The sequence below is a fragment of the Hevea brasiliensis genome, chromosome 11, assembly GCF_030052815.1.
Source record: "Hevea brasiliensis isolate MT/VB/25A 57/8 chromosome 11, ASM3005281v1, whole genome shotgun sequence".
In the NCBI taxonomy this organism is placed as follows: Eukaryota; Viridiplantae; Streptophyta; class Magnoliopsida; order Malpighiales; family Euphorbiaceae; genus Hevea; species Hevea brasiliensis.
This window is the reverse complement of record NC_079503.1, coordinates 20,546,328-20,618,416: the sequence shown is the minus strand read 5'-3', so window position 1 is coordinate 20,618,416 and position 72,089 is coordinate 20,546,328. Positions and strand designations below refer to the sequence as shown.

Sequence of the window (72,089 nt, the reverse complement as noted above, 5' to 3'; positions counted from 1 at the left end):
CTATTTAATTAATCAATTTAAACTCTTTAATTAATTAATTAAATCATATTTAATTAGGTGATAACTTGTGTATGTGTGTGACTTACTAGGCTCATCACTAATTGGCAATGAGACATGATATCAACTCTTAATATCATCAGAACTCTTTCTTACCATAAATGATTTCTCTAAATCATTTTATGAACCTCATAGACCATGGTTAACACCTAGCATAGCATGCCTAGCCACCCAATTAGTAATAAGGTTTACCTTAAATGAACCTATAATCATATGTTACCATGCACTAGAATCTCTCTGTTACAAAATCCCAACTCAAGCTGGAGTCATGGTTTATGTCAAACTCCATTTGCTATGAATATTATGTTCTCTTTTAATTCCAGTTCTTGATTAAAAAGATTTTCTCATCAGAAACTCTTTTCTGAATAAATCTATATGTCCTGGCCAGAAACTTGAAACATCAAGAACAATTAAATGAACATTGGATTTTATCTCTATTTACTTAGAGAAACAGATTCCATCTTGATCAACACCTACCTCCACATATAACTAGTAGGAGCCAACACATGCCCATATACCCATACACAGTACAAGTATGAAAGCAGTATCAAACTCAAACTACCTATATACAAGATAACTGTGCTATCTCAGGTCTAAAGATTATATGCACTGATATGATTTATGACAAAACATTGACAAGAGTAAACTCCATGTGCTTGTCATAAGTGTCACTGGTTCGGCCTACTTATCATTTATAAGTGCCTATCATGTTTGTTATATGGCATGAGACTCATCATTTCATCTTATTTATATCTCATATAAATAACTTGGGAACAAACATGAATACAATCTTTCTGGATAAGTCATGTCCTTATTATGAAGTATCCTCGATTGTGAACCTATTTATGATACTTCGTGCTAGAAATATTGTCACTCATATTCTTAACAACATAAGAATAATATTTCTAACAAAATATCAATGGACATTTTCTATTACACATAAATATATTATGTAAACGGAAAAGTGGAAATGCCTTTTATTAATAAAAATATGTACAAGATACATACTAAATGATATGCTCTAGGGCATACTACTAACACCAAGAATGTTAGTTTAAGCATATTTGGGCTAAAATTAAGTATTTATGAGTTAATTATTAGATTTACTGTGAAATAAGATACTGAAACACTATAAATGTTGTGTTTCAGCTGAAAAAGACCCGGAATGTATAAGAGACTGACTCAAGGCCTAGAGGCGACTCACGTCAGGTTTGTGCACAAAAATTTTAAATTATATTTTTCAAAATGGAATTTGATTTATTATACATTGTGAATGTGTTTGTTCATTATGAATTTCGAGAATGTTGTGTTGCCTATTCTACAATGGAAATTTGGAAGAAAAATTAATTATTGATTTGTATGAAATATTTGAACAATATGATTTTAAATTTAGTTATGGCTTTGAAAATCTTATTTGAAAAATAGTGTGTTTCCTACTTTGTAAATGAAAAGTTTAGAGTGAAATATGATTTGTGAATTATATAAAATATTTGAATAACTTGATTTAAATTATTTTTAATTCACACTTGGCATGACAATACTAATATGTTCCTCCTCCACTTGTAGGGTGAGTTTGATATTTGATCACTTTCCTCCCTCTCTGGCTTTCCAGTCTGAGGGGCGAGTTTGGATGAGTACTCATTAGATAGCTAGCCACCTCCCTCATTGATTTCAATTAATGGGGTGAGTATGCCTTGTCATGATGTACACACACATATTTGAAAATTTTGTGTCATGGCCTAAGTTGTGTTATTGTTTGGCAACACTATGTTTGTTAAATTGTTTGATCAAGTTGTGCTCTATTAAGCTTGAAAATTATGATTTGTTATAAATGTGATTTGAAAAAAAAAATTGTGAAATGCGATTATGAGATTTTTGAATAACGATTTGTTCATAAATATTTTATATTATGCATTTTATGCTTTATTGTGCACCAGTGAGTATTTATATACTTAGCGATAGCTTTAACTTGCTGTCGCAGATAGAGAAAAGAACATAGCAGCAGAGCGAGCTGCTACAGTTAGAGAAGAGCACAATTGAAGAACTTTTGTACGGGTATTTATCTATACCCTGGTAGTTTAGTTTGATGTAAATATGATAGTATGCATATGTATCTCTGTAATTTGAGCAGTTATACAGATAAAATTGTAATAATATTGTTTTTAAGATTTTGCATCTGTAAATTAACTTATGATTGTACATTAATGATTTAAAATGTAATGTGCATGAGTTATGAAATATTTTGAGATATTAATTCTTGATTTGATATTTGGATTTTGAATTGAAGTGATGCTATTGCTGTTGATTTGAAGTTTGGTGGTTGCAAATGGAGTTGTAATTAAGAAATATATTGGGAGTGTTTCTATTTTCAGGTTTTGAAGAACTGTTTTCTCAAAATACATACGGCACTCTGCCGAAATGTTTGTAAAAATTGCGAAGATTTTAAATATCCAAAAATTTGATTTATGTTTGGACTCTAAATGAAGGTTTTTAATATCTGAGAAAATTTTACCCACCAATTCGAAAATGAATGAAAATTGTTTTAAAATCCCTTGTAGTATATTTAATGGGTTACTGATAGGTGAAGTACGGTAATTCATTAGGTGTACTACAAGAACATGTTATATCTTACAAGGAGTAGGGTGTGACATGTTGATAACCTTGTGCATGAGTTTACAATTATTAAAAATGTTTATGGATTTATAAAGATGCTTATGAGTTAAAATTGTTTGAAATATGTTTTGAAACCATAGTCGGCATAGCGATGTGATTGAATTCCTCATTGGCTTGTCTAATGGGATGAATTGAATTCTCTCTCTGGCTGAAGTGTTGAGGTGTGTGCCAGTTGAGGAAGAATTGAATAAGTACTCATATTTGCTAACTAGCCCGTGTATACCCCTTTAGCCTTTGGTTATTGAGAGAATTTGCTTTTTCATGGTGTACAACCCGATATTATTTTAGTGTCATGCTCTAAGCTGTGTGAATGTTTCCATCATCCTTAAATTATGCATACTTTGATAAAATGTAGTTGAAACAAATATTTGTTAGCGTTTGAAAAATGCTATATTGTTTTATGGTTCAAGAAAAAAATAAATATTTCAATTACCTTATTATGAATTGGATATATTGTTATTACTCGATCAAACACTATTTATCAAATAATTTATGTGATTGAATTTAACGATTTTTTATTTTATGAATTTTGGAGAATTTAAATATTTTGAGCCTTCGTACTATGATTTGTCAAAGTATATTTTGTATTAAATTTTAATTTATTTGTTGTGCACCACTGAGTTCACCGCTCAGCGATAGTGTTACACTCTACCCCGCCGTAAGGCATAACATGATTCCGTAGTATACCTAATGAATTATCAAACTTCATCTACTAATAACTCATTAAATACACTACAAGGGATTTTAAATCTTTTCTTATTTCTTTTTACAGTGGTGAGCACTTTTGACAGGTATAAAAAATTTTTTTAACTGAAGTGAAATAAAATAACAAATTTGAGTATCAATAATTTCTATAAAAATTTTGGCAGAGTGCCATTTGTATTTTGAATAAAACAGTTCTTTAAAAATCTGTAAAAAGCATTTCCAATATATTTCTCAATCCCAAACTCCAATAAATTTGTTCTTCAAAATAGATTTCTCAACATTATCAATTCAGTCCAACAATCAATTTTCTAGTGTTTCTAAAAGCTGAGATAAGGTAAATATACCACAATATTTTTACAAGCCAAAATAATTTATAATTTTAGTTTACAACTGCTCAAGACCAAGTACAATATATACATACAGTGCACATACATTACAATAAAAACTACACAATATGGTATACCTGATATACCCGGTGAAATCTCAAAATGTGATACAAGCAGCCTACTCTATTGCTCTGTCTGTCTGTCTACCTGCGACAGCAATAAAAAAGCTATCACTGAGTAAAATTTACTCAGTGGTGCACAATAACAATTTAAAATGCGGTATGTAAAACTTTTGTTAACAATTTATAATCCAAACAATTCACAATTTTTCAAAGCTCATATAACACAAATTTGATCAAACAATTGAATAACACAGTGTTGCCAATCAATAACATAATTTAGGTTATGACACAAAATTTTTCCACACATGTCGTGTTGTACACCACGACAAGGCCCACTCACCCCAATAATCGAAATCAATGAGGGAGAAAGCTACCTAGATAATGAGAACTCATCCATACTCACCTCAGATTGACAAGTCAAAGAGGGAGGAATATAATCACACTCACCCCATAAATGGAGGAGGAAAATAGTAATATTGTCATGCCAAGTGTGAATCAAAAAAATTCCAAATCACAATATTTAAATACTTCATACAAACCAAAAATCATATTTTATCTCAAAATTTCCATTTGCAAAGTAGGCAACACAATAATTTCCAAATAATATTCCCAGAGCCAAAACAATAAAAAATTATTCATAACTCATTTCTCCAAATAAATTTTCTGGTAAAAGCAGTGAATATAAAAAGTATTGTACACATATACAATTTAAAACTATAATGTTCAATTAAATTTTTAAGTAGAAAATGAGAAATCAAAATTATTGTGCACCAGCCTCTAATATATGCCTCTTGGCCCTGACTCAGTGTTCCTTATGCTTCTCAATATCCTTTTCAACTAAAACACACAATTTAAAGTGTTTCAGTACTCAATGAATTTGTTTCTAATAATAAAATCTAATATTTAAATTTTCTTAGTACTATTCCCTTCAATTCATTTCATTAGTCAACCTATAATGTTGACCCTTGATGCACTCTAAGTGAGTCAATTCCAATGTTACCAATATGTCACATTTTATAGCTCTTTAGTGCTGGTATATGTTACCAAATTCATTTTCAAGTGTTTTGCATTTTATTACAGTTTACCGAATTTCGGTATACTATTTTGACCTAGCGGATGACCTAGTTCCCTCAGTTTTCGGGTTTCGATCCAAACTACAAACTTATAGGTCTATGTCTTATTGCACGCGGGGCAAAATTTCAGGTCATTCTGAGTTGTATAGACCAAGATATGGTCAATTTACCAATGCTAGACAGAATGCACTAAAATGATAGGCTTAGGTCATTTTTTGGTCACTTTTGGTTCGGCCAATTTTGGTACTTGAACTTGTGCAAGCTATTTGGCTTGGTTCTGGCCATTACTGGGCTTTGGTGTCTTCATTAGAATTGTAGATCTATATCTAAAATATTTATGGTAAAAATTTCAGGTCAATTGGACCTGTTTTGAGTGAGTTACAGCCAAAATACTAACTGCTGCTCAAATGGTCAATTTTCAAGCTTTCAAGTCACTAATCCGAATTTGGTCATTTTTCAAGTCACCTTCTAAGCAGAATTTAGGTAAGCTTCCTTCATGAAAGGTGGCACATTTTGTGCCTAGTTTCACCTCCAATTGGTCTCATACCAATTGGAGTCACACACTTAAGGTTCTAAGCTAAAATACACAGTGCCCTGCTACACATTCTTCAACACTTACCAATTATATATTAAATACTTACCAATTACACATTCAATACTTACCAAGTTTACCTTTCATGCTAATTCTGATTTGGTACCATAACATTAACACACTTTACATCACATTTTGGTTATTTTGGACAGTTTGTAATCACTCTCAACCTACACATTATAACTCAAAATTTTCAAAGTCTAATTACAACAATTTAACCACATGACATACCTCATTCACATGTCCAAATTCAAACAATTATTCATATGCACATGCTGCCACCATAAGCAACATAATTCAACAATATTTCATGAACTCAAACACTTCCAACTTCACCATAAGGCTGCCCAAATTGTTCATATACATCAAGCTTCCCAATTTCAACACATAATCTCACTTTACATTCATAATTCACACATATAACTCAACTCAACTCAACTAAGCCTTTATCCCAAAAATTTGGGGTCGGTTATATGGATTCGCTTTTTCCACTCTGAACGATTTTGGGTTAAATCCTCAGAAATGTGTAATGCTTCTAAGTCATGTTGTACTACTCTCCTCCAAGTCAATTTAGGTCTACCCTTTTTTTTCTTTCTATCCTCTAACCTAATGTGCTCTACTTGTCTAACTGGAGCCTCCGTATGTCTACGCTTCACATAACCAAACCACCTCAATCTCCCTTCTCTCAACTTATCTTCAATTGGCACCACTCCTACCTTTTCTCTAATACTCTCATTACGGACTTTATCTAGTCTAGTATGGCCACTCATCCACCTTAACATTCTCATCTCTGCAACTCTTATCTTAGATGCATACGACTCTTTCAGTGCCCAACACTCACTACCATATAACATAGCCGGTCGTATGGCTGTACGGTAAAATTTTCCTTTTAATTTATTGGGAATCTTACGATCACATAAAACTCCCGTGGCACGTCTCCACTTCAACCATCCGGCTTTAATCCTATGACTAACATCCTCCTCACATCCCCCATCTACCTGAAGGACTGAGCCTAGATATTTAAAGAGATTACTTTGGAACAGTACCACTCCATTCAAACTAACTCCTTCCCTATCACCAGTTTGGCCTTCACTGAACTTGCAATGCATGTATTCTGTCTTCGTTCTACTTAACTTAAAACCCTTTGACTCTAGAGTACTTCTCCAAAGTTCTAGCTTCCTATTGACTCCTTCTCGTGTCTCATCTATCAGAAAAATATCATCCGCAAACATCATGCACCAAGGAATACTATCTTGTATATGTTTCGTCAGTTCATCTAAAACTAATGTAAAAAGGTAAGGGCTTATGGCTGATCCTTGGTGTAATCCAATTGAGATTGGAAAATCTCTTGTGTCCCCTCCCACTGTGCTCACAATAGTAGTTGCTCCTTCATACATATCTTTCAATACTTGTATGTACCTAATAGATATCCTCTTTTGTTCTAACACATTCCATAAGACCTCTCTTGGAACATTATCATAAGCCTTCTCCAAATCAATAAAAACCATGTGTAGATCTTTCTTCACATCTCTCTATTTCTCTATCAAGCTTCTAATGAGAAAGATCGCTTCCATAGTTGAACGACCGGGCATGAAACCAAATTGATTGAGAGAGATAGAAGTATCATGACGTAGTCGATGCTCCACAACTCTCTCCCACAACTTCATAGTATGGCTCATGAGTTTAATTCCCCTATAATTTGAGCAACTCTGTATGTCTCCCTTATTTTTAAAAATAGGTACTAAAATACTCTTCCTCCATTCATCAGGCATTTTCTTTGAGTTTAGAATTTTATTAAATAATTTAGTTAACCATGCCACTCCCATATCTCCCAAATACTTCCACACTTCAATTGGTATTTCATCGGGTCCACAGGCTTTACCCACTTTCATTCTCTTAAGTGCTTCCTTTACTTCTAAAGATCGAATCCTTCTAGTATAATTTACATTCTTTTCTATTGTTCTATAATCTATATTCACGCTATTACCATTTTGACTATTATTAAAGAGATCATTAAAATAATTTCTCCATCTTTCTTTAATGTCCTCATCTTTCACCAACACTTTTCCTTCTTTATCCTTAATGCACCTAACTTGATTGAGGTCTTGACATTTCCTTTCTCTACTCCTTGCTAATCTATAAATATCTTTCTCCCCTTCTTTAGTTCCAAGTTCCTCATATAACTTTTCAAAGGCCTGTGCTCTTGCTTGACTAACTGAATTCACACATATAAGAGGATTAAATTGCTAGCACTTCAAATGGACTCAACCAACACTAATTCCCATCAATTCCCACCAACTTAATGTAAGAAAAACTCAAGCAACTCACCTCCCATGGCTGCCAAAAATGGACAGTCCATAATTCAACCATTTCTTCAAATTTCTTCACCCAAAATACTACCCATAATCTCAACACAAGTTTTAATTAAGGAAGGGAAGAAAATAAGCACTTACCTCTTATTGGAGCTTGCTAAAACCTCACCCAAACTTCTTCTTTTTGCTGCCAATGTCTTCCCCAAGCTGAGTATGCAAGGTTTAATGAAGAAACTTAGTGTAAAAGAGGGATAAATGTGGAGTGCATGGAGGTTTTTCAAGGTTTGGCCATGGTGGTTCTTGAATGGAGTTTTCGGCTGATTTTTTTTCTCAAGGTTGAAAATGAGTATTCTGCTGTCCCAAAGGCTTATAAAGGTGTCCCAAATTATGAGTTAGTGGAGCATTAACTTGGATTAAAGAATTAATTATCCAAAGTTTCCTAAATTGCAATTTTACCATAATTCTTTCACTATTAATATAATGTACCACAATTTAATTTTTTATGACATATTCAAAGTTTAATATTATTTATTTTTAATGGACATTTAGGTCAAAAGGCAACTCAGGGTGTCAATTGAACAAAATACCCCTATTCGGGTTGTATTCTCGATTTTCCAGTAACACTGATTTTTGTCGTTTTCTCGATTTCTCATTTTTCTTTGTACTAATTAATTAATTTTTCTTTGATATTTCTAATGACATTTATACTTCAATAAATCTTTAATTATTTCTCAAAACTAAATTTCGAGGGTTCCCTACAGTACTGGGGTCGGCTATTGCCCACGCCGTAACTTCCCCGTACGGTCACCCATCGCTACGGTGCTGGCTCGTTTAACTTAGTTCCATTTTCTCTCTTTTATTTTTTTTGTATTTTTCCTCTATTGTATTTCAATACCTTGTATCTCCACACTAATATTTAAATATAATTCCTGGCATTCTAGCTATCCGGACAGACACTGATCACCGGAACAGTAGAATGCACTGCCGAACATAGGGGTGTTACAGATAGCTTTGTATGCTGTCGTAGGTGAAAGAAATGATATAAAAGCTGAGTGAAGCCACTGGAAGTAGTGAATTGAAGTTATTTATGGGTATAGCTCAGATATACCATTGTATATTAAGTTTTGGTGTAATCATGTAATTATATGTATGTAACCACAATCGAGCAGTTGTGCAAAAACTCTTGTAATATTATTTTGGGTATGTAATCAAATACAGATTATTATAATATTATCTGAAAATTTTATTTACCTATATATGTTTGTGAAATAAATTTTATTACCCCAGTGAATGCAGTACTTAAATTTCTTTCTAAATTTTATAATTAATGAATTATTTCTTTTATGATGAGTTTTGTTAAAAATGAATTGAGTTAATTGTTGGAAATCATTTATCAATTGTTGAGATTGGATTGGGAGATTTTTATATATTGCTTTTACAGGTAAATTGAAGAACTGTTTTTACTCATTTTTAGCCGTAATCACGTGAACTTTCCATAAAATTTTTAAAATGCCTAATTATTACTAAATAAGTTTTATGATACATCCTTGAGTTGAAAACACTTTAGATAAATTTTTATCACCAAGCTAAATTTTAAAAATGCATTTGTTTTGTCAAAATCCCTTGTAGTGTATTTAATAGATTATCGGTAGGCGAAGTTTGATAATTTATTAGGTATACTACGGGATCATATCATACCTTACAAAGGAGTAGGGTGTGACAAACTCAACTTCATAGATGGAGGAGGAACACAATAAAATTTGTCATGCCAAGTGTGGTTTCAAAACCAATTCAAACCATTTCATTCAAATAATTTCATTTCAAATCACTAGTCATATGTCATTCAAAATTTTTATTGATAGAGTAGGCAACACACTATTTCTCAAATAACTTTCTCAAGGCCATAATAATCAAAATTCATTCACACATTTATTCAAACAAATTTCCAACAGAAAAAAAAAGAGTTAAAATTTATTGTGCACAAACCTTCTTTATTTATCTTAATTTAATCCAATTTTTCTCCTTCCTTAGAAGGCTCTTTTCTAACTGAAACACATAATTAAAGTGTCTTAATACTCATCCAAAATGTTTCCAATAACTAATCCAACAATTGCATTATGCCTACTTAAATGACATATGATTAGTTTTACTTCCTAAAATTTTGACCTAGTTTTAGTCATAATCTAGTGAGGTGTTCTCCATAAAATTTGTCCCTCTATGTCTTAATTTCATTCTCCAATTTGAATCACTCCATTTGGAGTTTTGGTTTTCAAGTTATGGTCAATTTATCATGTGTTCGTCCAATGACTCTTTATAGTTCTAGAACCAGGCAGATTCTGAAACCTCATTTGCCCAGCTAATTGAACTAGCTACGATCTTATTTTGGCCTAATGTTCTTCATATAAGTTGTTCCCCTATGTATCTTGGTCACACAGGTTTAAGTTCATAATTTTTAAAGTTATGCATGGTGAGTTATGACAATTTAACTGACCTGGACTCATAAACTCTGTGCATTAGGATTCCAAGTTTATATTAGTGTATTGCATTTCACATTTGAGGTTCTTGTCCTCAAAATTTGGGTAAGGTTGCTAAAGGAAAGTTGTAGCCCTATTTCTTAGGTTTCCAGAACAGCTTGGTTCATCCCAATTGGAGTTTCTTAGTGGAAGATATGATTTAAATACTATTCTGAGGTCAATGGCTATTTAACTCATTTTCAGAATTTGAATTGCTAACTTGTCCTAGCAAATTGCCCAAGTTCCATTAAGTTCTGGATTTTGGTCAAAACACCAAAATTGCAGTTCTAGGTCTTATAAAAATTTTGGCTTTAGTTTCACAGCATTTTCAGTTTTGTGGACCAAGTGATGACATTTTTGCAAAACTGGTTGGATGGCCATTATCTAGTTTTTCTAGGTCAAGTCTGGTTCTGGTCAGATTTGTTGACCTAATTTTTTCTAGAAAATTGGTTGGGATAGAGTCAGAATTTGGGCTCATGATCTTCATGAAAAATGTGCTCCTATGTCTAACCTTTCCAATGGTTCAAGAATCGGGTCATTTGGAGTTTTCTACAATGAGTTATGCCTAATTGACCAAATATTATTCATTTATTCATTTCTGCCCAATTCTAGAACACTAATTCCGGATTCAAGCAATTTTTAAACCAACTTATGGTCAGTTTTTGAGTAAGGTTTCTTCATAAAAAATGTGACTTTAGGTCTTAAATTTCATCTCCAATTGGTCTCACATCAATTGGAGTTATGTAGCTCTAATTGTGGCCATTCAAACCCACTGGACTCAAAGGTCCAGAATTCAACAATTCAACAACCATAAGTTTTCACAATTCCAATCATCAATCCTCAATTTATAACACACTAAATGACCATAATTAAGCATCATAAACATTAATTAGTCAACAACTCACAAAACCCTAATTTCCATAAACCCTAATTCTTGCACCCAACTAATTTTCATGCAACTCATGCAAGCTTAACTCAATAATCATATACACATTCTTAATCAAGCTAGAATCCATGTTTAATTATATTAAAGCACATCAAAACCTTACTACATGGCTGGTTGAATTTCCCTCTTTCACTAAACACAATGTTTCTTTCATTTTTCATTTAATTTCTACTTATTTAGCATTATTCCTATGAGTATATGCTAATTTAGATGAAGAGAGAGACTTACCTCTATTAAGCTCCTTTCAACTCTTCAAGTCTTTCACTTTTCCTTGAAATTCTTCCTCATAATCTTCTTATCAAGACTAAATTAAAAGTTTTTGGTGGAGTAACTATAAAAAATTAGGGGTTAATTTTAGGGTTTTAAGAGCTTAAGGTCATCAATGGTGGAAGGAAGAAAATGGAAAGAGAGATTGAGTGAGGAATTTGGCCACTCTTAGGAAGAAGAAGACAATTTGTCTTCTTTTAATTTTTTTTAGTCTTTATTTATTGATAATTATCCCCCAAATTTATATAAATTAAAATTATAAATTAATTAGGTCATGCTTACTTCATGATGATGTCATAAAGCACTTTAAATCGAATTTTTCTTTTCTTTTTCTCTTCTTCCACTATACCTCTTCACTTTTAATCTATTTTTCAATATTTTAATGTTATACATTTTAATGGACATTCAGGTCAAAAATTACCTCTAGGGGTGAATTGACCAAAATGCCCCTCATTGGTTCAATTCATCTTTCTAATAGTGTTTGGTAGCTCTTTGAATGCTGATTCAATTATCTGAATTTGTTCTCTTTTTATTTCCATGGCTCTCTAGTTCTCAATGGTTTCATAATTATTCCTAGGCATGGGGTATTATAGGGTCCCACACGAATTTAGGATAGCAACTGAGCTCGTAGTCGCTTCTCGGGTCGATCACCCATCGCTGGGACCTCGGCTCATTTAACCGATTAGGCTTTGTTTTTCTTATTTCCATTTCACCTTTATGTGATTTCTATTAATTTTTATTTATGGCTTTTCAAGATGACTTAAATATGGTTCTAAACATCTTGATTGTCTGGATAGACACTAGTAACCGAAATAGTAGAATGTATAGGCTACTTAGCATGGGGGTGTTACATGGTGTGAAGAATTAACCGCCAGTTTATTTGTAAAAAATGGAAGTAATTTAAAAAAATTAATAAAAAAAGAATTTTGATTTCAGGTGCCAATTTTCAATAGAGAATCAAGATATTATTTTTTTAATTTTTTAAAATTTAATTAAGATTAAAAAATAATTTTTAATTATTTTCCATTTTTTTCTTGATAACAAAAGTTATTACGAAAAATAATGACTTTTCTATAACCAAAGTTATATTACAATAACTTTTTCATAAATAAAATTAATTAATAATTATTATTATTATAAAAAATGAATGAATAACACGTATAAAAAATTTAAAAATAAAATAAATTTTTAAATATATTTTATTATGATTTATTTTTTAAATTATGAAAAATATGAATATTTTTTTAAAATTTTAAATTAAAAAATATATTTTCTATTGTTGACATTATTTTTCATGTTTTCTCTTATATTCCATTAAAAAACAAAACCCAAATTTTCTTAAAAATAAAGAATGAAAATAAAAATAATTTTTCAAAAATAAATATTATTTTTATGTGAATTATGAAAAGAAATGACTTTCTTTTATTTTATAATTTTTATTAAGTGTCATAACATTTTAGATTTTTTTTTTTTTTTAAGTAGAGTATGAGAACAAAGAAATGGTGGGTGCCTAGTAATTAACTTAAAAAAAAAAAAAATCTTCACAAGATAATGATGTTGCTCCAAAAATGTAAAATTATGTCTACTTTGCAGTGCTATTAGCAGAGAATTACTATTCCTCTATCATAATGTTACATTACGTAATAGATAAGATTTTGTTGGGAAGAAATGATGGTGTTTTTGAATTGGGACTTAATTTTAATCATTAACATAATTTAGAAAAAAAAATAATAAAAATAAAAAGTAATAGCCTTTTGAATTTATCTTTTTGACCAAAAATAAAGCAATATAGTGACAAAATTTCTTGGTTTGCAATTTCTTAGTCAAGGCTATATTGTTTCCAAGTCTACATCAAGCCTTTGTGGTCTCATGCTAAGCCCACACATATAAATAATTAATTTTGATATTTCTTGGTTCTGACATTGACATATCCCTATCATTAAAAAACCATCTTTATCTAGCTGTTTTGCTCGATGAATATGGAAGTTGCTATTTCATTGCCTTTGAAAATTCAAGATTTTGATGGCATAATCCACGGGTTAAAAGTAGCTGTTAATTCATTGAATGTAGCCCAACTTTTTTTTTTTTTTCTTTAGAATAAATGGTTTTGACTAAGATTCAAACTTCCGATGTCACAACTCTGAAAGGCATTCTAATATCAATAAATTAGAATTTTTTGTTGAATTTAGATTACCTTTAAAGAATATTTAGTTTAGCTACTAACTTTTAATTTTTAATTTAAAATATATTTTTTAACATAAAAATTAATTGTTTAATAAAAAACATTTAAAAGTAAAGTGTTTATTTAAAATTAATTTAATTTATTAAAATAATAAAAAAATATATGTAATTGAATATTATAATTGTTAAAATGAGGATAATGTTGATATTTTAAAAATTTATTGGGATAATATAATGTTTTATTTTATCAAAGAATAGTTTTTAAAATAAGTACATAAGTTATAAGTTATAAGTAAGAATATTTTAAATATTTTTTAAACTTTAAGTTAAATTAAATACTAATGTACTTATATTTTTATTTATAAGCAGATTTAACTAATTTTTAAGTCAAATCAAATACCCTCTAATTATTAGAATATATTAGAAAAGTGATCAAGTAATATTGAATATTAAATTTCAGAATTTAATAAGTAAAAATATTATATTTTAAAAAATTTCTATCCCATTTTTATTTATTTTCAAGGCAATTCTCTAAGTTTTTTTTCTTTCAATTTTTTATTTTGTGGATTAGTTAATATATGATCATGGTTTCTTTTAATTTCATGCTTCTTATTGAGCCTGTGTTTTATTTATGTAGTTCTTTGTAGTCTGATGCTTGAAGAATGAATAATGTGTTGATTGCATTTTGGATTGAATTTTATTAAATTAATTGTGCTTTGAATAGAAAAAGTTATTTTTTTTTTTATACAAAGAGATTAACTTGTTGGAAAATTTAATTTATAAAGATTGATTAATTCAAATCTGAAAATACAAAACTAACTCATATTGCTAAAAAAAAATTAAGATGAAATTATGATTTTCAAAAAAAAAATGTTAAAAACAATCATCATGAAAATATAATAAATTTTAAAAATATTATAGATCCTATAAAGTTGTATAAAAAAAATAAAATCTTGTTTTTCATTCTATTTTTCATCAATAGATGTACATATATGTGGGACAATAGGAATCTAGTCAATCAATAAAAAAGAAAAAAAAGAAATTTAGAGTATAAGACTACGTTTGTTTTGAAAAAATAATTTATATATAAAAATTTTTTTATAAAAAATATTTTTAAAAAAATATTTTTTATGAAAATACTTTTTTAGTATTTTAAAAAATTATTTTTCATAAAAATATTTTACATTACTTGATTGTAATATTAATCTAATGGTATGTGTCTATGTCATATATGTATGATTATTTCACATTTTAATAAGATTATCAAAATTTAGAAAATAAAAAATGACTTCTCTTTTAAAAATAAGAAATCATTTTTCCTTAAAAATGACTTAATTTTTCTTTTATTTAGAAAAATATATTTCATTTATCTATTTTTCTTAGTATTCCAAATATTAAAAAATGTGAAAAATATTTTCCATTAAAACAAATAGAGTCTAAACCTATGTTTAGGAACTTTGTTAGACATGAAAGAAAATAAGGGAGGGAAAATAAAGAAGGAGAATAAAAGCGATGCAAAAGTTTTTTTTTTTTTTTCTCTTTGTTTGGATATTAGTAAAAAAAATAACTTTTTAAATAGTAAAACATTTATTTTGATTTTTTTATTTAAAATTAAAATAAATAATTATAGAGATAAAAAACTAATTGTGATTGTTTTTCATTCACTTTCTCTTTCTCTTTAAAATAAAGGAAAAAAATAATAGTGACATCTATTTGTTGTTTTTCACCTTTGTGTTCTTTATCAATTTTTCTTATTTTCAAACAATAAAAAAGAGAAAATATTTTTATTGAATGAAAGGATTTATAATTATCCACGTTTTTAATGCAATTAGAAGCCAAAATCTAAATATTTTTGTATAGTGGCTGCACTTGGTTGCCGTTTGGGACTCTTTCTGGCACATTGGAACGAATTGTATTTTATTTTTAATAATTTATAAATTTTTCAAGAAAATATAAATTGTTAAGATTTAAATTTTAATTCTTCTAAAAAATTTAAAATTTTTCTTCTCATTCATCACGAGATATTGTAATTATCTTGGAACTGTATCCAAAAATTAATGTAATTGTTTTCTTGCTGTAATTAAACATTTTGTTGCGAATTTTATAATCGCAAAATTAAATATTTATATTAAAATGTATATAAAAATATATAAATTTATTTTTATCATTTATCATCAATTTATTTGATTAAGATGATATTTAGACCATATTCGACAACAGATTTTAAAATAATTTTTAATATTTTAATCAGGATCAAAATACTATATCTCTCATTTATATTGTTCGATAGCATAGTATTTACATTAATATTCAGAAGTTGAGGGAGAGGCTCATTAAAAGTTATCCCTCCTAATTTAGTTTGGGAAGTATTTTAACTAGGTTTAATAAAATTATATTACCATTTTTACATTTAACAATTAATCTAATAGCTATTTTTATTGAATATTTTTGCTTTAACAATTCTATAAATAGTTAATTATTAATAGTTAATATCTAATAACTAATAATTAATAAAATAATTGAAGTTATTAAAACAACTAATATTATCGAAAATGATATTATATTTCAAAAGTAATTGATTTTGAAATAAATAATAATAATAATAATAAATAATTATGCCTAAAGTCAGTGAGCCGATCGTTTGGAATTCTACATCAATTATGAAATGTGTGTAAATATGAATTATATAGAAATAAAAGCTTAATAATAGTCTATTTGAATTATTAACTTATATGTGTGTATTTCATATTTGGAAAAAAAAAAAAAAAAGAATAGAGAAGATACCGTTGCTGTTGGTAGTCATGCCAATCAGAAACTAAAAATGCCTAGGGAGTAGGGAGAATCATGAATGAAAAATTACATTTTAAAGTTTGTAACCTATAGTAGAACCTCCACCAAACATCGATCATTGACATAAGTGATTTTCTGTGCCAAGAATTCCATTGTTTTAAACAAATAAATCACTTAAGAGAATAATTGAATACTCTTCAATTCTTTTATAATAATAAGAATTCCCCTCTTACTAATATTAGAGAATGTTTTTGTAAATTATAGGCAATATCAGATATATAAACATTTATCTATATTTGAGATTAATTTTATATTAATATTAAAAATATAATTTTTTTAAAATTATTTTATTTTATTTTCAATTTTACTTTTTTTTTTCTCTATTTATTATATATATATATATATATATATATAAAATCTCCAAAGAGAAATAGATGAAAAGAGACAGTGGCATGAAGGCACAACCTCGGCGTAAATGAAGCGCGAATTGATAGACCGACCATTCACGAGGGCCCTACATCAAGATTTTCTGCCTCTAAAGTTCATATATGTGGAGCATCAATTCAAAGAAAATATAAAAACGTAGGGCCAATTGTTCAAACGCAATCATCAACTTAGGGTTCTTCTTTGACCTACAATATGAGTCCCCATAGAATGCATGTCTACCACGTGATTCTCTTGTACTTATCAGATTGACTAATCTAACAAAAATTCTCACATACTCCTCATTAAATTTCGTATTTGTGTATAATTATTTTTTTAAATATAATTAATTTCAATTAAAATTTAAACTCAAAAGCTAATAATTATAAAGATATTGTAATATTATTGAATTAAAATTTATAAATTTTAAATGATTAATTATTTATATTATATTATATTTATGTTTAATTATGTTACACTTTTAGTGAGATATATTTTTAAGTCATCTTATAAATATTATGAATAGTTAATTTTTTTTAAAGATCCTAAGTATATATTTTTATTTGGATTTAATGCATTTTAAAATATTATTTTATAATGTTTATTTTTAGATTGTTATATTTATTTTGATTTGCATTTGATTTTAATATAAATTATTGATAAATTATAAATTTTAAATAATATCATTTTAGTTTATTAAAATTTTTTAAAGTAGATTTCAAATAATACTATTTCATAAATTATTTAAAATTCACATTCAAACAAGATGCTCTCTATATTTATTAGTCTAATATTAAAACAATCTTATAATTTTATCGAATTTAAATATCATTTTAAATTTTATATCTAAACATAAGGATATTGTATTTGAATTTTTTTATTCACAAGATAACATACCCCTTAATGCGTGGTATATATTTTGGGCCAAAAATGGAAACCTAGCTAGTGAATTAATTAATTACTTAATTAATTATTATTATTATTATTATTTTATAGAATTGATATTGGTGATGAGGGGAAGAACAAGAAGTAGTAGACATAGGACAGCACATGCATTTTAAGGGACAAAGACTAAACAAAAGAAGAAACAATGTACAATGTCAAAATAGTGCTGGGCGGGTTAATAGGATTTAATGCCTTGATGGCTTTAGTTGGGAAAAAGAATCTCAAATTCCTCCAAAGCACACCCGACAAAACATGGCTTCAAAAGAGAAAGCAATCCTATTTATAATTAGAGAGTAAAAGGGAAAAGGCCTTCTTCCCATACCATAGCTATACTAGTCAAAGCATCCTATCTATGATGTAACTTTTTTTTTTTAATAAAGAAGAAGTTTAGGAATAGAAGGTGTATTCTCATTCAAGAGTCTAGAAGAGCTTACAGAATCGTGAGTCTCGGACATAACTTAAGAATGAAGAAATTTTTACATATATGTAACGAGAAAAAGAAAGAATGAGACTTAATCTATGGAATTAAATAGTACTGAAATTCTTTTTAAATTTGTGAAATGAAATTAAAAAAAGAATGGCACCCGAGTTAGGATTCCTTTGGAGGATATGACTTCAGGCTATCCCTATCTGGAAGCTCCTGCTTATGATAGCATGTAGTGGAGAGGACACTAGCTAGAACTTGGGCATGGTGTAAAAGAACTTGAAATGATGCTTGCTTTACCTAAAACCTTAGGTGGAATTTTGTTTGTGAAGCAAAAAGATGTGGGGGACTGGCTTTGGCTGATCACTATATTATATAAAAAGGTGCAAAATGGTGGTTGGTGTGGCGGTAGTTGCTTTAATGGGTTCACTTTTGAGATTCTTTTTCTTTAAAAATCGTTTCTTTTGTGAAAGAGAGAGAGAGAGAGAGAGAGAAAGAGAGTATTATGGGTAGTACTACACCTTCTATACAGTAAGAAAAATAGAAATTTCCCTCTTCTCTTCCTATAGCTTTCTCCTCTTCCTATAGCTTTCTCTATATAAATATAGAACCTTTCTTTAGTCTCCTTACTAAGTCATCTCTCTCTCTCTCTCTCTCTCTCTCTCCATGCCTATTGGTCTGTCTGGAAGAAAGGGGAGCTATGGGCTTATGCATCTTCTTGAAGGAAAAAGGTGAAATGGATTATGCCTGGCTCCCTGTATGCCACAAGCTAGAGTTCAATCCCCTCGGTGGATTGGCTGTCGCCGGTGGCGTGCGAGGAGCCAAGCATATTCTTTCTTTCCCTCTTCTTTTCAATTTTCATCTTTCTTACTAATTAAACTGCTTTATGAAATATTAATGTAGTTTAATCATTCCTTTTGTTCATTAACATCATATCTTATAGTACTGATCTTATGGCTAACCAATTTGTTACTCAGAACTTTGAAGAATCCTGAAGTCCCTGCATTCTTCAGGTGCTGCTCCGAGATATATATCAGTTAATTTCTCAAAAATCAGGGTCATAAATATTTGTACAATGCTAAAGTTTTTCTTTTTCTTTAATAATGTTTAACTGCTAATTAATAAGAAAAAAATGAGACTAATTTTGCGAATCATCAGAGGTAGGCCATGCATGTGTAGTAGGGCAGTACAGCCAGCTTTCAGGTCACATTTCTCTGATCTGAATCCGATCTGGTTCGAAAGTTCAACAGAAAATGTCGAAGCTATTCTTCGTTCTACGATAATTTATTTTATCTACATATAGACCTGATTAGTTTATCTCTAAATCTATCTTATTAGGGTTAATATTGTTATTTCAGCTGTCAATTATCAAATATGTTAATATTATTAAATTTTAATAGTAATTTAAATTTACATGTATTACTCTTAAAAATTGTAAAATAGTACCTATAGGGTTGGATTCAATTAGTAAATATGAGAGCTTTTCTTTTATTAACTGGTTTCGACTCTGTCGGAGAGTATTTTCGAATTGTTTTGAGGTTGAAAATTATGGTTCATTCGATAAAAAATTAATAAATTATGTTAAAAAAAAATTGAAATTATTTCTCTTGAAGATGTTCTTGAATCGAAAAGACTATATTATAATGTGATTTGTGAGTGAAAGGAATAGTTGTGCTTTAAGAATTAATTGGATGTAAATTAACTTTCATAGAATTGATTATAACTTTCATATAATTATTAAAAATTTTTAAAAATAAAGTACAATATAAATATTATAAAAATTCGTAAATATTTATTTATGTTAATTATTTAACTTTGCATGAAATTCATCAATCATTAAATTTTAAGTTAAATAAAATTACTAAAAGTTATAATTTAGAAGACTAAGATACATGATTTTTTTTTTTTTTTTTTATGTTTCATTTGAATTTTTATAGACTTTGTATAATACAAGAGACGTGTAGTATGAAAAATTTTGGTTATTTTTTATATTAATTGTGGGGCTAATTTTTTTTTTTCTCTATATGTATTTATATTATTAACATTTGTTTTTTTTAAAAAAGAGCTTTGGGGACAGGGCGCGGCACCTTAAAATTCGTCCCTTTTCATTTATTTTGCGAAGAACACTAAACAAGGGTTTTGCGTTTGTTAATTGTCATTGTTTATGAGAAAAAAAATGTTTTTAAAACATATCCTTATGATGCAAAAATGTTCCTTTTTTTAATGTAAACAGATAATTTTTATTAATAAATAGTGATATAACATATTTATAAAAAAAATTTCTTTTAAATTTAAAATATTAAAATTTGTCACTATTTTTATTATGAAAATTCGTCGATTACATTATTTTTTTTTTATTAATCGGTCATATGTTGTAATATTTAAATAAATATAATAATTGATTTATCTCTCAAAGATAAAAACTCCCAAAAAAGGAAAAGAAAAAAAAAACTCTTGTATAAATTAAAAAAAAAAAATGTAAAGATAACAAAACTCTCATTAAGAGAGATAGTAAAAATAAATTCATTAAAAAAAATAAAAGAAATTAAAAAAATAATTTTAAAAAAAAGGAAAAGAAAGAGACTTAACATGCTCATTAAAAAAAAACTTTAACATGATGCAAATAATCATTAATAGTTAAGTTTCTGTTTTTAATTTAAAAAAAAAAAAAAAAAAAGAGAGATGGGAAGTGCCCACTGGGGTTTCTGAAGTTTTATCCATAAACTTACAATTAATATGATCTCCACTTAAAGGGTGTTTGGTTACTTTAAAAACATTTATTTTAAATTATAATCATTTAAAATTTTAAATAGTTACGTATTTGATTAAAGTGTTTATGAGTGATTGATAAATAATTAATATATTTAGTAAAAAAATATCTTAGAGGCACATTTAATATTTAAATAATTCAATAATATATTAAATTAAATTTATGATGAAATTTTAAAAATTAAATGAAAATAATATAGTAAAATATTTCATAAAATAGTTTATAAGCAAAATTTTTATAAGTACTAAAATGAAAAATTAAATCTTAAATTATTATTATTGTTATTTTTTAATTTATAAATTTAATTTATAAATTTAAAAATTATTATAAATAAATAATAACATATTTTTAAATCTTATAAACTGATCTAATCAATTTATAAATTAAAACAAACATTTGACTTTTCATTTTAGGGGAGAGTCATTATATGCTTCTTGGCTGTCCCAAGGAGAAGGGATGGAGTTGATCTCTTTTATTTATTTATTTATTTTTCTTTCTTTTCAAGATAATATGAATAATCGAAACTTTTCTTTAATTTATTTTGCCATGAATTTAATTTTTTAATTAATTTTTAAATATTTTTAACAAATATATACAATTAAAAGGTAAGTGGAATAACAACATTATCTTCATCATATTAAGTTTAAAAAAAAAATAACGCTTCAATACTTTTTATTATCTTCCACAAATGAATAATAGTTAGATTCAATTTTTCATGTGCAGTTTTATTGAAGAAATAAATTAAATTATATGCGTTAAATTAATTAAATTGTAACTTTTAATAAACTTTATTTATATTTAAATTTCAAATTATTATATCATAATAAATACCTAATATTAATGATAAAATATTGATTACAAATTTTGAACAGTATTAAATTATACAATTATATTATTTATTAAAATTAACTAAGTTTTATGATTTGATAAATCATAATTTAAAGGCATAACATAATTTAAATTTTTTATTGAAAAATAACATAATTTAAAGACATTCCTCATATGGAAAAATTTAAATAAATTAGATATGAAAATAGAATTTTAAAATGAATGAAACTGTTATATAAATCATATTATAATTTAATAAAAAGTGCCATCTTATGATCACCCGCTAAACTTCTCATTTTCAGCTTGCTTTGGCCTTTAACTCCTCACTTTATTGTATTTTGGTCTTGTCAGGTTTGTCTTCTATCTTTTTGCTTAACATCCTTGCGATAGCTTGGGTTTTTGTTGCTTGGAAGGTTAATTAATCAACAACATCAACAACTAACAAAGAAATATTTGAATTGGCCTTCCTGATTTTCAAAGCCTTCTTCAGTGACTCTTCTTGAAGATATCTACTTCTAAATAGGATTTGCTGCACCCATCAACTCGTGGGAATTTAAGTCTTGCTCCGATCTACTTGGTTTTCAAGCTCTCTTAATCTGACCCCTTGCGTATTTGCGTTTCACGAAGCCAAGTTCGAAGTCCAATACCCGTATCGCCTTGTGTTGGCGAGGTGGCTTCTTTTACTTTATTTGTGTTGTTGATCTTTAACTCTTTAGGTTGTGGACTTTATAGGGTTTGTTTTCTCATGATCTCTCTGTCTATGTACTCTTAAAGACTTAAACCACATCATCTTAGCTTTAAACTGTATAATTTTAGATAGCCCAAATCAAGTGCAATGCTAACACATATCCAAAATTTTGCTCAAAAAAATTGATATTAAGTTATTAAATATAAATGTTTTTATTTGTTCTGAAATTTTAAATAAACATAGTGCTTGAGTCCTTTTTATAAGTGTATAATAATTACAGTCCAATTTTGGATGCATTGGTTCCTTTTTGTCATTCATCATCAACCATTCATAAAGGACCATCAAATCAGGTTTATACAAATAATTTATATGTACCATAATATCCTTATTTTTTTAATATTTATTTGTAATTTAGGTATCGGTTGAATTTGTATTGAATATTGAAGTTGTGTATATTGATTTGTACTTTACTAATAAACAAAATATTTTTATAACAGAAAAATATTGTGCATTAGAAGAAAGATGTTGATTTAAATATTTACAAGTAAGTTAATAGCTTTGTGACTTTTTTATTTTTTTAAATTTAATTAGATTGTTTTAGTTTTTAGAAAAAAAAAAAAGAAAAAAAAAATACATAGTTGAGAATGGTCTTGGATTAGAATGGAGGATTTTTAACATTTTGCATCTCAAATTCTCCAAAATCTAGTAATGGATAAGTCGCAATAGGCTAGTTGCAATTGGTCCAAACTCGCAATGTCAAACAAAAAGATTATTAAGTAGATGATATTTAGATAAATAGCATTTTTTTATTATTTTTATTATAAGATATATATCATAATTGTTAACTAATTGAGTTTTATATATTTCTTATTAATTTAGATGATGGTAAGAATTGGAATTGATTTGCCGCCTAATGCCTAATGTGATACCTTCTCAGTTAGTCAATATGTCTCAATCAAGTAAAGTAAGATATGTGAAACATAAATATTTGGCTTATTATATGTAAGATTAACGAATACTAATGTCAGTCCAAGCAATGTAGGACAGTATGAACAATCAATCAATTCAGGCAAATAAATTTTTATATTCTAAAATTTACGCAAAATTTAATTTTGGTTTTGAATTTATAAAATGATATTAATATGTTATAGGTTTTAGTATTCCTGTCATGTGAAAGAGTTTAAGAGATCCTACTATTCAAGTAGTAAAAGGGTCAATCAAGTCAAAGAATCCACTTACACAAGCCAGAGGCCAACAATTAGGACAAGACTTTTATGAAATTTTTATTAACAATAAAAAAAGATGAACCATTAATACGTTCTTATGCGGAATATAAAACTATTGGAGATGCTCTTGAAGATAATATTGCATAGCCATCATATTTTGTAAGTTTAATGTAATTGTATTGTTTTTAATTGAATTTGAACCATATTAATATTTAATTACATATTAATTATGAAATTAAGATTGAATTGTACTTTACTTTTCTCTTTTTGATAAATAGGTTGTAGAAGTAAATTGATACTACTTGAGTAATTGTTCATGAGGTTCATCTCTGAGGACTCACTTTTGAATAGTTATTTGAAGCACATAAAATTTAAACTGTGTAACAATCTTGTTTTGCTATATTAATATATTTATGGAACATTATAGTTTGTGTATTGATACTAAATATCAATTTTGGTTAAATTGATATTTATGTACTTTCACTACAAGAAAACTGGTACTTAACGAGAGAAAAAAATTCTCATTAAAAGTTAAAAAGGATCGTTAATAATAATTAACAACTAACAAAGCCAATCGTTAAGTTGTCGTTATAGGCTCTGTTATTAAAAAGTTTAACAAGGACTTTACATAACTTGTTGTTAATAATAATAACAAGGACATAATAATCAGTTGTTAAAATTATAGTATTAATGACTATTTTAGCCATTGTTAATGTTATTAACAAAAGAGAAAATGATCGTTAAATTTGAATTAAAATATCATTATTTTTACAATGTAATGACTTTTGATGTTGTCGTTAAAAATTATTAACAAAAAAAAAAATTTGTTCATTGAAAAATAGTAACAACGGTAAATAATGGTCATTAAGAGTTATTAACAAAAAAAAAAGTCATTAAAAAGTTTTAACAAGAGAAAAAGATGATTGTTAAAAACTATTAACAACAATAAAAAGTAGTTGTAGAAAACAATTAAGAAAATAGAGAAATGAACATTAAAATTCATAACAACAATGAAAAAAGGTCATTAAAAATTAGTAATGACCATAAAAATGGTTGTAAAAAAATATTAAAGACAACAAAAAAAGTGATTAATAACCAATATAAATACAAAAATCATATTTAATGATAATGATTTAATTGCTTTCACTTTTAAAATACCTAAAATTTTAATATGTAATTAATAATAAAATAATAAATAATACATACTCATAAATAAAATAATATTCATAAATTATTCTGAATAATGTCATAGCAAACTATCTTAAAACGTTAGTTTAATATTAATTATTCACATTTAATTTGTGCATATCAATAAGGTAAATATAAATATGTGAATGTTGAAACAAAATTTAACAATATCTTCCCAATTACTTTTGAACATCTTCACCCAAAAAAGTTAATCTAATTTCTTCACCATTTGCAAAATCACATTTGCACCAAAATATAAAAATATAATTAGATTACAAGAATTTTAAAACCCAATAATAACTTAAAACAAGCTTCACATTTAATTTAAAATTTCTTAATATTTTATTTCTAAATAATTTTACTATAAATGTCAAATAAAAAATCCAACAAAGTTTTGTTTGCATTTTGGAAATTTTCAAGATTTCAAACAAAACAATTCAAACTCACAACCTACATGAAACATAACTTTAAAAATACTCATAAACTTCCAATCCAATTCTCATACTCCTCAATTTAATTATATTCATTTATCTTTAATAAATATATAATAGAGAAATACAATTCCATTTATTTATGTACAACTTAAAATATAACGTATATTAAATACAACATAAAGAATGTAGTAGATGAAAAAGAAGATAATTCACCTTCTCACAATCAAATAGGTTGATTTGTAGATAGAGGAGTTCCAGATGGAGCAATAGAATGTTGGCTCAATAGTAAGTCCTCAAGGTGTTTCATCCTAGCCTCTACTTTAAACAAACGATCCTTAAGCAATCGATTCTCCTCTTGAAGGCCAACACTTCTAGAATGATATTTCTTTACTTCTTTTGTAACACCCCTACATGCATAGTCCTTTGCAAATTACTATTCTGGTGACAGGTGTTAGTCCGAACAATTAAGAGGATTAGGACCATATTTAAGTCATCTAGAAAAGCCTGAATGAAAATTCAAAAAATAAAGCACAATGGTTTAAATGAGTTGGGAGTCACAGCGATGGGTTATCGCACCGGGAAGTGACTGTGAGATCAGTCAAAACCCTAATTTCGTACGAAACATTGTGATACTGCAGTCCTAGGAAAAATTGCGAAGCTAGGGAAAATATAAAAATCACAAAAAAAGGTAGAGAATCAGATCAAATAATTAGGTCAGAGTTCGGGAGGAAATACAGAATTATTGGTAAACCGGATCAGACCGACGAGGGGCAAATTGGTCAATTCACCCCTAAAGATGACTCATGACTTAACTGTCCAATAAAATGTGAGAAATTAAAATTGTGAAATATATAATTAAATTAAAGAAGTTATGGAAAAATAAAAGGAAAAAAAAGAAATTAAAATAAGGATTTTGACATCATCATGATGACATCATGCATGACTCAATAAATAATTATCAATTACTTATTTAATTTAAATAAGTCAAATTTAGGATAAATACACATAATAAAAAAAATAAATAAAAATTGGCCTTCTTCCTCCCTGAGCCGTCCATTCCCTCTTACTCCTCTCTCTCATTTTCCATTTTCCACCATTGAAGCTCATTTGAAGCTTCTTAAATCCCAAAATTCAATCATAAAATTTGAAGATTTCTTAGTCAAACCTTGTAATTGAGCCTTGGTAAGAAGATTGGAGAAAGAAAAAGTCAAGAAAGAAGTGGAAAAATTGGAGAAGGAAGTGCTACACAAAGAGGTTAGTAAGAAATTCTCTATTCTTCTCTTTATAAGCATGATTAGATAATTTAACTAGGTTAAATGTTGTTGATAATTGAAACAAAATGATTGATTATGGGACATAGAGGGATTTCGTCAGCCATGGTTAGGGTAGGGTTTGATGGTGTTTATTTGAATTGAACATAAAATTGAGACTATATGGAGTAGTAGACATGATTAATGAAGAGAAATTACATGAATTGAGGATTTTAGACAATTAGGATTCTTGACCCTTAGGAAAAATTAGGGATTTTTGAAATTGAGACAAATTGACCTAATTGAGACTCAAAATGGTCAATTGGAACCAATTAGGGTGTGTTGGAATAGTGAGAAGTGAAACCAAATTTAGATTGATAAGGGTCCAATTCTGGACAGCCATACCCTAGTCCACTTAGAGGACCAGTCCACTTAGAGGACCAAAACTGCAATTCTGCTACTTCAATTGGTGTAAGGCCAATTGGAGATGAAATTAGACACATAATGCCACAATTTTCATGCATAAATCCTGCCCTAAAAATGACTTTAAGTTAGTGAAAAACTAGGTCAAATTCGGATTAGGCACACTGCCACTGTATAGAAATGATCAAATGATTAGTGTTTGTTCATTTGGCCATAACATGGTCTAGGAAGGCTCAAATGACCTGATTTTTGAACCATTAGAAAGCTATGACATAGTACTACAACTTTCATGAAGAACACTAATCCAAATGCTGCCCATAACCTTGCTAATTTGCCACCCAAAATTGGGTCACCAAAACTGCCAGAACCAAAAACTTGCCCAGAATTCTGGATTGTAACCGATCCAGCCAGCCTTAGAAAAATAGGCATAACTTGAGCTACAAAACTCCAAATGGAGTGATTTAAAAAGGGAATTAAAGCTAAGACAATAAGGAACAACTTTGATGAAGGACATTTAGCCAATTTCCTATAGTAACCAGACCAATCGAACAATAGAAAATAGTGACCCAAGATTGAAATTTTACAATTTTACCTATGGAGATTAGAAATTGAATTGGAAATCAATGCCAACAAATTTGACACCCAAAATGTGGTACATGGGTGAAATTAGAATTAATAAACCTATTAAGTATGGAAAAGTCAATATTTTGACTTGAATAGTGCCATAATAGTGCCACTATACACAAAAATGTCAAGGACTCCAATTTATAAACTGTAATTAGTAGGATAAGTCTGCAAAGAAATTATTAGAATTAATTATTAGAAATGGATTGAAGGGATACTGAAGCACTTTAAATTTATGTGTTTCAGTGGGAAAGGAATCTTCGAAGGAAAAACGAAAATTGGAGTAAATTAAGTCAACAAAAGAGGTTTGTGCATAACTAGTTTTTAATTGATTACGTTTTGCATATTTTATATGATTAAATGACTTTATTTCTTTATGTATTGTGTTGATCAAGTATTGAATTTAACTTAACAATTATTGAAAAGGACCAAGTATGATTTTATTTTTGTTATGGATTGAAAAGAATTTTGCTTTGGAAAATTATGATTAGAACATGGTTTCATGGGAAAAGGACCAAGTATATTTTGAATTGTGATGGACATGAAAATTATTGATTATTGGAATGGACATTGAAATTGATTTGCATTGTGATTTATGCTCACAAAAAGGGCATTGACATTTATGATGTTAGTTTTATATCTCACTATAGATGCGTGACTTGGTTATTACCCATCCCTCATTTGTTGAGGAGGCACTTGTCACACCTTACCCCTCTGTAAGGCATAACATGATCCCGTAGAATACCTAATGAACTACCGAACTTCACCTACCGATAATTCATTAAGTACACTACAAGGGATTTTAAAACCATTTTCTTACATTTTGGAAGTGGTGAGCATTTGGGTAGGAATTAAAATCATTTAATTGAAGTTTCAAAACTAGTTAAAACTTTTGCCCATTTTAATTTTTTTGCAAATTTTATAAAAATTTTGGCAGAGTGCCATCTGTATTTTGAGAAAACAGTTCTTCAAATACCTGAGAAAAACACTTCCAATAAATTTTTCCATAACTCCCAACCCAAATTAACTCAAAATTCTCAAATCAAACCACTTCAAAATAATTCCACAATTTAATCCAAGTTTATCATCTCAAATATTTCATCATTTCATTCAATAAAGCCAATTTACATTCACAAGTTTAATTTACAGATATAAAATACAAAAATAATATTATTACAATTTATTATACAGCTGCTCAACTTTACATTGATACATAAAAATTACAATATTTACATCAATTAACTACAAGGGTATAGATAAATACCCGTACAAAAAATCAACGGAAGCTTTTCCGGTTTAGCAGCTCACTCTGCTGCTTTTTCCTTGCTCTTATCTACGACAGCAAAATAAGCTATCGCTGAGTATAAAAATACTCAGTGATGCACAATAAAAATTTGAAATACAATACATAAAATATTCATTGACAAAATACAATTTAAATATTGCATAATTACATTTCACAAATTATCAAAACTCATTATAGCACAATTTTGGTCAAACAATTTAATAAATATAGTGTTGCCAATTCATACACAACTTAAGTTATGACACAAAATTTTTTATCAATGCCACGTTTTACACCACGTCAAAGTGATCTACAACCCCACTAATCAAAATCAATGCGGGAGCTGGCTAGCTAGCTAATGAGTACTCCTCCGATCTACAACCTCAACTGGTAAACCAGAGAGGGAGGAAAATAATCGATCTCAATCCCATAAATGGAGGAGGAATAATGTGGTACTGTCATGCTAAGTGTGAATACAAAATCAATTCAAAACAATTTAATTAAATAATTTGTGAGAAATCTGGTCAATTTCCAAAGTCATAGTTGCGATCATAAAATGGCAACACAATTCATAATTAACACAGAAGTCAAATTTTCAAGAATAAAATATTTAAACAAGAATTATTGTGCACAGACCTGACGTGAGTCACCTCTAGGCCTTGACTCAGTCTCTCAGACTTTCCGAGTCTTTTTCAGCTGAAACACAAAATTTATAGTGTCTCAGTATCTTTACTTTGTAACAATTTCAATAACTAATTCCAATATGTTTAAACTTACATTCTTGCAATTTCATGTTGAGGTTACTATTCATGTCAGTTTGTTGACTTTCTAAGGCTTAATAGGTATGGGAACTCCAACTTCACCCACATACCACATTTTGGTCACCAATTTTGTTGGTTTTGGTTGTTTTCTCAAAACTTAGGTCTTTTAAGCAAAATTGCCAATTTTCAGTTTTGGTGTCTTAGGATGCACTGTTCCATTGGTCATTTTGCTGTTAGAATTGGGCTAAGTTTTCTTCATAGAAATTGTCCCTTAATGTCTTAAATTTATTCTCCTTTTTGAATCAATCCATTTGGAGTTATGTAGCTCAAGTTATAGCCATTTGAATCATGGCTGTCGAATTGGACTTAACCTGATTTACGGGCACCAAAGCTGGTTACAGCGGTTTAGGTCACCAAATTTGGGTGGCCAAATGACTTGGTTAAGGGCATAATTTGGGTTTGTGTTCTTCATGAAAGTTTTAGGTTTATATCTCAACTTTCCACTGGTAAAATTTTAGGTCATTTAGACCTGCCTAGCCCAAGTTATGGCCAAATGAACAAATTCATTTGGTCATTTTTGTACAGGTTAGATTGCCTAAGTCCGGATTTGGTCAATTTTTTCACTAGGTTTTGGTCACTTTTTGGGCATGATTCCTAAATGAAAAATGTTCCATTTTGTGTCTATTTTCATTGCCAATTGATCTCATACCAATTGGACTTGTAAATTTTCAGTTTTGGTCCCTGAAAGAGACCTTGGTCCTGCTGCCTACAGGCTACCCACAACCAATCCGAATTCAATCCTAATTCTAACACTTCTACATACCTCAACTAGTTACAAATGACCATTTTTCATCTCAAACAATGTTAAACATACCATTTGACTATTTCTCAAAATTTTTTTCTCCAAACCCTAGGTGCTACGAACCCTAATTATACAATTCATCATAATTCATACAATTAAAATGTTCTAATCATCTTTATATGCTTAATCAAGCTTACATACATAATTAATTGAACTAAAACACTTCAACATCTCCTAATTCCATGGCTGCCAAAATCTCACTCCCATTATTCAAGCATAGTTTTCTTTATTTCTAATGAAATTTCATCACATTTAAACTTAAATTCATGGATTTGATAAAAATCTAAGCTTAAAGTTACACTTACCTCAATTTGTGAATTCTCTAATTCTTCAATTCTCCACTTTCCTCTTCCTTTTTGTTCACAAGATGCTTGTCAAGGTCTAAGAACAAGATTTACTTAAAGGAGTTAGGGAGTTTATAAAATAAAATCAAGCTTTTGAAAGCTTGAGATGGGTGTTAATGGTGGAAAGAAAATGAGAGAAATAAGAGAGAAAGGGGTGACGAAAAATGGAAGGAGAAGTAATTAAATTTTTTTTTCTTTTTGTTATTTTATGCTCTTTTAATAGATAGTTATCCCACAATTTTCAATTTCTTAAATTAGTAAGTTTATTGCATCATGCATGATGTCATGCATGATGTAATCAACATTTTTCAACTTTTTCTTTTTCCTCTTTTTTTTTATTTATTTTTCTATTAGTTATTTAATTTAATTCTCGATTTCGAATTTTTTTTCTTCGATTTTATTTCACAGTTAGGTCAGGAGTCAGCTCTCGGGGTCAATTGACCAAATTGCCCCTCGTCGATTCGACCCAGTTTGCAAATAATTTAATATTTCTTCTGGATCTCTGACCTAATTATTTGATTGGCTTAACAATTCTTTTTCGTGATTTTCTCTTTTCCACTGTGTTCACAATGGTCCTAAGGACCACAGTGTCACATTTTACGGTTCGAAATTTGAGTTTAAATCGACTTCGCAATCTTTCCCGAGAAGGTCACCCATCGCTGTGACTCTCGGCTCATTTAACTTCTTATGTTTTGTTTTTCTTATTTATACTTAACCAATTGATAATTACTAATTATTTGTGTTCAGGGCTTATCTAGTTGTCTTAAGTGTGGTTCTAATCCCCTTAATTGTCCGGACCGATATCGGTCACCGGAATAGTGAAATATACCAGGCTATACAAATAGGGGTGTTACAACAATAGAGTTAGCTTTGTTTTGATTACTATGGTACGTGCACATGCTTAGATCTTCCTCATATTAGAGGTTAGATCTAAGTTTAACATGGCCCTTTTGGAAGTTACATTATTGTGGTGTTGTAATGTGCACGACTATTCGATCTCCCCGACCGTAGGGAGTAAGAATTACTTTGAAGATGGCCCTTACGAATTAGTCCTGCATAGTTAGTGAGATAAAGTATGGTTTTTGAAAAGTGAGAAATGGTGATTTTAAAATAAGAATTGTGCATAATTGATTTTAGTGAAATTAATATTTATTTCCATAAAATGACTAGATTATTTTAAATGTTCAATTATGATTTAATAAATTGATCATTGAACAAAGTCATTTAACCAAATGATTGGTATTATTGGCAATGTTTATTTTGATTTTGGAGTTTTGATAAATTTAAAGATTTCCAAATTCCTCACTATAATTTTGTCAATATATATATTGTATGAAATTTTAAATTATAGTTGTGCACCACTGAGTTCACTGCTCAGCGATAGCTTTGTATGCTGTCGCAGGTGAAAGTAAAGATAGAGCAGCTGAGTGAGATTACTTATAGCTACGCCTTGAAGACACATTGGGACTAGCTTCGGGTATATTCTAGGTATACCCTTGTACTTTAGATTTTGATGTAATCATGTAATTATATGTATGTAATTTCATTTGAGCAGTTGCATAAACACATTTGTAATATTATTTTGGAATGTATTCAAATACAAATTACTGTAATATTACTTTGAGATTTTATTTCCCTATAAAATTTTGTTATACTAAATTTAGTACCCCAATGAATGTAATTATTTAAATTCTCGTATTTTGTGAATGATGAATTATTTCTTTTACACTGAAAATTTTGAGACTGAAATGAGATGATTCAGTGTTGGATTAAATCAAATTGTGTTTGATTGCGAATTGAATTTCTTGTATGGGATTGTGTGCTGAAATTGAGTTGATTAGAGTTGTGGTTGAGAAAAAAAATATTGGGAGTGCTTTTCTTTTCAGGTTTTGAAGAATTGTTTTCTTAAAATACAGCCGGTACTCTATCGGAATTTTTATAAAAATTACGAAAATTTTAAATATTTAAAAATTTGATTTATGATTTGACTTCAAATAAAGGATTTTAATATCTGAAAAAAATTACCCACCACATTAAAATGAATGGAAATTGTTTTAAAATCCCTTGTAGTATATTTAATGGGTTACCGGTAGATGAAGTACGATAATTCATTAGGTGTACTGCAGGATCATGTTATGCCCTATGGAAGGATAAGGTGTGACATCTTTTACCTTCATTCCACCCCCATAACCATTCACATGATTTCAATGTCGTGTTTTAAAATATTGCTCTACTACCTCCAAATGAGACAAAGAAGGTTTGGATTGGATGACATCACGAATTTGATTCTACAATAATTATGATCAATTAATGACACAAATATAACAATTTATGAAAAGAAACATATTTGCAATAGAACTAATATAACATACATATTTCTCTTGAACGTTAGAGTCAACCAAATTTACACCCTTCTTATGAGTTTTAAAGAATATAATTCCTAGGTCTGGTGGATTGCCATCCTTCTGCCCTTTATAAAATACAATATTGCTATACAATAGCATAATATATATAATCTCTAAGATATAAAATTATGAAAATTTTCACTAATATTACCAAGCATAGATAATCTGTCTGTAGGGTTTGCTACCAGTATGATGAAGTATATTTAAATTTTTCCTATTCCTAGTGTTTCAAACACTTGTTTCCTATATTAACAAGGTATTTAAAAACATTTTAAAGAATAATAAAACTAAAGATAAGCATACTTATATTTAATTTACATAATTTCTAATATTAGTGAAATAAAATGTCATACTTTAAACTTTATGGCACAAAAATGGTTCTTGATTAACTAGTCCCAATCTTCTTGATGCATCTCTTTAGGAATATTTTTCAACATCTCTGGAAAAGAACTACAAGGCTTTATATTGTGTCACTTCAAATCTCCTTTTTAATTATTCTATAAATGATTCATATGTTCTAAAGTCTTTTTCTGATATAGCTTAATATCAACATTCTTAAATTTCTCCTACAAAAAGAATTAGAATGAATGAATAATACAAAAAAAATCATTAGAACTTCATTAATAATATAGAAATAATGTATCAATAATAAATAAATGTAATGAACATAAATTATTAATAATGCATATGATAATAATTATTTGAACCTTCATTTGCTTCTTCCTGTAGTGGACTCTCTTCTTCCATTATCTCAAAATCTTAATAGAAGTGTTATTATTTTGATGTTGCTTTGTTGTATTATGTTGCATAGTATTAAAATTTATCAACATTAAGAATAAAAGTAATTATTAGTGTAAACTAAATTCATAACCTTCAATGAAATAGAAACATAGGAATTGAACCTTCATACACTTGTTCAAGTATTTGTTCTTGTATTCCATTATTGTTTTTCCTAGGATCAACATTTTGAAATAGAGAAATGTCATCATGTAGCTCTAACAGACTATGTGCAATCGATGCAATTTGACTTTGTGTGGATGTCACAGGGAAAAATGATATTGATCGATGTCTATGACTCCTTGCCCTTCCTAATGCACCTGGTGGTATAAATGAACTCTTCACTATAGGTCTTTTCTTTTTTTATGACCCCCTTCCTAACATCATATACCTATAATATTAGCACATCAAATATATAAGTGACAATTTTTTTTCTTTTGCAAACCAACAAAATATATCATGACATAAATAAATATGGGAAAAAAGACAAAATGAAATGTAAATCTACGTTGAATAACTTAATTACACATATATATCCAAAATAAAATATGTCTATACTATAAAATTTATTTCTAAAAGAAACATTAGACATTAGCATTCAAATAATAAAAATTAAATAAACTTCATGATCCATGTGTTCTTTTCTTCTGTGTTAAAGATATATCAACTATTTGTGGCTATATATCCATCATCTTCCAACTAATTTTGTCATCTACATCAACTGTGGTCATTTACACATATTCAGGACTAACAGATTTATCATGTTGATATGCTTCATTTAATTGATTCAAATCAACAGGCTCTATGTCTTCTTGTCACAGCTTACCCTTTTATAAGATATAACATGCTTCCGTAATATATCTAATAAATTACTGAAACACCCTCTATCGATAATTCATCAAACATATTACGAGGGATTTAATGATTTCAAATTCATTTTAAAATTAAATTGTCGATAAAAGGTTTAATAGTGATTCAATGATTTAAGAAAATATCATAAAATTAATTATAAAAAGAAATAAGTATTTTTAAAACTTAAATAAATTTGTAGAAAATTCAGCGTGATGACGGCTAAAATTCAACTATTCAAAATTTTAAAACCTGTTAAATAAAACCTATAGCAATAAAGGGATATCACCAATCCATCAAATTATCATTTCATCAATGTTTTTCTTCATTCACAATCAAAAGAAACACATTCTTACAATTCACATTCATTTGATTTCGATAAAATAATATTACATCATTTTTGTATAACTGCTCAGATGATTCTTACATACATATAGTTCATATTTACATCAGAAACAAAATTAAAAAGGGTAACCCAAAAGTAGACCCTGCTTGTCAAAAAGAATACAGCTTCTACAACGCCCACTCAACTGTCTTTTCTTTTCCTCTACCTGCAACAGCATAAAACTATCGCTAAGTATAAGTACTCAGTGGTGCACAATTATCAATTTATAAAACCATTACAAAACAGAAATTGTCAAATCATAACAAAGAATTTAATATGTTCAATTTTCATGAAACAGAAAAACAACATTATATTCCCAAACATTTGCAAATCATTTATTTTCAACAACACAATGATTATAACATTCAAAACCATTAGTGTTGCCAACATCTCACAGTTTAAGTAATGACACAAAATTTCCGATCAATGCTGTGTTGTACACCACGACAAAGCTATTTCAACCCCACTAGCCGTTACTAATGAGGAAAGCAAAACTAGCTAGCAAATATGAGTACACTCATCTGATCTTAATCTCAACTGGTAAACCAAAGAGGGAAGGTAACATTGTCAATCTCTATCCCACTAGCCTTTACTAATAAGGGGAGCAATTAAAGTCTGTCATGTTAACTGTGGTTTTAAAACAATTCTACAACAATTTTCATTCAAACAACAAACATTTCAAATCATCACATAAGGTTGGCAACACATAAATTTCACAAACACTTCTAGATCACATACATCCAGCCACTACCTTGCTACAATAAAATCAATGGCCAAACGTCTGCCTTTTCAACACAATTACAAATTCTTTTCAACATTAAAAATATTCTCTAAACAATATAAACAATTCTCAACTATAAAAGAAATTCACATTTGGCTAATAGAAAATCTTTCCTTATTATTTGTAAATTTAAAATGCGAGAAAAATTGAATTGTGCACAAACCTTATTCCAGTCTCCTTTCTTTGGCTTAATTCTTCCTTTACTTTCAAGTCCTCTTCTCCACTAAAATACACAATTTCAAAAGTTTCAATAGTTATTCTAACTTCCACTAATAGCTAACTAATTAAATTCCTAGTGAAATTCCTAAGATGCTACACATTCTAACTATTTTAGATATACAGTAGACTTTGAACATGTCCTTAGAACTCAATTTCAGTATAGTTGTAATTATAATTTGTTAAATTGGTCTTCACGAAAGTTGTTCCTATGTGTCTTAGTTTTAATTATCATTTTGAATTACTTAATTTGGAGGTTTAGGTCATTAGTTATAGCCAAAATAGCAAGCATTATTCTTGGATACCTTATCCTGCAATTTCAGATTTTCTAGATTTTTACCTGAACTTGCACTCAATATCCAAGCATTTTATATCTAGAATTTGTACCAGGTCTCCAAAGCAAAGTTTTAGGCCTTTGTCATAAATTTCCAAATCATTTCATAGCACCTCAATTGGAGATGTACAAAGGAAGTTATGCTCTATTTACTACCTGAAGGTTATAGGGCAGAATTGTTGAGTTGTAGTAAATTTCAGTTTTGAAATTCTGATTTACTCTAAAATTTCAGCTACTTTTCCCTAAGAATTTGGTCTGAGTCAAAACATGAAAGTTGTAGTTGTATCTCTTTTGTTTATTGTGGGTTTGGAATTACTCAATTTGCATTTGTGTAGCTTAAGTTATGGTCATTTTGCCAAAATTGTTCAGATAACAAATTTCTCAAGTTTCAGGTCAATTCCAGAATCCAAGGAGAATTTTGGACTCACTTTGTCAAGTAAATTTGAATAGGTTACAACCATAATTTAGCATCATAGTCTTCATATGAATTGTTCCCTTGTGTCTTAGGATTACATAGGTTTAAGAATCACTAAATTTGGAGTTTTGTAGAGTGAGTTATGCTCAATTTAGTACGTGTTATTTATCTGGTCAGTTTTCTAGGTTCTAGTTTTGCATTGCCAGATTCTAGCTTTAATTTAAGTATCTTCCAGTCATTTTCAGGGCAAGTGTCCTTCATGAAGATTTTACCATTTTGTCTTAGTTTTCATTTCCCATTAGTTTCACATCATTTAGAGTTATGTAGCTCAAGTTATGAGCATTTAACCTCACTGGACTCGAGCTATCCAGATTCACCACTTAAGGCACATCAATCCACTTAATTTCTTTGCCAAATCATTATGGTTTCTTACTAAATGCACATCAAATAGTCATAATATAACCATATTAGCATTAAAAAAGCTTCATACCATAAAAACCCTAATTGCATAAAAACCCTTACTCCTATGTTCCAACTTCAATCAATTTCTATAGTAATTTCTACACTTAAACTTAAAATACATAAATTCATAACTAATTAAACTTAAATCACCTCTTACCTCAATTTGGCTAACTTTCTATCTTCCCAAATCTTCCAAATCCCTTGTCTTCCTTGCTTCCTTTCTTCAATTTAGGGCTTAATTCAAGGGTTTCTATTGATTTTCTATGGAAATTATGGAAGAGTGTAAGGTTATTAAAGCTTGAAGTGAAGCATTAATGGAAGATTGGTGAGGATGTTGGGACGGCACAAGAGGAAGGAAGAAGATGAAGATGTAGTTGTTAATTTTTGTCTCTTCCTTTTGATATTTATATTATTTAATCCCATAATGGCAATCTTGTAATTATAAAGAATGGCAAACTTGTAATTATTTGGACATTGCTAATCATTATGTTGACTAATAAATTTGATTATCTTAATCATAATTAATTAAGCTAATATTACTTTATTAACTTAATTAATTTCATTTTTGGTCAATGTTGGACCTTTAAATTTAATTGACCAAAATTTGATTTTACCGAGTTTCTGTCCGTCTTTTCTATAATACCTGGTAAGTCCCTTTTTGCATTCTTATGTAACTTGTGTCCTCCTGTCCATTTCTTTAACTCATTAATTCCTTATTTAAATCTAAATTAAATGTCTCACAGGGTCCCACACTAATTACAGTAGAAGGAAAATCCCAAAACACTGGCTTCAGTTACTTCCCAAGCTAGTCAGCCATCGCTATAACTAGAGCACATTTAACTGATTTCAATTTGTTTCTTTTGACTACTTTTGACTTAATTAATCTTAATATAATTTAAATTATGACTTTACACTTCATTTTAAGGATGGTTCCAAACATTCTAGCTGTCCAGATAATCTTCAGTTGACCAGAATAGTAGAATGTTTCGACCTACCTAAAGTGAGGGCGTCACAATTCTCCCCTCCTTAAAAGAAATTTCATCTCGAAATTTACCTATTATCGAACTCTAAATAGCTGTGGATGTTGCCTCCTCATATCCTCTTCGTGTTCTCTTGTGGCTTCTTCTTTGGACTGGTTCCTCCATAACACCTTTATCAAAGGAATTTGCTTTTTTCTGAACTGCTTTGTCTCCTTTGCTAGAATAGCCACAGGCTCCTCAGCATAAGTAAGATATGGACTAACTTCAATAGACTCCAATGGCAATATGTGTGAAGGATCTGACCTATACCTTTGAAGCATGGACACATGGAACACATTATGGATCTTATCCAACTCCGGAGGCAAGGCAAGTCTATATTCCAATGGGCCTACTCTTTCCAAAATCTCATATGGTCCTATGAAGCGAGGACTCAGTTTTCCCTTTCTCCTAAATCTCATGATTTTTTTCATGGGGAAACCTTCAAAAACACCTTATTACCCACATTATACTTAATGTCTCATCTCTTCAAATCCACATAAGACTTATGCCGTTCAGATACAGCTTTTAGTCTATCCTGAATGATTTTAATTTTCTCCTCAATCTGCTGTACAATCTCTAGGCCAATAAACTTTCTTTTGCCCATTTCATCCTAACATAAGGGAATTCTATATTTTCTACCATACAGTGCTTCATAAGGAGTCATTCTAATGCTTGATTGGCAGCTATTATTATCAGCAAATTCAATCAAAGGTAAGTGTATATCCCAACTTCCTTCAAATTCAATAACATAAGCCCAAAGCATATCCTCCAAGATTAAGATGATTCGCTCAGATTGGCCATCTGTTTGAGGGTGGAATGCTGTTCTGAAATTCAATATAGTTCCTAGGGCTTTTTGAAGACTATCCCATAATCTAGAAGTAAATCTCAGATCTCTATCAGATACAATAGATACTGGCACTCCATGTAGTCTCATTACTTCATCAATATACAGCTTAGCCAACCTGTCTAGACTATAATCCATCTTTACTGGTAAGAAATGTGCATGTCACACCTTATCCCTTGTAAGTCATGACATGTTCCCGTAGTATACCTAATGAATTACCGAACTATACATACCGATAATTCATTAAATATGCTACAAGGGACTTTGAACAAATCAATGCTTTTTATCTTATCATTATTTTTGTGAAAAACTGCATGGTGATAGTTAAAACTTTAGCAAAACCCAAGTATGTAACTTGTTGAAAGCATAATATAAGTCAAGTCAAAGATTTTCTTCAATCCATTTCACAACATAAAATTTTTACATTTACATTAGTCTCGAAAGGAATACAAATATTTACAAACTCAAAATGTTATAGCAATGTAATCATTTTTAATATAAATTGCTCAATGTCTGTACATCCATACATATACCTACAAAATATATCAAAAGGAAATTACAGGGGGCATACCTACTACATATACCCACAGTCAATACAAAATGCTACTTCCAAGTCTCTCACTCGGTAGCCTTCTCCTTTGCCTTACCTGCGACAGCATAAATAAGCTATCGCTGAGTATATCACTTAATGGTGCACAACTAATAACTTTAAAACTTAAAATAAAGCACAACTTGTCAAAACATAATAAACCATATTTTCCATAAGCATGAAAAAAAATCACAATAGTTCTAAGTCCATAAGAGCCATTTATTAAAATCACCTTTGAAATGAGAAATCATGCTTCACAAATCACAATTCACAAAGCATAAGTGTTGCCAACATCAATACATAGTTTAGGCCATGACACAAAATTTCATGATTAATGTGAGGGAAGGGCAAATCAACCTCACTAACCATTATTAATGAGGGAAGGGCTAGCTAGCTAATGAGTACTCATATAATCTCATCCCACCAACCATTATTAATGGGGGACATAATCATAATCAAACATCAAAACCCAAGTAACTGTTACTATTAGAGAGTTTCGAAAGGGAATGTCATGCTAACTGTGTTTTCAAAACAATTTTCAAAAGTTTCCAAATCAACCATCACATTTGCAAACCAATAAACCCATTTAAATCATCATAAAACCATATAGAGGTGACAACACCCAAATTTCTCAAATGCTAGAGAAAAACCATATCTCATTCAATTTTAATTCATTTAAAGCAAACTCATTCAAATAAACTCATTCCAATCAATTTACAAGTTTAAAAACAAAGAAAAAGTTTAGTTGTGCACAAACCTTCAATAATTCTCCTTCCTCGTTACTTACTTCTCCTTGTCTGTTCCAACTTCTTTTTCTATTGAAAACACACAAATAGAATACCTCAATACTCATCTCAATTGCTGAAAAGTACTCATTACATGAATGTGTAATGCATTCCTAAGTTAGATTTGCAATTTCAAAGAGTTTTGGATTTTAGATAGCTTGGTGCCCTAATTTTTGAACCTAGTTCTAATCATAATTTGATCAGATGCTCTTCATGAAAACTGTTCATCTAGGTCTTAAATTTATTTTTCTCTTTGAATCACCTAATTTGGAGCTTTTTAGCTTAAGTTATGATTAAATCAATAGTTACTATTCACGTGGACAGATTTTAGCAGATTTGTTGACTTAACTTTGCCTAGCAATTTCATCGAGTTAAGTTCATAATTTGGCTTTAAGTCCTTCATATGAAATGTTCTAATATGTTTCAGGTTTCCATCGGTTCAAGAATCACCTAAATTGGAGTTTTCTAGAGTGAGTTATGATAATTCAAAATTTACTATTTACGTGCACAATTTCTGCAGGTTCCAGGTTTTGGCAAATTTGTTGACCCAATTTTGCTCAGCAATTTGATTGAGTTAAGTTCATAATTTAGCCTTAAGTTCTAACATGAAATGTTCTACTATATTTCAAGTTTCCATCAGTTTAAGAATCACCTAATTCGGAGTTTTCTAGAGAGAGTTATGCCAATGCAAAATTTACTGCTCACGTGGTCACACTGTCAGCGTTTGGAATTCCACCTCCAGATTCAAGGCTCATTTAGGGTAGCTTATGATCATTTTCTAGGAAGCATATCTTCACAAAAATTATACCTCTATGTCTTAAGTTTCATTTCCAATTGGTTTCACACCAATTGGAGTTGTGTAGTTCAACTTATGGCTATCTAAACATGCTAGACTCAGAGTCCAGAAATTTCAACAACTTATCCCTTTTTAATTCCCTTAACTCCTCCCACAAACCAACTTTAATACATGGTCAAACTATCTCAAATGATCACTAATTGACCTTAACTACCTCATTTGAGTATCATATCAACAAGTTCCCAAATTTTCATGCAAAACCCTAGCCTCCATGATCACATTTCATGTAACTTATACCAAATCAACATATACACATCTAACACCATTTCTAAGCAATTTTAATATCAATTACTCACCATACTCTCATACATCAAGGCTGCCAAATTTCACCTTCCCTAAATACGTATCATTTTCTTAAATTTTCATGGAAATTCAACTCAATTCTACATGCTTTAAAAGATGAAAGAAGAGAGCTAAGTAGCACTTCACTCACTAACATTAAATTAAATTTAATTCACCCCAAATGACTATAAATTGACATTAATACATCCTTAGCACTTCATTTTCCAAAACTCCCAAAATTTTCAAAATTCTAGTTTATAATTTCCCCAATCCATACCATTTCATTATTTCCATTCATCTTATAAATATCAATTCACCTTTAAGGCACCTCAAATGCCATAATTAGGTCCTATAAAACTCAATTGGATAGCACCACATAAAAGCCCTAATTTCCCATGAACCCTAATCTTCCATTTTCTAATTTTTGAAATTCCCATGATATTTCACTACCCCAAACATGTATACTACTTCAATTAAACTTGAATTTATCATCAATTTAGCTAAAACACATAAAACCCTAAGTTTTCCCAAAGTGGACCAAAATTTCATGGTGTAAATTTCAATCAACAATTCTTTCATTTTTCATGTTATTTTCACTAGTTTAACCCTAATTCCATGAGCACAAGCTAATTTAGGTTAGAAGGGAGACTTACCTCTAATTGAGCTTTTCCAATCTTCAATTTCTCTTCCAAATCTCTTATTCTTCTTGCTTAAATCCTTCAATCAAAAAGCACTTTGTTGTTTTCTACTAATTAGGTGGAAAACCCATGGATGAAAGGTAGGAAATCAAGGGTTGTGAGGGATTGTTGATGGTGGATTAAAGAAAAGAGAGAGAGAGAGAGTGTGGGAGAGGGTGCACATGAAGGAAAGAAGAAGGGAAATGGCCTTTTTTTTAAAAAAATTTTAGTTAATCATCTTGTGTCTTAAATATTTATCCCCAAAAATTAGTTTATTTAAATTAAAGTTTTAATTGTGTCATAAAGGTAATTAAACTTAAGTTTTTATTTCTTTTCTTTTCTTTTTTACATTTACACTTAATTTTTCTCAAAATTTCTCCACAATTCAATATTTTATTTTTATTTAATTTAATTGATGTTTTGGTGAAAAATCAACCCTTGAAGTGAATTGACCAAAATGCCCCTCATCTGGTCATAATCTTTCTTTTTCATAATACCCGATGAGTCCTTAATTCTTTGGTTCACTTGAATTTTTATTGTGTCCATCTCAATTAATTTTCCTTTTATTTTTGGTCCTTAATGTATCTTTGAATAGTACTAGTCACATACCAAAAATGGTACTATTTAGAGCTCGCAGGTTTTGGGTGTTACAATTCTCCCCTCCTTAAAAATAAAATTTCATCCTTGAAATTTATCTAGTTTCAGTCTTTGAATTGCTATGGGTGCTGCCTCCTTATGTCCTCCTCATGCTCTCATGTAGCCTCTTGGCCTGAATGATGGTCCCACAACACTTTTACTAGAGGTATCTGCTTGTTCCTCAGCTGCTTCACCTCATATGACAAGATCTTTATGGGCTCTTCATCATATGTCAGGTCTGGATTCACCTCAATCTCCTCTACTAGCAAAATGTGAGAGAGGTTTGATCTGTACCTCCTCAACATGGAGACATGAAAGGCATTGTGAATCTTTTCTAACTCTGGAGGCAATGCCAATCTATATGCCAACGGACCCACTCTTTCTAGAACCTAATATGGCCCAATGAAGTGAGGACTCAGTTTCTCCTTTCTACCAAACCTTATGATCTTCTTCCAAGGAGAAACTTTAAGGAATACTTTGTCACCCACACTATACTGAATATCTCTTCTCTTCATATCAATGTAGGACTTCTGTCTATCCGATGCCGCCTTGAGTCTGTCTCTAATGAGCTTAATCTTTTCTTCCATTTACTGCATAAGTTCAAGGCACATTATCTTCCTCTTACCCATTTCATCCTAGCACAAGGGAGTTTTACACTTTCTGCCATAAAAGTGCTTCATATGGAGGCATCCCAATGCTTAACTGATAACTATTGTTGTAGGCAAATTCAATCAAAGGCAAGTGTGTATCCCAACTTCCTTTAAACTCAATTACACAAGCTCAAAGCATGTCCTCCAAAATTTGAATGATCCTTTCAGACTGACCATCTTTCTGTGGATGGAATGCTGTGCTGAAGTTCAATCTAGTTCCTAGGGCTTTTTGGAAACTACCCTAGAATCTAGAAGTGAACCTTGGATCTCTACCTGATACAATAGACATTGGCACTCCATGCAACCTCACCACTTCATTAATGTATAATTTAGCTAATCTTTCTAGGCTGTAATCCATTCTCACTGTCAGAAAGTGTGCAGACTTGGTCAATCTATGAACAATAACCCAAACTGCCCATTATCATCAATCTCCAAATTGGCATGTAAAGCCTTCAAGCCATGTACCATAGATAAAGGTGAAACTCTCAAACTAGCCATGGTCTTGCGACTTAAGGCATTTGCCACCACATTAGCTTTCCCAGGTTGGTAGTCAATCAGACAATCATAGTCTTTTCTCAGCTCTAACCACCTTTTCTGCCTCAAATTCAACTCCTTCTATGTGCCCAAGTACTTCAAACTTTTATGATCTGTGTATACATAACATTTCTACCCATACAAGTAATGTCTCTAGATCTTCAAGGCAAAGACAATGGCTGCCAGCTCCAAGTCATGTGTAGGATAATTCCTCTCATGCGGTTTAAGCAGGCATGAAGCATAGGCAATGACATTCCTATCTTGCATCAACACACAACCTAATCCACTATGAGAAGCATTATTGTATACAGTGTAGTCTTTACCTGGAGTAGGTAAAGTCAGAACTGGAGCTTCAGTCAAACATCGTTTCAACTCATTAAAGTTTTCCTGGCATTTGTCAGTCCATTGAAATTTCACATCTTTCTGAAGCAACTTGGTTAGTGGAGATGCTAGCATGGAGGATCCCTTCACAAAATGACGATAGTACCCGGCTAACCCAAGAAAACTGCGAACTTCAATGACATTTCTGGGCGGCTTCTAGTTAAGGATAGCTTCTATCTTGCTAGGATCTACTTGGATACCCTCTGCAGATACAATATACCCCAAAAATGTAATCTCCTTCAGCCAAAACTCACATTTTGATAGTTTTGCATACAACTGTTTCTTTCTTAAAGTATATAATACTATCCTCAAGTGCTTATCATGTTCCTCTGCATTCTTTGAGTACACTGAAATATCATCAATGAACACCACAACAAACTAGTCCAAATATGGCCTGAAGATAGAGTTGATCAGGCCCATAAAAGCAGCTGGAGCATTAGTTAACCTGAATGGCATCACTAAGAATTCATAGTGGCCATACCGAGTCCTAAAGGCAGTTTTAGGAATACTCTGCTCCTGCAACCTCAACTGATAATAGCCTGATCTCAAATTAATTTTGGAGAATACAGTTATAACCCTTAGCTGATCAAATAGATCATCAATCAGTGGCAGAGGATATCTGTTCTTTATGGTCACCTTATTCAACTGTCTGTAGTCTATGCATAGTCGGAGAGTACCATCCTTCTTCTTCACAAACAATACTGTGCTCCCCAAGGTGACACACTAGGGCGGATGAAACCCTTATCTAGCAACTCCTGCAATTGCTCCTTCAACACTTTCAACTCAGCAGGTGCCATCCTATAAGGAGTGATGGAAATACATTAGGCATAATCTCAATTTCAAACTACACCTCTCTTTTCGGAGGCAATCCCGGCAACTCTCTTCCTGAAAGACATCCGAAAAATCACATACTATAGGAATCCTTAAGGTCTGGACTTCCTACTTGGGTGTCTATCACATGAGCTAGATAAGCTTCATATCCCTTCCTAATCATCTTTCTAGCAAGTGCAGCTGAAGTGATGTTAGATGGCAATAATTGGCTCTTCCCTTATATTACTACATCTGCATACTCGAGAAGATCAAAAGTGACTGTCTTTAGTCTACAGTCAATCATGGCATGATGCCTTGCTAACCAATCCATGCTCAAGATAATGTAATAATTTCGGAAGGGCATTTCAATTAAATCAGATAGAAAGATGTGTCCTTAGATCACCAATGGACAATCCTTATACAATTTATTCACCTTAACCTCTTGTCCTAAAGGACTAGTCACTAACACTTCATAATCCAATTTCACACAAGGAATAGCAATAGAACATGCAATACTGGCACTAGCATAAGAATGTGTAGAATGGGGGTCAAATAGCACATAAACATCCTTGTTAAAGATAGAGAATATACCAGCCACAACATCTGATGTCTCAACTTCCTCTCTTTGGCACATGGTGTACACCCTGGCTGGTGCATCACTCTGTTTTGGTTGGCTCACTGTGCCCAGGCTACCAGAAGTGCTGCCTGTACCCCTGCCTCAGCCTCTACTAATTGTCTGTGGTCCTCTGGAAGTAGAACCTTGCATAGATCCCTCAATGGTGGTAGGTGGCCTAGATATGCGGGCACTAGTATAATCTCTAGCAAAATGCCCACTTCCACCACAGTTTTAATAGGCTCCTATGCCCTTATAACATACTTCTCCATGTGTTTTGCCACAGGTGATGTCTGCTGACTAGATCTAAGTGGCCTCTACCCTAAGAATCTTTTCCTACCAGATCCTCTGTTACTTGATCCCCCAAAACTCTTTCTCTTACCCGAACTACTGCCAGAAGCTTGACTAGAAGTCTTCCTACTCTTATCTTTTTCTTTAATTCCCTTTTTAACAGCCCCTTCTGACTCAATCCTTTCTAATTCTAGAGCTTGGGATATTAGTTCTGAGAAGTTCTAGAAGGAGTGGAAGCATAGTGATTTGTTCATTAGAGCATTGAATTTCAAAATTTTTCTTCTAGGGTTACATGCATCATACCATATCTCTTATGTGCCTAATTAATTTCAATGCTCAATTGCATATTAAAACACTTTTAATATGTATTAGGATCTATGTTTGCCATTCAAGATTGTGAATTAACAAATTAATTCATTTAAACCCTAGTTTAAAAGAGGAGTTAGAGCACTAACCTCTTTGATGCACAATGGAAGTGATTGGCACCTTTAGGAAGTACCTAAGACCCCAAGTGTTGTCCCTCTAGCTTGTCCACACTAAGATCACCAATGGGCAGCCCCAATTTGCTTCTCAAGCCTTTTCTAACTAATTATAAATTGGGTTCTTAACTTTAGAGAGGTTATATGTGTGTATAGGACACTAGAAACAATTTCTAGCAATTTTAATTCAAAAGGAATGGAGTGATTCTCTTTCAATTGATGAGAAAAGAGGAAGAGAAGAGAGGGAGAAAGAGGTGCCACCCCACATAGACAAGAGAGAATAATGTATTTTTTTCTTCTTTCTTTTCCCTTTTATAATTAGGTCATTAAGTCACTTAAACCCTATGCCACATTTCACCTCCACATTGCATCTTATTTTTAATTGACCTAATCACATTAATCAAAGTGTCAAAGCTAGACTTAATCTTGACTTTGATCATCTTACATGATAGGAAGGCAAATGATAAGCTAATATGGTGCTATGTTTCACCATCTCATGGTGCTACATGTCACCATGTGGAATGATCAAATTACTCTTATGTTGTAATTTTAAGTTCTCAACCCAAAATCATTATTTCTCCTCTTCAAATCAATTTATATCAAATATAAATTAATTAATTAATCTTTATTAATTAATTTCACATAATTAAATTCATATTTAAATACTTTAAATATAAATTTAACTTATACTATACATCCAATAACCTAGATTTTGTTTCAAGTTATGCTAGGGACTTTGCAATCTTATTTCAAACCAAACCTTTTTAATTAATCAATTAAACTCTTTAATTAATCAATTAAATCGCATTTTACTTAGTGATTATCTTGTGTATGTGTGTGACTCTCTATGCTCATCTATAATTGGCAATAAGATATGATATTAACTCTTAATATCATCAGAACTCTTTCTTACCATAAATGATTTCTCTAAATCATTTTAGGCATCTCATAGACCATGGTTGACACCTAGCATAGCGTGCTATGGCCACCCAATTAGTAACATGGAATACCTTAAATGAACCTTTAATCATATGTTACCATACACTAGAATCTCTCTGTTACAAAATCCCAATTCGAGCTGGAGTCATGGTTTATGTCAAACCCCATTTGCTATGAATATTATGTTCTCTTTTAATTCCAGTTCTTGATTAATTAGATTTTCTTATCAGAAACTCTTTTCTGACTAAATCTCTCTGTCTTGGCCAGGAACTTGAAACATCAAGAACAATTAAATGAACATAGGACTTTATCCCTACTTATTTAGGGTAACAGATTCCATCTTGATCAACACCTACCTTCATATATAACTAGCAGGAGCCAACACATGCCCATATACCCATACACAGTACAAGTATGAAAGCAGTATCAAACTCAAACCACCTATATACAAGATAATTGTTTTATCTCAGGTCTATAGATTATATGCACTGATATGATATATGACAATGCATTGACAAGAGTAAACTCCTTATGCTTGTCATATGCATCACTGGTTCGGCCTACTTATAATGTATAAGTGCCTGCCATGTTTGTCATATGGCATGAGACTCACCATTCCATCTTATTTATATCTCATATAAATACCTTGGGAACAAATATGATTATAATCTTTTTGGATAAGTCATGTCCTGTGTGAAGTATCCTTGATTGTGAACCAATTTATGATACTTTGTGCTAAAAATATTATCACTCATATTCTTAACAACTTAAGAATAGAATTTCTAACAAAATATCAATGGACCTTTTCTATTACACATAAATACATTTTGTAAACAGAAAAGTGAAATTGCCTTTTATTAATAAAATATGTACAAGATACATACTAAATGATATGCTTTAGGGCATACTACTAATAATCTCCCACTAGCACTGGAACAATTCACTACAATATCTTAGACCCATCTTCTCAAGATGTCAGTCTAACTGAGCTTGTGATATAGGCTTCGTAAATGGATCAGCTGGATTTTCAGCCGATGCTATTTTCTACATGGCTATATTGCTTCGCCCAACTATCTCTCTCATAATGTAATAGTGCCTTTCTATGTGTTTGGATTTTCAGTGAGCCCAGGGTTCCTTATCCAAACAATGCAGTAATATACTCAGATTCTGTAGTGGAATCAGCAGTCATACTCTGATATCTGATTGGAAATCAAAATCAGTATAACCATTGAATTGCAAGTCACCACCTCTATTAATCAAGAATAAATCCTTAGTTCTTCTTAAGTACTTAAGGATGTTCTTGACAACTATCCAGTGTTCCAAACCTAGATTGGATTGAAACCTGCTAGTCAAACTAACAGCATGTGTGATATCCAGCCTAGTACACATCAATACATGCATCAAACTTTCAATAGCCGAAGCATATGGAATCCTGGCCATTTTATCTCTTTCTTCAGGTGTCTTTGGAGATATATCTTTAGAAAGGTGGATACCATGTCTCACTGGTAACAATTCTCTCTTGGAATTAAGCATGTTAAACCTCTTTAATACCTTTTTTAAGTATAGACTTTGGGATAAACCAATTATTCTTTTCGCTCTATTTCTATAGATACAAATTCCAAGAATATAGGTTGCCTCCCCTAAGTCTTTCATAGAGAATGTATTTGATAACCATACCTTTACAACTGTTAACATATCTATGCCATTACCTATCAAAAGAATATCATCCACATATAAGACAAGGAAAGTGATAGCATTGTCACTAACCTTCTTATATACACATGGTTTATCCACATTTTTTATAAAACCAAATGACTTAATGGCTTCATCAAAACGGATGTTCCAACTCCTCGAAGCTTGTTTCAACCCATATCGCTTTAGCTTGCATACCTTAGAACCTTCTTGGGATTCAAAACTCCTAGGTTGTTCCATGAAAATGTTTTCTTCAATGTATCTATTGAGAAAAGCTGTTTTGACATCCATCTGCCAAATCTCATAATCATAGTATGCAGCTATTACTAATAGAATCCTAATTGATTCAACCATGGCAACAGGCGAGAAAGTCTCCTCATAATCGATTCCTTGTCTTTGGCAAAACCCTTTCGCAACTAGCCTTGCTTTATAGGTCTCTACCTTTCCATCAAAACTAATTTTCTTCTTAAAAACCCATTTATTCCCTACAGGTACAATAGCTTCAGGTGGGTCAACAAGATCCCAAACTTGATTCTTATACATGGAATCAATTTCGGATTTCATAGCTTCAATCCATTTTGAAGAGTCTATATCTGATATAGCTTCTTCATAGGTAAGTGGATCATCTCCATGATCTACTTCTTCATGAGTAAACAACTCTTGTTCATCTTCATGAAGGAAACCATATCTCATTGGTGGGTGAGATATCCTAGTTGATCTGCGAGGAATTACTGTAGATGTTTCATCAATAGGTGTAGGTTGACTAGATGGATCTATATCCATTTGATCTGTTGGTTGGTTAGAATTCTCCAATTCTAACTCTATTTGCCTTCCTTTGCCTCCTTCTTGAATAAACTGTTGCTCAAGAAATATGGCATCTCTGCTTATCACAACCTTTTGTGATGTAGGCAAATAAAAATAATATCCAAAACTCTCTTTTGGATATCCAACAAATCGACCATTTTTTGATATGGTTTCCAATTTATCAATGTTCAGCTTTTTTATAAAAGCTGGACAACCCAAAATCTTAAGATGCTTAAGACTTGGTTTTCTTCCATGCCATATCTCATAAGGTGTGGAAGAAACTGATTTTGATGGAATCCTTTGTAGAATATGCAAAACTGATTCTAATGCAAATCCCCAAAAGGAGATTGGCATATTAGTATAGCTCATCATACTATGCACCTTATCTAATAGGGTACAATTTCTCCTTTTAGATACACCATTCAGCTATGGCGTTCCTGGAGGAGTCAGCTGGGAAACAATGCCATGCTCTTTCAAGTATTCATCAAATTCAGTACTTAAGTATTCACCTCCACGATCTGATAGAAGAGTTTTAATACTTTTTCCTGTTTGATTTTCTACTTCAGATTTAAATTCTTTGAACTTTTCAAAGGATTCATGTTTGTATTTCATCAAATATAAATACCCAAACCTTGATTTATCATCAGTAAAGGTAATAAAGTAATGAGAACTGCCACTAGCCATTTTCTTAAATAGACCACATACATCACTATGTATTAGCTCCAAAATATTTTTAGCTCTTAGTCCTTGTCTAACAAAGGGTGATCTAGTCATTTTGCCTTGAAGGCAGGATTCACAAGTTAGAGTAGGTTCAGACCCAATGAGGATAAAATCCCCATTTTCTCCAGTTTTGCAATCCTATCTTCTGCAACATGACCTAATCTTAAGTGCCAAATATATTTTGAACTTGAGTTGATTTTCATCATGGCATTGCATTCTTTTAGATTGCTTGCATTCATTTTGTGTTTATCATTATTATCCAAATAATAAAGACCATCATGCATATAACTCGAGCCAACATATTTATTTTCAAAATAAATATAGCAAACATCATCTGTGAACTGAAATTCATAACCATTTCTAGTCAAACTAGATATAGAAATGATATTCTTAAAAGCATCAGGCATATACAAAATGTTATTCAAACACAAAGCATGTCCACACATATAAAAGGATTTAGATCCTATGGCTAAAGCTTCAACAGTTGAGCCATTGCCAATTTGGAGTCTAACATCTTGAACATGCAAGCTACTACTATTTGCTAGTTCCTGCATATCATAAGAAATGTAAGAACTGGCACCAGTATCTAAAACCAAAGCTATAGATGAACTATGAGTATTATCAGTATCTAAATAACAAGATATAGACATACCTTCTGAAGGTATATCCTTCTTGTCCTTCAGAGAAGCAAGATATTCTAGGCAGTTCCTTTTCTAGTGCCCATCTTTCTGGCAGTGAAAACACTTTCCTTTGCCTCCATCAGCTTTGGTCTTCTCTTTCTATTTGGCTATCTTTTTGGAAGGTCCTAGAACTTGAGGTTTCTTTTTCTTATTGCCCTTCTTCTTGTTGGACTTTCCAGCAGAAGAAGAAGCAATCAAAGCTACCTCTTTTCCTTTATTACTCGGCATATTATTTTTGGGCAATAACAAGCATGTTAAGTAAACTGGCCAAGGTGTATTCCTGCTTAGTCATATGGAAATTTATCACAAAATTCCCAAATGACTCAGGTAGAGACTGAAGAATCAAATCCGTCTACAATTGGAAATCCATGTTAAAGTCAAGATGTTCCAGTTGCTCTATAAGTCGAATCATCTTGTGGACATGATCCCCAACATTCTGTCCCTCAGACATCCTCATTCGAAAGAGTTGCCTAGATATCTCATACCTAGCATTCCTGCTATGCTCACCATGTAACTCTTGTAGGTGAAGGAGGATCTCACTTGCACTCTGCATGTTCTCATGCTGCTTCTGTAACTCATTACTCATAGAAGCAAGCATGTAACACTTGGCTCTCATATTATGCTCCTTCCACTTGTCCAAAGTGTCATGTTCCTCTTGAGTGGCCTCTAGAGGTAAGGGACCAAAAACATTTGAGTCTAGAACATATTCAATACGTTCTAGGTTCAGGACAAGTTTTAAATTTCTTAGCTAATCAAAAAGATTAGGTCCTGTCAACCTATTGTGATCAAGTATGCTCACAAGGATATTGGATGGTGGTGGTTGTTGAGTGCTCATTATTATCAGAAGAACAACTATAGAAAATAACTAAATTAATTAGTAAATGTATCAAGTAATTAACCAAAATGATTATGGTCTTTTAATCAAATTGGTCATCCCACTAACTTGGCGAATCCTACACTTCTAAAGTAGGAAACGAAAATCCTAGTTAGATGGATTTCTAGTGGGTGATTGAATTCTTATAGTCTTATTGATCATCCTCAGGCACATCCATTATTGGAATTACAATAAACTATAAGTGAGCAACTCCTTGCCCATCACATCTCATGTGAGATTCAATCCTTTATCTAGCCCCTAATGCTCAAAATCTCAGGCACATCCACTATTGATTCATCTTGCATTAGTTAAGTTGATCCCATTACGCCAGTAAACATGCAAATAACTTTAATGTCCTCAGGCACATCCATTATTGGACATCAACTTATTTACATATTTACAACATCTTATGCTTAACAATTATTCTTAAGAAAATCTCTTAAATTAAATGCATTAAATGCAAGTATTTAAAATTTTTTAAAATAATTGCCTTAATGGAGGGCCCATGATATAATTAGTTTAATTATACCATTTCTAACTTAATCATTTGTTTGGAAGATTTAGTGGTCGGCTTAATTACTATTATATTCTCACTTTTCACATTATCCAATTAGCATGCATATATCATGTGACACCCTTACCCGTCTATAATATAGCCGAGTAAGATATGTCACATAGTGTACCGGAACACCATATTTTATCTCAATTATTTTTATCCTTCCTTAATTTATTTCTTCATAGTTATGAAGTGCAATTTGTGAAATATAACACATTTAAGTCATTTATTGAAATTATAAATTTATTTGAGGTTCTAAAAATTTTATAGAAAATCCGGCAGAGTACCAGCTAAAAATGGAGAAAACAGTTCTTCGGAACCTGTGAAAAACACTTCCAATAATCATTTTCAATCATTCTCAAACTCTAATAACTATCAACCTGGTCTCAATATTTCTCAACAATACTTCTATTTCTCATTCATTCATTTCACATGATAATCTTATACAAATCATAAATAAATACTCAATTTTTCATTTATAACACAAATTCCAACTATTTACATCAATACCAAAATATAGTACATGAGTCTCAATTATACATGAGAAAATAAAATTTTAATTACAAAATACCAAAATGGGACCTAGTGTCCTACCAATGCACTGAAGTCTGTGAGGTGACATGGACACTATGCAGAACCGTGGATGGCCTTACCTAGTCTGTGGTCTACTGGGCTCTTTGTCAGTCTCTCCAGAACCTATGCATGGCAAAAAGCAATGCGCTAAGCAATAATACTTAGCGGTGCCAATAATAAAATAAAAAGGACTAAAAGGAAATAAATATGCAGTGAATGTATTGATGTCTCATACAGACAAATTTTCGATAATTATTTGTAATCTTACTTATTTGGTACTTGTTATATTTATTATTTTATTAAATTTATCAATTTTCATTTTTTGGTTGCCCAAGTAACCTATACTGGATGACTAGACTGGATAAATGGGTAAATTGGCACTGGGTATCAAGTACCTCGGTGTAACACCCTAGGCAAATCCCACATCGACAAAACACGGGAGAGATGCTGGATTTATAAGTTGGCGGTTCGTAACCCCTAGTGACGCATTTTAAAACCGTGAGGGCTTCGGCCCAGAGCGGACAATATCACTAGTGGGCTGGGCCATTACATTTGTGGTATCAGAGCCACTCCGCGTGCAACCTTGGGCGATGGTGGGGCAAATCTCAGCGAGGACGCTGAGTCCCATAAAGGGGGTGGATTATAACACCCTAGGCAAATCCCACATTAACAAAACACGGGAGAGATGCTGGGTTTATAAGTTGGCGGTTCGTAACCCCTAACGACTCGTTTTGAAATCGTGAGGGCTTTAGCCTAGAGCGGACAATATCACTAGTGGGCCGGGCCATTACACTCAGGCCGTCACACCATCGGTCACATATGTATCTCCCGGTGTGCAATAGAATAGCTGATAAGCTATAATAAACATTAGGCACAAGGCCAAGTATCATCATAATATCAGAATGGCTAAAAGCCATAAAATCACAGAATGGCATAATGCCATATGCAGTACTGCTAACTGAACCCCATTAGCATGCCAACCTATCTAAACCAATCTTACTAGGTGTACTAGGGCATGTTACACTTTTAAATTTTACCATTCTTGAAATTGAAGTTTCATTGTTACTATTTATTTCATTAGTCAACTAAAATATTGACTTTTTCATAGACAATACGTATATTGATTCTAATATCCCCAACATACCACATTTTGTATTCTAAAGTTGTTAATAATGGTTGCCAATACCATTTCATAGCTTAGTGTTAGTTATTTACAATTTTCAGATTTTAAGCACTAAGTTTACTATTCCATTGGTCATTTGTACAGTAGGAATTTGGCAAAATTGTCTTCATGAAAATTGTTCCTTATTGTGTCTAGTTACATTTCTTTTTTTAAATCACTCTATTTGGAGTTTTGTAGCTCAAGTTATGGCCTAAACACCATAACTGGCCAGATTGCAAATTTTCCAGATTTTCTGGGCAGAACCCATTTTACAATTTTCGTACACTGATTGTAGGTTAGTTTTTGAATATATTATGGTCAAAATTTGGGTTTGTTTTCTACATAAAAGTTATAGGTCTATGTCTCACCTTTCTACTGATAAAATTTTAGATCAATTGAACTTGCCTACACTGAGTTATGACCATTTGAACAAACATTATTCATTTAGTCATTTTCCAGGGACAGCCTGTTGGTCACCTGGATTAGGGTAATTTTTAGGTCAACTTGGTTTGGTTTTCTGGGTAGGGTTTCTTCACCAAAGTTGTACCATTATGTGTCTAGTTTCATGTCCAATTGGCCTTGCACCAATTGAACCTATACAACTCCATTTATAGCTACCCAAACCTGCTGGACTCACAACTAGTCCTGTAGGTTACCAAGGGCAGCATGCCTAAGCTCAACTCCAACATCCTTACTCACTTCAATTCCTCCTCACACACATTCAAATGGTCACTAATTGACCATTACAATATTAACATACCATTACATAAGCAAACCCTAATGTTGTTCAAGTGTCCACATTTTTAAGATTCATCCATGCATCACACTTGCATTTCACTTACTCTTACATGTTCAATCACTCATCTCATGCTATGGGCAGCTCATAAACACTTTACTTCAAGTAAATTCATCAAACCCTAACCAACCCTAAGCTACCAAAATTATAGGGATGCACACATACAAATTTTTTTTTTCTTACACTTTCCATTTATTTCAAGGCATTAAACATGGCTTAAGTAAAAAAAGTAAAAGATTGGACATTAACCTCTTTGAAGAGATTTTCTCCTTCACAAATCTTTAGTTTCTTGGCTTTTCTTGGCAGCCAAACACCTTTCCAAGTAGTATAGACAAGTTTTATTGAAGGGAACTTAGGGTTTGTTGGTAATTTGGTAAGGGTGTAAAGCTTTAGGTGAAGCTTTAATGGAGGTTGGGTTTAAGGGAAGGGAGACGGCTGGTTTGATGAGGAAGAAGGCAGATTTCCTTTTAAGTTTTTTTTTTTTTTTTTGTCTCAATTATCCTCTTTTATAGGTTAATTTAAGTGATGCTTAATTGTGATTGGTGGAATTTTTTTAAATGACATCGTGGTAATGTCATAATTGGCATTTTTTTTTATTTTCTTTTCTTTTCTTCTCTACTCATTTTTAATTTAATTTCTAGCAATATTTATTAACATTTTATGTCATGATAATTATTTACTTAACTGGACAAGTCGGCCAAAAATCATCTCTGAAGACGAAATGACCAAAATACCCTCCGTTTGGCTTAACAGACCAAAATTGTTTATACTGATTGAAAAATTTTTCTAAGCATTTTCTTGGCATTCTAATGCCTTAGAAACCTCAATGACTCTTCTCTGGAGTCCAAAAATTTATTTTATGAATTTTCTCCCAGGTCTAGGACTCATAGTCATGAGGACCGCAACTTCCCACTGGGTTACCCATCTCTAGGGCACCGGCTCACTTAACTTGGTTGTATTTTATTTTTAAAATTTTTTCTAAATTTTTCTTATTAATATTTAAGTTAATTATAGTTCCTCACTTTAGTTTAAGTATTTTTCCAGACGTTTTAACTGTCCGGACTGACACTGATCACTGGAATAGTAGAATGTACAAAATTGTTACAGTGAGGGTGTTCATATCATATACTTGCATACATTCTCTTATATCTCATGCATACATGGATAAATAATAAATATGGTATGATCATGGACTTTCTAAGGGATTCAATTCTGAGCCACCAAGAATTGAATCAGGGCATTCCTAGGTGCATTTCATTCATTCATTTTACAAGAGTTGCTGAAGAAGTACATAATCAACACTTGATCTTGAATTCCTCCCACTGGTCCCACCAATGCTCTTGACCTCCTTGATCTTCTTGCAATCCAATTACATTGTAATCCTTGGCATACCAAAGTAAATTTACAAGATCATGGACTTTAAAGTCCTCAAATAAATGAAATTACAACCCAAATTATTACAACACTTATAATGCATGCCACTAAAAATAAAATTTATTATTTTACAACCCAAAGAAAATAAAAGAAATAAATTTAATCACATTGGTCTTTTATTGTCTATGATCATCCATCATGCATATTACCATTTAACAATTAAATAAAACATACATACTAAAATTAAATTGAATATCTCATATTCAACTAAAAAATTCATATTTGAATCTCATTCAAACAAATTTAAAAATTCAGATTTGAATCTCATTCAAACAAATTTAAAAATTTAAATTTGAATCTTATTCAAACAAATTTAAAAAATTCAGATTTGAATCTCATTCAAACAAATTTAAAAATTCAGATTTGAATCTCATTCAAACAATTGAATCAAAATTTAATTATGTGATTAAAATTCTTAATTAAACAATTTAATTAAGCATGGGCCTAATTATGGGCCTTAAAAACATAACAATTATACAAAGAGGCCCATAGTCCATGCGCATCATGTAAACACTCCCTAGGAGTGTTCTCCTCAAAACCATGTGCACCATCAAGCTCATAACCATACCGCCACATATATGAATGCAACTAGCAATGAATCAATCAAAATTGATTAAATCACACAATTAAATCTCATATTAAACAATCTAAATGGCAAATATAATGGCTCTGATACCAATTGAAGGAGCGGAAGCATAGTGATTTGTTCATTAGAGCATTGAATTTCAAAATTTTTCTTCAAGGGTTACATGCATCATACCACATCTCTTATGTGCCTAATTAATTTCAATGCTCAACTGCATATTAAAACACTTTTAATATGTATTAGGATCTATGTTTTCAAGATTGTGAATTACCGAATTAATTCATTTAAACCCTAGTTTAAAAGAGGAGTTTGAGCACTAACCTCTTTAATGCAATATGGACACAATTGGCACATTTAGGAAGCACTAAGGACCCCAAGTGTTGTCTCTCTAGCTTGTCCACACCAATATCACCAATGGATACCCTCTACAGATACAATATACCCCAAAAATGTAATCTCCTTCAGGCAGAACTCACATTTCGATAGTTTCGCATACAACTGTTTCTCTCTCAAAGTCTGTAATACTATCCTCAAGTGCTTATCATGTTCCTCAGCATTCTTTGAGTACACCAAAATATCATCAATGAACACCACAACAAACTTGTCCAAATATGGCCTGAAGATAGTGTTCATCAGGCCCATAAAAGTAGTTGAAGCATTAGTTAACCCAAATGGCATCACTAAGAATTCATAGTGGCCATACCGAGTCCTAAAGGCAGTTTTAGGAATACTTTACTCCTGCAACCTCAACTGATAATAGCCCGATCTCAAATCAATTTTGGAGAATACAATTACAACCTTTAGCTGATCAAATAGATCATCAATCAGTGGCAGAGGATATCTATTCTTTATGGTCACCTTATTCAACTGTTTGTAGTCTATGCATAGACGGAGAGTACCATTCTTCTTCTTCACAAACAATACTGTGCTCCCCAAGGTGGCACACTAGGGCGAATGAAACCCTTATCTAGCAACTCCTGCAATTGCACCTTCAACTCTTTCAACTCAGTAGGTAACATTCTATAAGGAGTGATGGAAATACACTAAGCATAATCTCAATTTCAAACTACACCTCTCTTTTTGGAGGCGATCCCAGCAACTCTTTCGGAAAGACATTCGAAAAATCACATACTGTAGGAATATCCTTAAGGTCTGGACTTCCAACCTGGGTGTCTATTACATGAGCTAGAAAAGCTTCAAATCCCTTCCTAATCATCTTTCTAGCAAGTGCAGCTGAAATGATGTTGGATGGCAATAACTGCCTCTCCCCTTCTATTACTACATCTGTATACTTGGGAAGATCAAAAGTGACTGTCTTCAGTCTACAGTCAATCATGGCATGATGCCTGGCTAACCAATCCATGCCCAAGATGATGTCATAATCTTGAAAGGGCATTTCAATTAAATCAGATAGAAAGGTGTGTCCTTGGATCACCAACAGACAATCCTTATAAAATTTATTCACCCTAACCTGTTGTCCTAAAGGACTATTCACTAACACTTCATAATCCAATTTCACACAAGGAATAGCAACAGAACATGCAATACTAGCACTAGCATAAGAATGTGTAGAACGGGGGTCAAACAACATATAAACATGCTTATTAAAGATGGAGAATATACTAGCCACAACATCTGATGTCTCAGCTTCCTCCCTCTGGCACATGGTGTACACCTTGGCTGGTGCACCACTATGGTTTGGTTGGCTCACTGTCCCCTGGCTACCAGAAGTGTTGCCTCTACCCCTACCTCGGCCTCTACTGACTGTCTGTGGTCCTCTAGAAGTAGAACCTTGCATAGATCCCTCAATGGTGGTAGGTGGCCTAGATATGCGGGCACTAGTGCAATCCACCATAGTTATAATAGGCTCCTGTGGCCTTATAACATACTCCTCCATGTGTCTTGCCATAGGTCTCATAGGTACGGACAAGAAAGGAACCCCTGGATGTTTGCTGACTAGATCTAGGTGGCCTCTACCTTGAGAATCTTCCCCTACTAGATCCTTTGTTACTTGATCCTCCAAAACTCTTTCTCTTACCCGAACTACTGTCAGAAGCTTGACTATAAGTCTTCCCACTCTTATCTTTTTCTTCAGTTCCCTTTTTAACAGCCCCTTCTGACTCAATTCTTTCTAATTCCAGAGTTTGGGATATCAGTTCTGAGAAGTTCTTGAAGGAGCAGAAGCATAGTGATTTGTCCATTAGAGCATTGAATTTCAAAATTTTTCTTCTAGGGTTACATGCATCATACCATACCTCTTATGTGCCTAATTAATTTCAATGCTCAATTGCATATTAAAACACTTTTAATATGTATTAGGATCTATGTTTGCCATTCAAGATTATGAATTAACAAGTTAACTCATTTAAACCCAAGTTTAAACGATGAGTTAGAGCACTAACCTCTTTAATGCACTATGGATGTGATTGGCACCTTTAGGAAGCACCTAAGACCCCAAGTGTTGTCCCTCTAGCTTGTCCACACCAAGATCATCAATGGGCAGCCCCCAATTTGCTTCTCAAGCCTTTGCCAACTAATTATAAATTGGGTTCTTACCTTTAGAGATGTTGTATGTGTGTATTGGACACTAGAAACAATTTCTAGCAATTTTAATTCAAAGGGAATGGAGTGATTCTCTTTGAATTGATGAGAAAAGATAAAAAGAGAAGAGGAAGAAAGAGGTGCCGCCACACATAGACAAGAGAGAATGATGTATTTTGTTCTTCCTTCTTTTCCCTTTTATAATTAGGTCATTAAGTCACTTAAACCCTATGCCACATGTCACCTCCACATTGCATCAATTTTTAATTGACCTAATCACATTAAGCCAAGCGTCAAAGCTAGACTTAATCTTGACTTTGATCATCTTACATGATAGGAAGACAAATGGCAAGCTAATATGGTGCCATGTGTAACCATCTCATGGTGCCACATGTCACCATGTGGAATGACCAAATTACCCTTATGTTGTAATTTTGAGTTCTCAACCCAAAATCATTATTTCTCCTCTTCAAATCAATTTATATCAAATGTAAATTAATTAATTAATCTCTATTAATTAATTTCGCATAATTAAATTCATATTTAAATACTTTAAATATAAATTTAACTTATACTATACATCCAATAACTTAGATTTAGTTTCAAGTCATGCTAGGGACTTTGCAATCTTATTGCAAACCAAACCCATCTAATTAATCAATTAAAGTCTTTAATTAATCAATTAAATCACATTTTACTTGGTGACTATCTTGTGTATGTGTGTGACTCGCTAGGCTCATCACTAATTAGCAATGATATATGATACTAACTCTTAATATCATCAGAACTCTTTCTTACCATAAATGATTTCTCCAAATCATTTTAGGCATCTCATAGATTATGGTTGAAACCTAGCATAGCGTGCCATGGCTACCAAATCAGTAACAATGAATACTTTAAATGAACCTTTAATCATATGTTATCATGCACTAGAATCTCTTTGTTACAAAATCCCAATTTGAGCTGCAGTCATGGTTTATGTCAAACCCCATTTGCTATGAATATTATGTTCTCTTTTAATTCCAGTTTTTGATTAATTAGATTTTCATGTCAAAAACTCTTTTCTGACTAAATCTGTCTATCCTGGCCAAGAACTCGAAACATCAAGAATAATTAAATGAACATAGGACTTTATACCTATTTACTTAGGGTAACAGATTCCATCTTAATTAAAAGTTACCTCCATATATAACTAGTAGGAGCTAACATATGCCCATATACCCATACATAATACAAGTATGAAAGCAGTATCAAACTCAAACCACCTATATACAAGATAATTGTGTTATCTCAGGTCTAAAGATTATATGCACTGATATAATATATGACAATGCATTGACAAGAGTAAACTCCATGTGCTTGTCATATGCATCACTGGTTCGGCCTACTTATTGTGTATAAGTGCTTATCATGTTTATTATATGGCAAGAGACTCACCATTTCATCTTATTTATATCTCATATAAATGCCTTGGGAACAAACATGATTACAATCTTTCTGGATAAGTCATGCCTTGTCTGAAGTATCCTCGATTGTGAACCAATTTATGATACTTTGTGCTAGAAATACTGTCACTCATATTCTTAACAACTTAAGAATAGAATTTTTAACAACATATCAATGGACCTTTTCTATTACACATAAATACATTATGTAAACAAAAAAGTGAAATTGCCTTTTATTAATAAAATATGTACAAGATACATAGTAAATGATATGCTCTAGGGCATACTACTAACAGTTCTCATGTCGGAACCCAATCACTTGCAGTCTCAAACTTGATCTCAACCCGACCTTAAACCATTTGCATCTGTCCCTGCTGGAGGTGAGTAGACTCCCAGCATAGTAACTCAAGCGAAAAAACTCCCTCTCATGCTCTGCCATTGTCCTGTCCCCTTGTTTTAGACTTAAAAACTCTTAAAGCTTCATATCCACATAGGTATCAGGAACATAATTATGTCTAAACTCCCTTAGAAATTCATCCCATGTCAACACTGGGGGCAGGCTCAGCCAAACTATGGGGAATGGTCTTCCACCACTCATATGCATCTCCATGCAGTAGGGAAACTGAGTATTCGAACTTCAGATCATCTGTGCAGTGTAATTTCTTGAAGACCCTTTCCATTCTCTCAAGCTATTATCCTGCTTCCAATGGGTCTACTGTACCCTTGAACTCTATTGCCCCATACTTCATTAACTTTTCATTCTGTCTAGCTGGGGGTAGTGGTTGCATTGGAGGTACTTGTATTGGAGCTTGGAATGGTATATTGCCAGCCATTTGTTAAAATAGTGCAGCTATCTGCTGAGTGAACTGAGCAGAAAATTGCATGGGCAGGACGGGTGCAGCTAACCCACTGGCATTCTGAGGAGGTGGGGCCTCCCTTTGTACCTCAGCTGCTACTGATTGCTCTACTATGTGATCCCCCTCTTCCATAATGAATCACAAGGAATCTTATTCCTTAGATAACCAACACAAGGAGATTTCCCTCCATTAGCCCACATTCATGATATAATGCACTATATGTATCAATTTATGATAGTTGAGCAGTTGTACTTATGAAAAATTTTCAAATATGTATGTCACACCTTACCCCTCTGTAAGGCCTAACATGATCCCATAGAATGCCTAATGAACTACCGAACCTCACCTACCAATAACTCATTAAGTACCCTACAAGGGATTTTAAAACAATTTTCTTACTATTGATAAGTGGTGAGCATTTTCTAATAGGTATTAAAATCATTTATTCAAAGTTGAAACTAGTTAAAATTTTTGGCCCATTTTATTTTTTCGCAAATTTTATAAAAATTTCGGCAGAGTGCCGTTTGTATTTTGAGAAAACAGTTCTTCAAATTCCTGTAAAAAGCACTTCCAATAATTTTTCTCAACAACTTCTTCAAAAGTCACAATCATCTCAATCAATTTCAACACATTTATCAACTTCCAAAATTTAAATTCACCATTTCCAATATCCAACAATTATCAAAATACCATTAATGAATTTCATTCAATTTAAAATAAAATACTACTAATCATATTTCATTAATGACAAAATAATTTATATATACATCATACTAGAAATTTATATTAAGAAAATCCAAACTAAAATTTATTACAACTTTATACAAACTTTGTACAAGCTGCTCAAGACCGATTTTACATGTCCATAAAATTACATGCAATACATACATCAAAATAAATATTTACAGTCAGGGTATCTTAAGTTGCACTGTTCCATTGGTCATTTTTCTGTTAGAATTTGGCAAAACTTCCTTCATAGAAAATGTTCCCTATTGTCTTAACTTTATTCTCATTTTTAATCACTCCAATTGGAGTTTTGTAGCTCAAGTTATAGCCGTTTGAACCATGGCTGCCGAATTGGACTTAACCCAGATTTCTGGGCAAATTTTGGTTCTAACAGTTTTAGGTCACCAATTTTGGATGGCCAAATGACTTGGTTAATGGCATAATTTAGATTTATGTTCTTCATGAAAGTTTTCGGTCTATATCTCAACTGTCCACTGGTAAAATTTCAGGTCATTTAGACCTGCCTAGCTCAAGTTATGGCCAAATGAACAGACACTGTTCATTTGGTCAGTTTGTACAGGGCAGACTGAGAATTTTTGGATTTGGTCAATTTATTCACTAGGTTTTGGTCACTTTTTGGGTATGATTCCTGAATGAAAATTGTGTCATTTGGTGTCTATTTTCATTCCCAATTGGTCTCATGCCAATTGGACTTGTAAATTTTTAGTTTTGGTCCCTTAAAGGGACCTTGGTCCTATTGCCAGCAGCATGACCACATTGAATCCGAATTTAACCTTAACTCCAACACTTCCAACACACTTCATTTGGTCACAAATGACCATTTCTCACTTCAAACTAGATCAAATACATCATTTCACCATTTCTCCAAATTTTTGCCTCTAAACCCTAGGTGTCCAAAACCCTATTTCACCAGTTAATTGCATTTAACCAATTCAATGCATATCAATCTCACTACCACATTCATACAAGCTTGCTTCACATATTAAATTCAATCAAAATACAAGCATATGCATAGTAACCCTAGTTGGCCAAATTTTTAGTTTGGTCCTTCACAAATGTTTTTATTTCATTTTAAGTTAAGATCTAAGTTACCTATACCAAGAACACAAATATTAGACATAAATTTTCAATTTAAATTCACTAACTTTAAACTTTGAATTTCAATCTTCAATTTTGCCCCTCTTTCCTTCTTTCTTTCTTGCTCAATCCTCTTCTCAAGTGAGGTTATCAAGTTCTAATGGATTAATTTGGGGTCAAGGTAAAGTTTAGTAGGAGTTTTGAAGCTTGAACTCAACCTTTAATGGAGTTTCTTCCATGGTGGCTTAGGGAGAGGTGGGGCAACAACTTAGGTGAAGGAAGAAGACTTTTGGTTTTTTTTTCTTTCTTTTCTTGTATTTTTAACTCTTAGGAAGACCATAAATCAATTTAATTAAATTTATTAATTATAACATTTATGGCATCATGCATGATGTCATGCATGATGTCATCTTCTTTCACTTTTTCATTTTCTTTTTTCTTTGTTCATTTATTTTTTCTATTAGTTCTTTAATTTAATTCTCGACTCTGAATTTTTTTTTTCTCTAATTTTATTTGACAGTTAGGTCAGGAGTCAGCTCTCGGGGTCAATTGACCAAATTGCCCCTCGCCGGTTCAACCCGGTTTGCAAATAATTCAATACTTCTTCTGACTCCCTAACCTAATTATTTGACTGATTTAACAATTCTTTTTCGTGATTTTCTCTTTTCCACTGTGTTTGTAATGGTCCTAAGGACTGCGGCGTCACATTTTATGGTTCGAAATTTGAGTTTAAATCGACTTTGCAGTTGTTCCCGAGAAGGTCACCTATCGCTGTGACTATCGGCTCGTTTAACTTCTTGTGTTCTGTTTTTCTTATTTATACTTAACTAATTGACAATTACAAATTATTTGTGTTTATAGCTTATCTAGTTTTCTTAAGTGTGGTTCTAATCTCCTTAATTATCCAGACTGACACCGATCATCGGAATAGTGAAATATACCAGGCTATGCAAATAGGGGTGTTACAATGTAATTCAAAACATGTATGAAAACCAAAGCCCTGATACCACTAAAACATGTCACACCTTATCCCTTGTAAGGTATGACAAGTTCCCATAGCTTACCTAATGAATTACCGAACTACACTTATCGATAACCCATTAAATATGCTACAAGGGATTTTGAAAAAATTATAGCTTTTTATCTTATCATTATTTTTGTGGAAAACTGTGTGGTGATAGTTAAAACTTTAGTAAAACCCAAATATATAACCTGTTGAAAGCATAATATAAGTCAAGTCAAATATTTTCATTAATCCATTTCACAACATAAAAATTTTACATTTACATTAGTCTCGAAAGGAATACAAATATTTATAAACTCAAAATGTTATAGCATTGTAATGCTTTTTAATACAAACTGCTCAATGTCCATACATCCATACATATAGCTGCAAAATACATCAAAAGAAAATTACGAGGGTATACCTACTACATATACCCACAGTCAATAAAAAATGCTGCTTCCAAATCTCTCACTCAGCAACCTTCTCTTTTGCCTTACCTGCGACAACATAAATAAGCTATCGCTGAATATATCACTCAATGGTGCACAACTAATAACTTTATAACTTAAAATAAAGCACAACTTGTCAAAACATAATAAATCATATTTTCCATAAGCATGAAAACATCACAATAGTTCTAAATCCATAAGAACCATTTATTGAAATCATCTTTCAAATGAGAAATTATACGTCACAAATCACAATTTACAAAGCATAAGTGTTGCCAATATCAACACATAGTTTAGGCTATGACACAAAATTTCATGATCAATATCGTGTTGTACACCACGACAAAGCAAATCAACCTCACTAACGGTTATTAATGAGGGAAGGGTTAGCTAGCTAATAAGTACTCATATAATCTCACCCACTAATCATTATTAATGGGGGACATAATTATAATAAAAAATCAAACCCCAAGTAACCGTTATTACTAGAGAGTTTCGAAAGGGACTTTCATGCTAACTGTGGTTTTAGAACAATTTTCAAAAGTTTCCCAATCAACCATCACATTTGCAAACCAATACACACATTTAAATCATCATAAAACCCATATAGAGGTGACAACACCCAAATTTCTCAAATGGAAGAGAAAAATCATATCTCATTCAAATTAAATTCATTTAAAGCAAACTCATTCAAATAAACTCATTCCAATCAATTTATAAGTTTAAAAACAAAGAAAAAGTTTAGTTGTGCATAAACCTTTAATAATTCTCCTTCCTCATTACTTACTTCTCCTTGTCTGTGCTAACTTCTTTTTCTATTGAAAACACACAAATAGAATACCTCAATACTCATCTCAATTGCTGCAAAGTACTCATTACATGAATGTCTAATGCATTCCTAAGTTAGATTTGCAATTTCAAAGAGTTTTGGATTTTGGACAACTTGGTGCCTTAATTTTTGAACCCAATATTTATCTAGTTCCAATCATAATTTGATGATATGTTCTTTATGAAAACTGTTCACCTAGGTCTTAACTTTATTTTCCTTTTTGAATCACCTAATTTGGAGCTCTGTAGCTCAAGTGATGTTCAAATCAATAGTTACTGTTCACGTGGGCAGATTCTAATAGATTTGTTGACTTAATTTTGCCCAGTAATTTGATTGAGTTAAGTTCATAATTTGACTTTAAGTCCTTCATATGAAATGTTCTCCTATGTTTCAGGTTTCTATCGATTCAAGAATAAGCAAAACTGGAGTTTTCTAGAGTGTGTTATGACAATTCAAAATTTACTATTCACGTGCACAATTTCTGCAAGTTCCAGGTTCTGGCAGATTGGTTGACCCAAATTTACTTAGCAATTTGATTGAGTAAAGTTCATAATTTGGCCTTCAGTTCTTCATATGAAATGTTTTAATATGTTTCAATTTTCCATCAATTTAAGAATCACCTAATTTGGAGTTTTTTAGAGAGAGTTATGACAATGCAAAGTTTACTGTTCACGTGGTCACAATGTCAGTGTCCAGAATTTCACCTCCAAGTTCAAGGCTCATTTAGGGTAGCTTATGGTCATTTTCTAGGCAGGGTATCTTAAATGAAAATTCTAGCCCTATGTCTTAATTTTCACTTCCAATTGGTTTCACGTCAATTGGAGTTGTGTAGCTCAACTTATGGCTATCTAAACATGCTGGACTCAGAGTCTAGAAATTTCAGCAACTTATCCCTTTTTAGTTCCCTTAACTCCAACCAACTTTAATACATGGTCAAACAATCTCAAATGATCACTAATTGACCTTAACTACCTCATTTGAGTATCATATCAGTAAGTTCCCAAATTTTCATGCAAAACCCTAACCTCCATAATCACATTTTATGCAACTTATACTAAATCAATATATACACATCTAATATCATTTCTAAGCAATTTTAATATCAATTACTCATCATGCTCTCATAAATTAAGACTGCCAAATTTCACCTTCCCTAAATACTTATCATTTTCTTAAATTTTCATGGAAATTCAACTTAATTTCACATGCTTTAAAAAATGAAAGAAGAGAGCTAAGCAGCACTTCACTCACCAACATCAAATCAAATGTAATTCACCCCAAATGACTATAATTTGACATTAATACTCAGAACAAATGAACTATGTGAATAACGGAGGAAACTTCAACCAGAGGTAGTCAAACAATTCATATTCAAATACTTATAACCTTGGATGGAGGAACCACCCAAATTTCTCATGGTCCAATCAGCAGAACCAGCCAATAAACAAGCAACAAGGGTACAAACCACCAGCACCCCTTGGATTTCAGAATAGATGACAAAACTTTGCACAGTTATCACTACCTTCCCAACCTTAATAACATGAATTGAAAATGGCTATGGAAAACATGATTGAAGGGTTCCTAGCAGCTCAACAACAACAAACTAAATTGATTAAACAGCTGACTTCCAGAGTGGACCAACTTGCTACTCACAACAAGATGCTAGAGAATCAGATAGCTCAGCAAGCAAGCTCTTCAAGTAAGGCTGCTGGCAAACTAGCTAGCCAACTAGAAATGAACCCAAGGGAGCATTATAAGGCAGTTACATTGAGAAGTGGGAGAACTCTAGTACAACCAGAGGTAGAACCAACAGAGAAAACCATAGAAAAATCTGAAGACCAAGCAGAGAAAAAGGAGGAAGAAGCTAAGAAAGATCAGGAAGAGGAAGCAAGGAAGACAAAGAAATTACCAGAACCATACCAGCCTCCCCTACCTTTTCCTCAGAGATTTCAGAAAGCCAAATTGGACAAGCAGTTTGGGAAGTTTTTAGAAGTCTTATAAAAGCTTTACATCAATATCCCCTTCACTAAAGCACTTTCTCAGATGCCATCCTATGCCAAATTTCTTAAGGAAATTCTGTTAAAGAAGAGAAAGCTAGAAGACTATGGAATAGTAGCTCTAATAGAGGAATGCAGTGCCATACTGCAAAACAAACTGCCTCCAAAGTTGAAAGATCCAAGAAGCTTCTCCTGTAACATCCTCCCTATATGTGTTCTGTACGTTCTATTGCTCCAGTAGTCAAATAACAGTCCAGGCAAGTCAGGATGTCTAGAACTACACTTCGGTGATAGTGAATAGACATATAATGATGAAACAAATAAAAAGAAAATACAAGAAAAATCAAAGAAAAATGAAAGAGAGAAAATGAAGCTAAGTTAAACGAGCTGGCACCACAGCGATGAGTGACCGCACTGGGAAGGCCGTTGCCGACCCCAGGACCGCGGGGAACCCTCTGAATTTAATTTTGAGACATAAATAAAGGTTTATTGAAATGTAATTGATACTAGAAATATCAAATAAAAAATAATAGATTAGTACAAAGAAAAATGAAAAATCGAGAAACAGACAAAAATCGATGTTACCGAAAAATTAGGAATATAACCCGAAGTGGGGTATTTTGGTCATTTGACACATAGTGTTGCCTTTTGACCTCAATCTCCATTAAAAATAAATGATATTACACTTAGAAAATGTCATGAAAAATTAAATTGTGATACATTATAAGAATAGTGAAAGAAATGGGGGATAAAATCCAATTTATAAAACTTTGAATAATTAACATTAAAATCCAAGTTAGTGCCCCACTAACTTGGATATTGGGACCCTTATCACAGCCTTGGGACAACAGATAGCACTCACCATCATCTTCTTCATCATCCCATTTTACTTTGCCGAAATGAATTTCACCATGGAAATCACCATGGCCACCCCACATGCAACCTCCATGGGTGCATGATCAAGCCATCCTTTCCACTTCTTTCCTTCATTAAAGCTTGCCTACTCACCTTGGGGAAGATATTGGCAATAAGAAAAGCAAGATTTGGTGAAGTTTTGATAAGCTTCAAAAGTGGTAAGTGTCCAAAACCTCTCCCTTGCTTTAGTAAACCTTGTGTTCAGATTGAGGTGAGTATTTTGGTGAAGAGAAATGAAAGAAATAGTGAGAAATGGACTTGTCCATTTTTGGCAGCCATGAACCTTTGTTGAGCTTGAGTTATTTTTACTTCTAATGAATGGAAATGAAGGTTGATTAATTTAAATGAAAGTTGTAGTAAGTTTGTATCTAAGTATATGCATGTAGTGTTTGAATTAAGGGTGTGAAATGGAACTTTGATGCCTTGAGCAAACTGCCATATTTGGCAGCCCCTAATAGCATGAATTTGTGTGTGAACATGTAGTTATTAATGAAATATGCTAATGTTAAATTGTGGGCAGCAAGTGTAAGTGATATTGAAGTATGATTATGTTGAAGTGTATGTGTAATATTGACATTGAAATATGTTGAATTTTGGTGGAAGTGAATGTTGAACTTAATGGTGAATTGTGTGCATTGAGCACTTGAATATTCTACCCAAAATTGTTGCTGGAATTGTGTACAATATATATATGGAAGTGTTATTGATTGAATATTGAAGAAATGAGGAGGAGAAGGAATATCAAATTGGAAGTGTATGTGCTTTGTGCAGGTTGTGTGTGAAGGCAGTACATAAATTAGGCCATAAGTGCCAAACTATGAACCCAATTGGTATGAGGACAATAGGGGGTGAAACTAGACACCAAATAGGCCAACTTTCATGTAGAAATATTGCCAAAATTCTGCCTGAAAACTGACCTTAAAAATGACCAAATCCGGATTAGCAACCTTGCAACCCAGATTTTTGACCATATGAACAGTAGTCCTTTGGATGACCATAACTCACTCAAAACAGGTCCAATTGACCTGAAATTTTTACAATGGTTATTTTAGACATAGATATACAATTCTTATGAAGACACCAAAGCCAAGAAATGGCCAGAACTAAGTCAAATGGCTTGGACAAGTTCGGGTACAAAAACTGCCGAACCAAAACTGACCTAAAATTGACCAAATTTTGTACTAAAGGTGCAATCTGTCCAGCTTTAGTAAAATGACCATATCTTGGTCTATACAACTCAGAATGACCTGAAATTTTTCCCCGCGTGCAATAAGACATAGAGCTACAATTTTTCTTCTTTGACCAGAAGCTAAAAACCAAGGGAAATAGGACTTTAAGCTAGACCAATCTAGCACATAAAAATTGAGAATTTGACATTTTACATACAATGATGCTTGAAGCATTTTGGCAATGAATGCCAACTTGTAAAAATGGTAAATTGCACTATATTGGCAGCGTATTGAGATATAAATTGTGACATATTGATGCTAGAAACAACTTATCCATATTACCTAAAAAGTTCAACATATGCGTTGACTTGTGAATTATATAATAGTTAGTAAACTCCAAAAATTGAAGAATTAAACAATTAATTAATAATGTGCCCTAGTTTGCCTAGTTGACTAGTATGGATAGGTTGGCATGCCAATAGGATTCTGACAGCTATTCTGTAAATGGCTTTATGCCATACTGTGTTTTTACGGCTTATTATGCCACACTGTGACTTTAATAGCCTACGGCTATACATATTGTGTATTTATTTTTGGCTTATCGCCAGATTGACTATATGGCTTTTTAGCCACGCTATTTGCACACTGGGAGACACTTTGTGACCGATGGTGTGACGGCTCGAGGTATTAGGTACCCAGTGCCAGTATATCCGTTTATCCAGTCTGGTCAGTATATAGGCTACACGGGCAGTAATTCAAGTATTATTAAATTCAAATACCTAAATCCAGTCTACTGATATACAGCACAACCAAAAATTTGTAAACACTTTATTTACTTTATTTTAGTGTATATTTCTTTATATTTGGCACCACTAAGCAAAATTGCTTAGCGCGTTGCTTTTGTAACGCGTAGGTATTGGAGATACAGCTGGGGAGCGCAGCAGACCTACGACCGGGTGAGACATCAGATCTGCACAGGAGTCCAGAGTCATCTGCACTGCATTGCATACATGGTAGGACTTAGGATATCTTGTATTTTGTTCTTTTGTTGTATATTTGAAATTCAGCCCTGTATTTTGTAATGTTATGAAAGCTCTAAAGTTTGTAATATTTTGTACATATTAAATGACATGGAGATT

The 72,089-nt window shown here is 31.7% G+C and overlaps 1 protein-coding gene and 1 long non-coding RNA gene across 2 annotated transcripts; one reads left to right on the top strand and one right to left on the bottom strand.

Annotated features, from left to right (window-relative positions):
* The first annotated feature begins 18,845 nt into the window (after window positions 1-18,845).
* On the top strand, window positions 18,846-19,666 carry LOC110667251 (uncharacterized). The gene is made up of 2 exons (XR_002497272.2): window positions 18,846-19,080; window positions 19,327-19,666. It is a non-coding gene; the product is annotated as an uncharacterized LOC110667251 (long non-coding RNA).
* Window positions 19,667-38,713: 19,047 nt separating this feature from the next.
* LOC131170233 (uncharacterized) lies at window positions 38,714-39,094 on the bottom strand. Its single transcript, XM_058129301.1, has one exon. It carries the CDS (start codon window positions 39,092-39,094, stop codon window positions 38,714-38,716), a length of 381 nt encoding a protein of 126 aa, XP_057985284.1.
* Between the last annotated feature and the right edge of the window lie 32,995 nt (window positions 39,095-72,089).

Bases quoted from the DNA above. Each gene is read 5' to 3' on its own strand.
- LOC131170233 (XM_058129301.1), bottom strand. From the start codon at position 39,094: ATGAGATTTAGGAGAAAGGGAAAACTGAGTCCTCGCTTCATAGGACCA.